The sequence below is a fragment of the Pristis pectinata genome, chromosome 11, assembly GCF_009764475.1.
Source record: "Pristis pectinata isolate sPriPec2 chromosome 11, sPriPec2.1.pri, whole genome shotgun sequence".
NCBI classification, from domain to species: Eukaryota; Metazoa; Chordata; class Chondrichthyes; order Rhinopristiformes; family Pristidae; genus Pristis; species Pristis pectinata.
Genome location: NC_067415.1, coordinates 21822778 through 21894866, shown reverse-complemented (window position 1 = coordinate 21894866; position 72089 = coordinate 21822778).

Genomic DNA, 72089 nt, shown 5'->3' with positions numbered 1-72089 from the left:
CTGGTACAGGGTATGGTGTAACTGGTTCTGCTTGCTGCTTTGGTCTGTAGGTAAGGCATATTTCACATGAAGCAATGGTCTGGCTGATGTCTTGGTTCATTCTTGGCCAGTACATCACTTCACGTGCTCTACATTTACATTTTTCCTCCCCAAGATGCCCTTCATGTATCTTCTGGAGCATCTCCTTGCGTAGTGACACTAGAATCACAAACCTGTTCCCTTTGAAGACCATATCTTTCACTACTGACAGTTCAGCTCTGCATGCCCAATAATCCCGAATACACATTGGACAGTCATCCTTTGCTGCTGGCCATCCTTTCCATATTGTATGATTGAGTACTTTCATTGTTTCTTCTGCCTCTGCTGCTTTCCTAATCTGCTCTGTTCTTACCGGAGATACTGGAAGAGAGGGGATAATCATGTTAACATAGGCCTGTATATCTGCATTAACCTGTTGGTCACTCTTTTGTGTCTTCTCGACTCCTCGAGACAGCACATCAGCAGCAAACATACAGTATATTTTCCCGGTGTGTAGGTCATCTTCACATCATATTTCTGCAGCCTTATCAACATGTGCTGTATCCTCATGGGACAGTCATTCAGTGGTTTGGACATAATTGAGACCAATGGTTTATGGTCTGTTTCCACTTCAGTAGCTTGCCCACACATGTACTGATGGAACCTTTCACATGCATATGTACTGACGAGAAGCTCTTTCTCTATCTGTGCATAGTTGGCTTCCATACTTGTTAAAGCCCTTGATGCATAGGCCACAGGTTGCCATGTGCCATCATGTTTCTGCAGTAGTACTGATCCAAGGCTGTGCCGGGATGCATCAGCTGATATCCTGATACACCTTTCCGGATCATAAAACTTCAGCATGGGCTCTTCAGTTAGGACCCTTTTCAACGTCTGGAAACACTCTTCTTGCTCATGAGACCAAATCCATTCATTTTGTTGCTCAAGGAGTGACCTAAGTGGTACTGACACTGTTGAGAGTCGAGGGATGAACTTAGCCAGGTAAGTCACCATCCCTAAGAAACGTCTCACCTCCTCTTTGTTTTGGGGCCTCTCCATGTTTTCAATGGCTGACGTCTTTCTTGGGTCAGGCTTCACTCCCTCTTCAGATATGACATCTCCTATGAAGATTAGTGTCTTAACACCAAACACACATTTTTTATTTAATTTGAAATTGACATTCCTTGTCACGTCAAGCACTTGTCTCAGTCGAGTATCATGTTCCTCCTTGGTGGACCCCAGATGATGATGTCATCCATCATGGTCTCAACACCAGGTACGCCCTCAAAAATCATGTACATGGTTTTACGGTAGACTTCTGGTGTGGGCAGGATCCCATATGGCAGCTGAAGATAGTGATATCTTCCCTGTGGTGTGTTAAAAGTACACAGTCTCGAACTTGCCTCATCAAGCTTCATCTACAAAAACCCAGACGATGCGTCGAGCTTGCTAAACCATTTGGCACCTGAAAACCAGGACATGATCTCTTCCCATGTTGGCAATTTAAAATGCACTCTCTTGATGGCTTTATTGAGATCTCTTAGGTCTAGACATATCCACAATGCTCCATTTTTCTTTTGCACAATGACCAGTGAACTAACCCAATCTGTTGGTTCTTCAGTTTTCTGTATGACATTCATCCATTCCATGTGTGCTAGTTCTTGTTTAAATTTATCTCTAAGTCGAAACGGAACTTTCCTGCATGCATGGACAACAGGAGCCACTGCCTCATCTATGTGAATTTTGTGTACACCAGGTAAGCATCTGAGCCGCTCAAAGACATCTGCATACTCTTCCATGAGTGTTGTGTGGTCATCTTTGGTATGTGAGGCTACTATGCAAACTCTTTTCACTAGGTTGAGCTTTTCACATGCACTCAGACCTAATATTGGCTGTAGTCTCTTTTCTACAATCAGTAACAGTGATTTTAAGTGCTGCCCCTTGTGCTTAAAGGTCACCATACAGCCTCCATTGACTGGAACTTTCTCTCCAGTGTAGCCTGTCACTTTTAATTTCACAGGGTAAATCTTACTCTTTACTGTGAGAGCCTTATAATCATCCATGGATAATAGATTCACCTGAGCTCCGGTGTCAAGCTTGAATGGAATTACTGTCTCATTCACAGTTACTGGAACAATCCATTCTGTTTTACCAGCAGCCACAGTATGTACAGAATCCACAAAGAATTCCTCCTTTTCTTCATCAACTGTGTGCACCTTTCTCTTGTTAGCCCCAGCTTTGCAGCACCTTGCAAAGTGATTCTTCTCCCCACAGCTATTGCAGGATTTCCCATAAGCAGGACACATCTTTGGAATGTGTCTACCTCCACATCTGCTGCACTTGCTGTTTGAGCATTCATCTGCTTTGCTGTTGCTTTCAGAAATGCCTTGTGTGCTACTTCTCTGTTTTCACAGCATGCACTGTTGTGTCTTCCCTGTGCAGATCCTTAGTTTGTGCTCATGTGGTTTCTGCTGAACTATACATATTCACCGCCATTTCCAGGGTGAAATCTTTCTCACGTAACAGTCTTTCTCTGAATCCATTATCTGGAATTCCATAAACTATTCTGTCTTGAACTAGTGAGTTTCTCAAATCTCCAAATTCACAAGACTTACTCAGTGTGTGAAGCTCAGCTGAGTATTGGTCAAAGCTAACTTCTTGTTTCTGGTCATGGGAAAAAAATTTATATCTCTCAAATGTGATGTTTTTACTTGGAATAAAATATTCCTCAAATTTTTTCATCAAAGTGCCCAACTCAAAAGCTGTCTCATCAATTTGAAAGCTGTTATAGATGATCAAAGCACCTTCACTGATCATGTGCAGAAAAATAGACACTTTCAATTTTTCATCGTTCCCTGCCGCTCCACTAGCACCTAAATATATATTGAATCGTTGTTTGAAGCGTTTCCAATTATCGGTTAGATTACCAGTAAACTGCATAGGCGTGGGAGGACTTAGCTGATCCATAACGGGAACTCTTGGCCTTTCACCTGAATCTCTCTTGGCAAATCCAGTGACTGCTGAACTTCAGGAACAATGTGCTCCCTCGCCACGCCGGCCAGCCTTTTCTCCATCTTATTACAGCTTTTCTTTTGTACTCACTGAGTCTCTTTCTCAATTGCACACAGTATTCATCTATTCTCCCTGTTCAGACCTCACTCCAACTTCTGACCCCATGTTATGTTTGTTCTTCATCAAGAGACAAACTTCACTTGGGTTTAACATCTGAACATTTTTATTAACCAACACCAGCTGGCTTGCTTTCCCTCTCTTTTTACAGCCACTTCCTGTTCCCCCATGTGACCCCTTGCATTGCCTACTGGGAACTGTAGTTCTTTATTATAACTACATAATATCACATAATAACACAGAGTCAGATGATTCAGGTAAGGTTTTAAGTGAATACAGTATTCACTATGGAGAAAGATGTTGTAGTTAGAGAATTCAGGGAGGGGTTAAATTCTTGAACATATTATCTTTAAAAAGCGGGAACTATTAAATGTCTTAGCAGGCTTAAAGGTGGATAAATTCCCAGGGACTGAAAGATTTACCCATGGCTGCTATGGAAGGCAAGGGAGGGAACTGCTGGGGATCTGAAAGAGATTTTTAAATCTTGGCTAGCCATGGATAAATTGTCAGATGATTGGAGGACTATAAATGTAGTACCTATTTCTAAAAGGGCAGCAGGGATAAGCCAGGTAATTACAGGCCTGTGAGTCTAATGTCCGTAGCAGGGAAACTATTGGAAATAATTCTGAGGAACAGAATTAATTGGTATTGGTATTGGTATTGGTATTGGTTTATTATTGTCACTTGTACCAAGGTACAGTGAAAAACTTGTCTTGCATACCGATTGTACAGGTCAATTCATTACACAGTACAGTTACATTGGGTTAGTACAGAGTGCATTGACGTAGTACAAGTAAAAACAATAATAGTACAGAGTAAAGTGTCACAGCTACAGAGAAAGTGCAGTGCAATAAGGTGCAAGGTCACAACAAGGTAGATCGTGATGTCAGAGTCCATCTCATCGTATAAGGGAACTGTTCAATAGTCTTATCACAGTGGGGTAGAAGCTGTCCTTAAGTCTGGTGGTACATGCCTTCAGGCTGGAAAGGCAGGGATTATTCAGAGATAGTCAGCATCACTTTGTTAGGGGAATATTCTCTCTGAACAATTTGAATTCTTTGAAGAGATAACGAAATGTAATGAAGAGGGCATCGCGGTTGATGTAGTCTACATGGACTTTAGTAAAGCCTTTGACAAGGTCCCACATGGGAGACTGGTCCACAAGGTTAGAGAACATGAGTTCCAGGGCAAGTTGGCAGGATGGATCCAAAATTGGCTTGGTAATAGGAGGCAGAAGGTGATGGGGGATGGTTGTTTTTATGCTTGGAAGCCTGTGACCAGCTGTGTACCACAGGGAGCGATGCTGGGACCCTCACTCTTTGTTATTAATGATTTGGATATGAATAAGGAGATATATTTAGTAAGTTTGCAGGTGGTGCAAAAGTTGCTGTTTTTGTTGATATTGAAGGGGATAATCATAGGCTACAGAATGATATTAATCAGTTGGTAAGATGAACAGAACCATGGCAGATGGAACTTATTCCTAATATATGTGAGGCAATGCACTTTGGGAGGACCACTAGTGGTAGGACGTACACAATGAATGGCAGGTCCCTAGCGAATAGTGAGAAAGAGAGGGATCATGGTGTATAAGTCTTAGGATCCCTGAAGGCAGCAGCACAGATAGTTAAGATGGTGAAGAAGGCATAGAGAGTACACAGGAGACTGAAGATGCTGGAATCTGGAGCAAAAAACAAACTGCTGGAGGAAATCAGCGGGTCAGACAGCATCTGTGGAGGCAGAGGAGTGATTGACATTTCGGGTCAAGGCCCTGCACTAGGACTCATAGAAGCATGGTGGATACTTGCCTTTATTAGTTGAGGCATAGAATATATATAAGGTTATGGTAAAACTTTATAAAACATTTATAAAGCCACAATTGGAGTATTGTGTACTCTTCTGGTTGCCACACTCTTAGAAGGATGTGATTGTTCTAGAGAGGATGTGGAGGAGATTTACCAGAATGTTGCCTGGGATGCAGCATTTCAGTAATGAAGAGAGACTAGATAGGGTGGGAGTGTTTTTCTTGGAGTAGAAGATTCAAAATTGAAAAGGGCATTGATAGGGTAAAACATTTCCCCATATCAGAGGCCTCTTAAACTAGAGGGCATGGGTTCACAGTAAGGGGTAAGAATTTAGAAGGGACTGAGCATGAACTTTTTCCACTCAGGGTCTTTTTCACTCTAGCTGAACACTCGAATGGTCAAGGCATAGAGGGCTAATGAGCAAGTGCTGGTAAATGGGGTTAGTATAGATGTGTACTTCTTGGTTGGCCTGGACACACTGGGCTGAAGGGCCTGTGTCTATGCTGAACAACTGTCTCTAAGATAGTTTTTCTGTGCCTTTTCATATTTAATTCATCAAAATAAATTGATTTGACTTTTGAATCAATTTTAGGAGATGAATACTTTCACAAGACTGAGATGCAGAAGGAAACATTGCATTAGTCAGACATCTTGAAGCAGAAATCATTGTAGAGGTTACATTTTCCATTTCTACAAGTTTATGGATGTTTACTGGAAGTGTTATTCTCATTTTGTCTGGGATCTTACTGGTTGGGGGGGAGCATCATTCAGGAAGGGGGGTTAAATGTTATTTAAGACCCTAACCATACAGCTAATGTTGATTATTTTCACGTGGGGTCCTTAAACACAAGAATGTGAAAAGGTTACATACAATATAGAATGGGGATTTGGTGCACCTTAATAATTTATAGTGCAATAGTCTGAGAAAACTGCATTACAACATCACCACACTGACTACACATGTACTCCATTGACTCTAAAGCACTTTGGGATATTCTGAAAGGGATATGGAAAGTGCTACATGGATAATCCTTTCTATTCCCTTTGCTCACTTAGATGTTTCAGTTGATAGGGTATAGAGCGTGCCATAGTCAGAGACAGCAATGATTGCCCATCTTTCCTATATTTTCTTGCCTGCTTTAACAATGTTCACCTGCCTGTTCTTTTGCTGCACTCTGTAATTTAGAGTCAAAGGCATTTACAGCTGGAATTTGGCTGCATAATTCAGTTGTAGATGTTTCCTATGACTTAAAGGGCAATTTATGACTCATAGAAACAACAATTAGATTTGGGTTCCTGACAAGATCAATTTTGAAAGGACAAAATAGTAAAATTCTGAAAAAGTTGGAAATAGAAAATAAATATATGCTTTAAGGTAACCAGTCAGTATTGTATTAGAAAATACATTAGTAGGTTCTGTGCAACAGAATATAGTCATATTCAACACCAATAATTATGTTTTAGGAAATAATAGTTTGTCAAAATCTGAATTTGGAAATATGGTCGCATACTTCATTAAATAACCATTATAAATATCCCATCAGTTTGAACACTGTTGTAATAGCTGTCTCCACTATAAATTTCTGTTTGTGCTTCAGTGAACTTTTAAAAATAATACACTAGTGTTTAAGACTGCAATAAATAAAGGCTTGGATTGTGCGATAAGATTAGCAGTAAGATTATAAATATTTATCATTATCAAAGACCAAACACAACTTTCAGTGCCCACAGGTGTGAAACTGAATGTGGAATTCAAGGAGTTGATTTGCTCTGCTAGAAATGTTATTATATCAGATACTCACTGAGGGTCTCCCCAATTAAAACCCATGGAAAGACATGGACTTAACTGTACTTATGGGAAAGATTAACAGTGCAAAGTAACAGTGCAAAATATCACGGACAGTCCATGGGCAATTGCAATTGTAATGAAAGGAAAAAGCTGTTTGTTTTCCACTCTGCAAAATCTATGCCATTAGGTATTGGTTTTACTATTATTATAAGCACTGTAGTTATATATTGCACAGGCTTTTTGATAAATAAAACTAAAAGAATATTTTTAAAATTTAATTCTCAAGTGCATTCCTTCTTGAACTGCTTAAACGGCTAATCAACTGGTGGACAATGATTCAGTTGAAAAAAGGAATCAAGACTAATACCGATAACTCATAGTTAAGGATTTTAATTTCAAGAACATATATGTGGATCAGGAAAGGAGGATGAACTCTTCAAACCAGTTCCTTCCACAAACCATGTATTACTTTACTCAATCTAGTCAATCTCTTTTGGGGAAATTCTAATTTCTTACTCCCATTTTTTGGCTTAAACCAATCATATACAGGAATCACCACTTAATGTTGCATCACATGTTGTAAGCTGAAACCCTCATTTAATAAGTATGATGTCAGGACTTCTGAATATTTTTTCTAGGGAATCCCTGTAAAGATTTATTTATTTTAGTCTAGAGGTCATTGCTTTCAAGCTGCCATTAATAATTCCATAAATCAAATAGAATTTTTATAATACAGATAAAATTACATTTTAAATAATGATGTAACATGGTAGATAATTTGATCAGTCATGTACATAGAAACTGCCTGAGGCAAAAATTAATGTAAAGTGATTCTGCAATTTCAAGAACATGGCCAGAAAAAAATGAGAGTTCTTCTTGCCACAAACTCATAGATTTTTGCTCCATCTGCTCTTTAGCCAGTCAATAACCCCAGGAGGAGGTCTGTTCTGCTTTGACAGCTTTGCCTTGTTAACATATAGGTCATGATGAAATCAGTCGCTGTCCAGGTTTGCAGCAAATTAGGCTTTGAGGGAGTTGATAGATGAACCAATTCCCGAGAGGAAGAAACTCCAGAGGACCTTCTCCAAACCCCCAAAAAACTTACTTTAAAAATTACCTTCTAGTTATCTTTGGTTAGATTGCAACTCTAAATTGTTCAGAGCATTCATAATGACCTGTCCAGTTGAGCTCCAAAGTGGGAGATTCGAGTGTTAGGTATATTATACATCCTGGACTTGTAACTTAAAAAGGTCTACCACCAGAGCATTGTGGGAGCTCTGGCCATCCAACAGTAGGGCACTGTGATTAATGATCCCATTAACAACAGGAACTTGATGATCATTAAGAATGTAATATTCTGATATGATGCTACTCCATTTGCACTGGGTGGGAGACATCAAAATATCCCCTTATAATCAAGGAATGTAAGACTGGAATCATCCTCAGTATCTATCTGTGAAGCACTCCAATCTCAAGCAGAATGGATAAAATTCACATAATGGATTTAAATGCATGCACTGTTTTGTGTATAAACTAAGATAATGATTTTCTATTGCAATTGTGCACTCACCAGTTGGATGAATTAACTTTGTGCCATTTACTCCAGTTAAGCGGCTTGATAGCTTCTTGAGAAACATTAAAGATTCATTGAAATTGTAACAGGCTGATGTTTCTCATTACCACTAACAAATTTGCTTTCTCAGAAGTTTGCACTTATTAATGGTTTATTTGAGGAAAAAGTAGGCTTTTTCTCTGTTATTCTGTGAAACATAAACTTTAACCACATGGCTTTCTCAGATTGATGGTGCACATATGTACTTCTGCCAATTCCCCACACCAGCTGGAAATGTGTATTTAGTAGCAAGGAGCAAGATTATAGTGTGCACAATACCACATAATATAATACTGTCATTTTGTCAAACTATGATTGGATTAAAACATGCAGCTGCTTCTGGCAAATACAAGAAATGTGAATGATTTCCAGTTATACAGAGGGGATACAAAAGGTAGTAGAAATCTTGAACACTCTCAAGATGCTGTGAAACATTGGTCAATGACATTTCAAGATTGAGATAAATAGACTTTTGTTAGGTAAAGTTATTAAAGTACATAGTTCTGAGATGTGTGAATGGACTCAATGTACAGGTCAGGTATGATCTGATTCAGTAGTGAACAATCTGAAGGATTTATAAAGCTTTCACTTGTTAAAATAGCAGAAAGAATTTAACTTGGTTTAAGTGCTTATAGCTTCGTAACAAATAAAAATGCTAACACTGCTGGACAGTTATCTTTTTATGTGAGTATTTAGTAGAAATAGCAAATATTTTCAGCTAGAAAGATTAGCATGCTTTTGTACACCCACGGACATACTAATAACAGTAATTGGTATTAAAATTGCACTGAGAATACTGAGGAAAAAGTCTTGAACCTATGGATTAAAAGTGGATGAAATAGAAATCACTCTGGCATTCATTTCAAAACATTATTTAACTCAAGCATGAATCCATTTTGTACTGCTCTAAAAGAGAGAAAAGGAGAAATTCTAAAATGACTAGATAATTTGTACTCAACACATTGTCATAGATGTATGTTAAATTCTCCAGTCCACTGAGACCTATGCATCAGCCTCAGAATTTGTAAAGTATATGTCTGTATTGCTGGCATAAGTTTTCTTATCATGAATTCCTGCTTTTGATTGCCAGAAATGAACATTAATATTTGATTATTATTTTTCCTTATTGTAGCCTTGCGAAAGAGGTTAACATAATTAATTTGTTTTTTCCTGCAACAACTCAGGAAGTTGTTTTGCAATTAAGGCTAAAGATCAAGATTGTAGGGCAACAGTAAAGTGTATGTTCTACATAACTAAAAATTTTGGAAATACTCAGCAGGTCATATAACATCAGAAAAAAAGTTAACAGTTCACATCACTGACAAATGTTTCATTAGATCACCTCAGATGTTCCCTCATCTCATATCTATCATATTTTCATATAACACAGAAAGAGGCCATTTGGCCCATCTGGTCTATGCAGGCTGTCAGATGTGATGCCACCAATCCCATTTCCCAATTTATTTCCTTATAGGCTATTTTGCCTCGCATGACTATCAACTCCTCTCTGATTCTTCCACCACTCATCAACCCTATGGGTAATTTACAGTAACCAATTAACCTACCAGCCAACACATCTTTGTAATGTGAGATGAAAGTGGTGGAAACACCCACAGTCACAGGGAGAATATGCAAACTCCACACAGACAGCACCCAAGGTCAGGATCAAACTCAGACCACTGGAGCTGTAAGGCTCAGATTCCCAGTGTCTGAGTATTTATTCTGGTGTACATTCTTTAAAAGTCATTACAATTACTTAAAAAGGACAAAACTGCCGGAAAATGCGAAGCATTTTATTTTTCATTAGCTTATTTAGGTCATATTTATGTTTTACAACTCCTTTTATAAACTCCAGCTTTCCAGTTTAGTTAATGTGAGGTGCAAAGTAAATGAAGGCTTTTGCTGGCATCCATTTACATTACTTTCAAACACTTGAGATTCTGCTGCTACGTTGTCGCTGGTGTCCACTAAATGATAATGATGGTGTAAACACTTACAAAGTTGATCGGTCTGCCCTTGACTTTGCTTTCCATTTAATGTCCTTAATGCATCAGAGACCTTTTGTTTTCCAACCCTAACTTTTCTGCTTATAATTCAGATTGTTTTTTAGATATTTATCATAATATTAATATGTTCTAGCTATAGCTCCATCATTGTTGTTAGTCTCATAGAAACAGAATTCAACTCAGTCAAGATGGTGGAAAGTGAATGCTTTGACCACCAACAGAGAAGCTTCAGGTTCGTTTCTGTACTTCTTTCATATGCACATTGAGTTGGAATTAGAATTGGAATTGGAATTGGTCAGTTGTACCAAGGTACAGTGAAAAACTTGTCTTGCATACCGTTCATACAGATCAATTCATTACACAGTGCAGTGAGGTAGTACAGGGTAAAACAATACAGAATGCAGAATAAAGTGTCACAACTACAGAGAAAGTGCAGTGCAGGTAGACAATACGGTGCAAGGTCATAACGAAATAAATTTGAAGTTAAGAGCCCATTTTGTTGTACTAAGGAAGCATTCAATAGTCTTATAACAGCGGGATAGAAGCTGTCCTTGAGATTGGTGGTACGTGCTTTCAGGCTTTTGTATCTTCTGCCTGATGGGAGGGGGGAGAAGAGAGAATGTTCAGGGTGGGTGGGGTCTTTGATTATGTTGGCTGCTTTACCAAGGCAGTGAGGAGTGTAGACAGAATCAGTGGAGGAGAGGCTGGTTTCCGTGATATGCTGAGCTGTGTCCACAAATCTCTGCAGTTTTGTGTGGTCCCGGGCAGGGCAATTACCATACCACGCCATGACGCATCCAATAGGATGCTTTCTATAGTGCATCAATAAAAGTTGATGAGTGTCAAAGGGGACGTGCCAAATTTCTGTACCTCTTGAGGAAGTAGAGGTACTGGTGAGCTTTCTTAGCCGTGGCGTCTACATGGTTGGACCAGGACAGGCTATTGGTGATGTTCACTCCTAGGAACTTGAAGCTCTCAACCCTCTCGACCTCAGCACCATTGATGTAGACAGGTGCAGGTGCACCAACCCCTTTCCTGAAGTCAATGACCAGCTCTTTTGTTTTGCTGACATTGAGGGAAAGATTGTTGTCATGCCACCATGTCACTAAGCTCTCTATCTCCTTCCTGTACTCTGGCTCATTGTTATTTGAGATATGGTCCACTACGGTGGTATCATCTACAAACTTGTAGGTGGAGTTAGAGCAGAATCTGGCTATGCAGTCATGAGTGTATAGGGAGTAGAGCAGAGGGCTGAGAACGCAGCCTTGTGGGGTACCAGTGTTGAGAATAAGCGTGCTGGAGGTGTTGCTGCCTATCCTCACTGATTGCAGTCTGTTGGTCAGAAAGTCAAAGATCCAGTTGCAGAGGGAGGTGATGAGTCCCTGGTCTTGGAGTTTGGTGATGAGTTTGCTTGGAGTTATAGTATTGAAGGTGGAGTTGTAGTCAATAAACAATAGTATAACATAGATGCCTTTACTGTCTGAATGCTGCAGAGGTGAGTGTAGGGCCAGGGAGATGGCAGTCCTGTTTTGACGGTAGGTGAATTGCAGTGGGTAAAGGTTGTCTGGGAGGCTGGAGTTAATGCGTGCCGTGACCAGCCTCTCGAAGCACTTATGATGGTGGATGTCAGAGCCACTGGGCAGTAGTCATTTAGGCATGATACCTGGTTTTTCTTAGGTACCAGGATGATAATGGTCTTCTTAAAGCAGGTGGGAACCTCAGATTGAAGCAGGGAGAGATTAAAAATGTCTGCGAATATCATCGCCAGCTGATCTGCACAGGATCTGAGGACATGGCCAGAGAAACCATCCGGGTCAGATTCACTCTCCGGAAGACTGATCTTATGTCCTCAACGTGACCATGGAATTAGGTTCATTGGAGGCTGTCAGGGTGCATAGAATGCATTAAGCTCATTGGGAAGGGATGCGCCATTGTCGACGATGCTTCCCGACTTTGTTTTGTAGCCTGTTATAGCATGGAAACCCTGCCACAACTGACGGCTGTTCTGGGACTCGATTTTGACCTGCTATTGTCTCTTAGCATCTCTGATAGCTTATGGAGGTCGTGTCTCAATTTCTTGTAGAAGTCAGGATCACCTGATTTGAACGCTGCAGTCCTAGACTTCAGTAGCGAGTGGATCTCCCGGTTCATCCATGGTTTCCGGTTTGGGAACACCTGTATTGTCCTCTTTGGTACACAGTCCTCAACACACTTGCTGATAAAGTCCGTGATGGTGGTGACATACTCATCTAGGCTGGCAACTGAGTCTTTGAACGGGGACCAGTCCACTGACTCAAACCAGTCATGTAGAAGCTTATCTATTTCCTCAGACCAGCACTGTACGACTTTCTGTACTGGATCCTCCCATTTCAGCTTCTGTTTGTATGCAGCAAGGAGGAGCACAGCCTGGTGGTCTGACTTACAAAAGTGAGGACGAACAGTGGCTCGGTAGGCATCTTTGATGATTTTATAGCAATGGTCAAGGGTGTTTGTGCTCCTGATGGTGCAGGAAATGTGCTGGTTGTATTTTGGTAACACACTCTTGAAGCTGGCCTAGTTGAAGTTACCTGCAATGATGAAGAGGGCCTCAGGGTATCTTGTTTCAAGGCTGTTAACCACAGAGTATAGTTCATTGAGTGCAGGCTTCATGTCCGTCTGAGGTGGGATGTAAACGGCCATCAGGATAGCACCGAGGTGAACTTCTGTGGCAGGTAGTATGGGCGGCACTTCACTGTTAGATGATCCAGGCTGGGTGAGCAGGAACTCGCCAGGACCATTACGTCCGAGCACCGTGAGTTATTGATTAAGAAGCAGACCCCTCTGCTTCTAACTTTGCCCAAGGGTGCTGTACAGTTCATTCGGTGGATTGAGAAGCCTTCAGGTTGTATGGCACAGTCAGATTAAGCAGGTGGAAGCCACATTTGGTTCCTTCTATCAAGTACTTAAACCAGGTCTCCTGTCTTGGAGCAACAAGCAACTCTTGCAATCAAGCAATTGGGGACTTCACAACAAATATAGGAAATAATTTTGTCCCCATTTGTACTTCACCAATCACTAGATTGCGACGGAAGCAGGCCTGCAGAAGAAGTGAAGCATATCGTTTGGTATTTTGAGAGTTGTGCTGTATTTTAGTTCAAAACGTTTTTTAAATCCATTTTCCCTTTTTAGTAAATTACTTTGTAGCTAGGTAGAAAATATTCATTACAGCTTTTCTAACTTGAAAACTTTTAAAAATCAATTTATTCTTCCAGTTTACTTCTCTTTGTTCTTGCATTTTCTCCAATATTTCTAATCCAAGTGAACAAATGCCTTGAAGTGAGAGCATAGTTTGAATTCAATAAGATATTTGAACCATTAATCCAAGAAACATGTTTGATTCTGTATCTCACATATGAAATCATCCCAATGTTTTTCATTTATTCCACATAAGTCTGTTTCGTGCAAAATATCATAGTATCAAGGAAATTTGGCTCATTGAGTCATCATCCAAAAATGAATCATAAGTTAAATTTGCTTCACAGCTCTTGATCCACAACCCTGATGGTTATGGTTTTCATATGTTCATCCAGGTACTTTTCAAATGTGGCAAAGGTCTCTGCCTCCACTATTCATTCAGGTAGTGAATTCTAGATCTTCACCATTAATCCCTTCTCCTAATTAACTTAAGTCTCTGCCTCCTTGATACTGACCACTTTTCAAAGGCAAATGAGTTCTTACTGTTTACCCTGTCTAGGTTGAAAATTGTACTCACTTCAATGAAATGTCTCCTCAATCTGCTTTGTTCCAAATAAAACAACTTCTGATTAGCAGTCTGTCTTCGTAATTCAATGAAAGCATTTGAAAATCTGAGCTGGTACTGTTATCTAATAACAAGAAATTGGAACATAAGAAATAGGAGCAGGAGTGGGAACTTTTCCCCCTGCATCATTTAGGAGTCTGTGATACATTTTATTGAGGTCTCAGAATCAGAATCAGACTTATTATCACTGATATTTGATGTGAAATTTGTTGTTTTATGGCAGCAGTACAGTGCAAAGACATAAAAATCTCTAAATTACAAAAATAAATAAATTCAAGAAGAAAAAGGAATAATGAGGTAGTGTTCCTGGGTTTGTGGGTCATTCAGAAGTCTGATGGCAGAGGGGAAGGAGCTTTTCCTGAATTGTTGAGTGTGGGTCTTCAGGCTCCTGTACCTCCTCCCTGATGGTAGTAACGAAAAGAGGGCATGTCCCGGATGGTGAGGGTCCTTAGTGATGGATGTCATCTTCTTGAGGCACCACCTCTTGAAGATGTCCTCGATGGTGGACCTGTGATGGAGCTGGCTAAGTCTATAACCCTCTGCAGCCTCTTGCAATCCTCTGCATTGGAGACTCCATACCAGGCTGTGATGCAACCAGTTAGAATTCTGACTGGTTGCACCACAGCCTGGTGTGGAGTCTCCAATGCACAGGATCTGTAGAAATTTGTTAGAGTCTTTGGTGACATATCGAATCTCCTCAAGGTCCTAACGAAGTTTGGCAATTCATTCACTTTTAAAGATATTGGATCTTTTACTATGTCCTCTCTGGTTACATTTATCATTTACAAAGCTTCACTTTTTTCTTCCTTAATGTCAATGCTTCTATCCTCTTCCATGGAGACAGGTGCTAAGCATTCTTTCAGAAATTTACACACCTTCCATCTCTACCCCCAAGGCTACTTATATGGTGTCTAATTGGACCTTCTCTGTCATCCACAGCTTTTTCCCTGCCGCTTTTACTAACACTTATCTCAGTCTAGTAAATTTGGCCTTGCCCCAGTTTAGAACTTTTGCTACTGGTCTATATTTGTCCTTTTCCATAACAATGCTAAATTGAACTGAATTATGATCACTACCCTCAATATGTTCTCCACTTGCCCAGGTTCATTCTCTAAAACAAGACTACTCCTTATGTGGATCTTGCTGTTTAAAAAAAATCTCTTGAATACATTTCAAGAATTCTGCTCCTTCTCTCCTATCAATGTGATTGCCCTACTTTATATTTAATTTCAATCCATTTAGCCTTATTTGTTGATCTCTCTATTATACCATCCTTCCCTACAACTGTAATTGTTTCCTTAAACGATGTTACTACAATCCCCCCTACTCTGAATGTTCATCTGTCGCTCCACTCATCTTTGAGCCACATTTCAGTAATGGCCACTGTGCCATACATCAGTCTGTACCCTGAGCTCATCGCCATTATTCCTTAGTCTCAATCATTAAAGTATAAGCAATTAAACCATGCCCAAAATAATTAGTTTATTTTTTCCCAGACTTTGTTTTCTTTGCCTTCCAGGCTCATTGTTCCTTTCTAAAACTGTTCCCATCCCCCTGTCAAGTAGTTTAATGTCTTCTGAATGGAACTAGCAAACTTCCCTGGAAAGATATTGGTCCAGGCTCTGTTGAGGTCCCACCTCCCCCGGAATTGATTCTGATGCCCAAGGAATCCAAAGCCTTCCCTACCGCAACGTCTCTTTAACCATGTGTTCATTTGCACTGACCTCTTAATTCCGTACTCACTGGCACACGGCAACTGTAGTGATCTTTACCTTTGGGGATCTGTTCTTTTATCTGCTCCTTAGCTGTTTATAATCTGCATTCAGTATCCCATCCATCTTTCTTCCTATGTCATTGCAACAATATGGATCACAAACCCTGATTATTCGTCCACTCCCCTCAGAATGTTCTGCTGCTGCTCTGTGACATCCTTGACTCAAGCACCCGGTAGGCAATGTATTATCCTGGAATTATATTTGTAGCCATAGAAATGCCTATCTGTCTTCTATCATTGCAGCTCTCTCGTGTTTTCTATCCTCATCCACAGTTGAAACAACCACAGTACCAAGAACATGACTCTGACTGTACTCTACTGAGGAACCATAGCTTTTTCAGTATTCAGAAGTGAAGACCAGTTCAAGAACTTATCCTCAATCATCCTTGAATTACACAATGATTCTCCAGTGAATTCTGTGCTGGTTCTGTGGACAATAAATTAACCAATTATTGGCTATTGATATTGGCATTGACAAACTCTACAGAGACAGACCACTGACTCTCATGTGAAGCTTACATGTTCTTTTTGTGACTACGTGGATTTCCTCTGGGTGTGGATTGGTAGATTAGTTGGCCACTGTACATGGCCACTAGTGCAGGTGAGTGGTGGAATCCATGGGGAGTTGAGAATGTAGGGAGAATAAAAAAAGGGGAATAATGTAGGACTAGTGTAAATAGGTGGTTGAAAGTTGGAGTGGATTCATTGGGCTAAAATCCTGTTTACATTCTGTATCTCTCTAAGATTCTGCTACTCTAGTTGATCTCAGCAATCACTTCATATTGAAGGGAGTCACAGTCACCATGAAATTTTATGCTTCAGCTTTAGCCAATGTTTAATGTGCTAATTTCAGCTAATGAAGTAGTTAGGATATGTCAAGTAGGCAAGTAGATTTATACACTAGAATAAACAGTTAGTCTTCATGATTTAGGCTCAGACCTGAAGTAGGTTAGCCACCTATGCAAGACACAGGACTGTACCCCTGAAGAAGTTAGTAACCAGGGAGAAAAGTAAAGAAATTGCAGGGAGAAAGCTGTGATACGTTTATGTTTAGTACTTAAAGTTGAATGGATCTTCCTGTGCAAAGCACAGGGAGGGCTCAATAAATGGACACAATTAACCTTCAGTGGAAGTACAATCTGCCGAGGATGGGAAATTTGTTAATGGAGCAGCTTATAAAGATTTGGCCTTTGTACAGGGCTTATCTTTTGACATATCAATATTGTTTGGCCTTGGAATATCTGGGACATCTGGCTGGTGCCTGGGAATGTCCATGCATGGAGCATCAGTGAGAAAACTCAACCATTTACAAAGGCTGTGAGATTTCTAATTCTTGTCCCCTATTTATAGATTTAATTGAACATTCTACAATCAAGTATGGCAATTTGACAAACTCATGTGAGTTTGTCTCAGAATTATGCAAAATGCTGACAGATCAAATTAGGAGAACCCCTGAGGAAATTTATGACATAGTGCTTAAAACTTTACAAGAAGTCACCATCCATAATTCTATCCTGACAGGTCCCCCAATCTCCACTTCATAAAATCCTTTATGAAGCAGTTCTAGTGACTGTGCAGCTGGAAGTGCTGGCCAAAAGGATGGTCCTTTATGTTGTAGTAACATGGATGGTAATGATGCAGTCTTTGACACACTTACTTTGACAGCAGCTCCTAACTCCATAACCATCAGGAAAGTCAAGATATTGAGGGTACTGTTGCCTTCAAATTCCTCTTAAGTTACATATCCTGACCTGAGTATGGAACACATTTCTTCATCACTGGCGAATTAACAACCTGGAATTCTGCATCAAAAGGGAGCAAAAAAAGGGAGTAAAACCAAGACTGTGATGGTTCAAGCAGAAAGCATGTCAAACCCTTCTCATTTCAACCAGAAATAAATGATAAACAAATACAGATTTTCTAGTCTAAATCATCTCCTCAGCACAAATATTTTAAATCTTGAGCAAAAAAACAAACTGCCGGAGGTACTCAGAGGGTTGCGCAGCATCTGTAGGGGGAAATGACTTATTTTAAATCTTGGCTTTTCTCCTCATATCATAACGTGATAAAAGTTGGTGGCAAAGGGATGGTTGTTTGCCCATTGTATCAATGTCAGGCAAAAATAAATAACTACTTAGGCTTATCCTCACACTCAGTCCATAGCCTGGTCTGACATTTCAAATGCTTGTCCAAGTACCTTTTTAAAGCATTGAGTGTTTCTCTTTCTCTTCACCACTCTTTCCGCTCATGAGTTCCAGAAGCTCACCATATTTCAGTTACAAAAATAAGTTCCTCAATTCTCCTCTCAGCCTTCCAACCAGTTTTATTAGATTTATGCCCCTGACTTTGCTTTTATATTTACTTTTAATCTGTGGGTATCAGAGGCACAGCATTTATTGCCTATACTTCATTGTGCTTGAGAAGGTGGTGGTGAGATGCTTCCTTGAAATGCTGAAACATGTCTGGTACAAATACTCCAACAGTGTGTTGGATCAGGAATTCCAGGATTTGGACCCATTGAAAATGAAGAAATGCCAATATATTCCCTCGTCAGGCTGGTGTGTGAATTAGAGGGACACCTGTAGGTGGTGATGTTCCATGTACCTGCTGTGTTTGCCATTTTTGGTGGTTGAAATGGTAGGTTTGGGAGGTACTTTCTGAGTAGCCTCGGAGAATAACTGCTGCACATGTTGTAGATGATTTACACTGCAGCTACAATGTGGTAGTGATAGAGGGCATGAGTGTTCAGGGTGATAGATGAGAGCCAATCAAGCAGGCTGCTTTATGTTCAGTATTATTGAATTCCCAATATGTTATTGGAGCTGCATTCACCCAGACAAGGGAGACTATCCCACCATACCTGTAAATGAGGGAGTCAGAAGGCAAGTCATTTGCCGCTGGAAAACCAGTTTCTCCTGGTCACAGCATCTACATGGCAGTCCAGTTTGTCTTTTGATCAGTGGTGGTCAGCAAGATATTGATGGTGATGGTGATGATAATACTATTGAATGTCAAAGGTAGATGGTTAGATTCTCCCCTGCTGAAAATGTGTCCTGTGTGGCACATATGCTATCCACTCATCAGCCCATGACTTAATATTGCCTATATCTTGCAGCATGTAAGCACTGACTTCATTATCTGAAGAGTTGTGACTGGAATTGAGCTTTGAGCAAACATACCAACTTCTAAGCTCATGGCAGAAGGAAGGTCATTCGTGAAGCTACTCAAGATGGACACTTCCCTGAGCTCTACCACCCTCTTGCCCCTTGTTCTTCTCCTTACTGCTAAAGAAATATGTCTTCTCTGTTCATCCTTCCTGAGATTTGCTTAATGTTATACACCTTTCCACTCAGCCTCCTTTGGAACAAATATACACACCGGCAGATTGAGAATAGTACAGTTTCCATTCATGCTAAAATATAGTACATAACTTTTGGCTAATACCCTCACACTCACTGAGAGCTAATGGAAATCAGGAAATTCACAATAGAGTACCTTTGTGTACAAAATATCACAGCCTGGAGGATATGCAATGGCTGGCACAGAAACTAGCTCAAGGTGCACCATTTCGTCATGTAATGCAAGTGTGGCTTTGCTCATAATTTCATTTGTGAATTGTGATACAAAATTATGGTGCTTAATACGCTACTTGTCAGTTGGATTAGTCCAGTTCTTTTTGCATTGTGTGTCCTCTTCAAGTATGCAATGCTAATTTGATATTTACCCAGCCAAATTTGGTCCTGCCCACTCAGCTAACTCTCTGTGGGGACATCCATGGGAAACCTACTCTTAACCGGAAGACTGTCTCTCCAACTACCTCCTCTATTTAACATAAGATAAGATTTGATTTCTTTATTAGTCACATGTACACTGAAACACACACAGTGAAATGCATCTTTTGTTCTGGGGGCAGCCTGCAAGTGTCGCCACGCTTCCAGCACCAACATAGCATGCCCACAACTCCTAACCCATACGTCTTTGGAATTTGGGATGAAACCAGAGCACCCGGAGGAAACCCATGCAGACACAGGGAGAATGTACAAACTCCTTACAGACAATGGCAAGAATTGAACCCGGGTCGCTGGTTACGCTAACCGTTACACTACCATGCCTACCCAATGCTCTTCAATTATTTGTGCATTTGTTAGGTGTTTGATAGGAGGACAAGGTGTTCATTAGAACTGTTCTGTCTCACAGTATCAAGGAAGGGAAGATATCAGAGATGCTAGAAGACCCTTTCTGATTAAGAAATGAGGTCAGGGGTGCTTTGGTTGCAAAAAGAGAAAGATAGCGCTGGAAGATAAGATCACCTTGTCAGAAGAAGCCAAATGAAGTGCGAGGGAAGAGAACTGCCCAGGAGTTCCAAATGCAAGCATGACATGTGTATCCTTTGGGTGGAGGAAGATTTGGAATCTAAGGTTCTCCAAGGACGTGATCCAGCAAGCATGGATTGCTTTGCTCATGGAGTCATAGTTGCCCTCAGCTACTTTCACCCAGATGATGGAGACACAAAAGAGACTGCAGATGCTGGAATCTGGAGCAATGCAAACAGCACTGGAGGAACTCAGTGGGCCAGGCAGCATCTGTGGAGATCCTCATCCCAGAACATCGACTGTCCATTTCCCTCCTGACCCGCTGAGTTCCTCCAGCGCTCTGTGTTCATCCATCTGATTCCAGACAGTCGCAGCTAACAACACCTCTCCTAGTCTGTAGCACACCATTATAAATGAGGTGACAAAGGAGACTGACAACCAATAAGACCTCCACATGGGGATGTCAGCTCATGCTAGAACCACAAGCGATCTCACTCCATGAACATGTAATTAGTCTGTGACCACCAGCAGGTAATGATATTGACAACTGATAATCACACCGGAGAACGTAGAGCACCTGAGGAGCTTACACAACTCTGTTGTTCTCAGGGAGTCAGGGGAAAAGGATTATCCGCCTCAAATACTGCCGTCTGACTCCGTGCAAGACCCCAGCACTGAAGCTGATTCCTCCTGCATTGAAAGCCATGGAAACACCTGCAACATTAAGGCGACAATTTATAGGGTTTTAATGTGATAATCTAAAACCTCGGTCAGCCCAAGGGTGATGTTGGGCAGCAGATGGGTGACGTTGCAGTATGCCCCAGAGCTCAATTCATTATTACCTGTTGTACGCTGCAAATCCAGCTGTTATATGGGCACAGCCTTTTCTTATTGGCACTACACCAGGAAAGGGAGAGGGGAAAAGCTGGGTGAAAGGAAGAAGAAACAGGAGGAGAAATAAGGCAGGAGGAGATGACAAGAGGCATTCCCTGGATTTTGACCTTATTAATTTCAATTCCATTAAGAAGCCAACTGACCATCCACACAACTCAGAGAATGAGTTTTCTGAGGCTGGATTTGGTGTGTTCACTAATCTTGACCACATATGTGAGGTCATTAAACTTTTTTTAGTACTTCATCCAGCTCCTGTAGAGCTGACTTCAGTAGGCATCTCTTTCTGAGCATTGAAGCCTCTGAGAGGCTTCCTGGGCTCCTGATTCTAGAATACCAGCTCATCTTCTTCAGCTCTTCCACCAAGATATCAGAGCCACATCTAACAAGGAGGATGGCCCTCCTATCCCTGACTGTTGTGGATCTAAAGTAGAATGATATCCAACAGTGTTTGGAGGTAGCAAACTCTTCTCCTTTATTAGAAGCAACCAAAGTGTCAATCAGTGCTGGTTAGTGGCACCTATTGTTAACCATCCCAAAGAATACATCCTACTGTGCCAAAAAATATGGTACGCTTTGGTTGTTGCTCTAATCATGATGATGAAGTACATGTGCGATTTGAACTTGCTTGGGTCAGCCTGGCACAGGTTACTTCCATTCCATGATTTCAGTCCACATTTTTCAGTAGGACCCAGTTTCTGACCCATTAAAATTGCTCAATACACTACATTGTTTCATGCTTTCTGGACACTTTGCTTGTTTGTGAACAACCTTTCAATTTGCCTATAACTGGAGGGTTTCTTTGAGGCCTTTGTATTTTTGTCTACTCTGATTTTCTGACCCAATAGCTGGATTGATGAACTATTTTCTTAGAGTGTTTACCAGCCAATTAAGAAGGTTTATATGTGACTCAGCAGCACTGTAATGGACCTTATTGATTAGCTATATATTAATTATGTAACTGACCTCTAAAAGATTAATGAATGAATTTGCACATCTTAAGTGCATTAAATAATAGAATCTCATTACATACAAAATCAGTGCAATGGAATCAATTAACCCCTCAAAATGACCAAACATTACAGCATGTTGTTGAACAAACAATTTAACATTGTAGATATACAGAACTGATAATTTAAGCTAAAATCAGTGACTGAGACCTGTATTAATGAGATCTTAGTTGAATTTTTTAACAACTTTTTCAAATAATTTAAACAGTGCCAATATGCTGTGCAGGGATAATGTACTACCAGGCAAAGAACACAGATGAATAAATCCCAGAAGTACACAGGCAGTAAATAACAGAACCATCTCTATAATACACATAGAATATACTGAAAACAACCTGAGGTCATTTACATGCTTCCCAGGCAACCTTCCATTTTCAAAAGCTTCTATCATTTTTGGTTCATCAAACTGAAATAATTCATTTGCAAAATCTAGCTCTCATCTAAGTTCCTATGGGAAATGAAAGCTCCTGAGGCTTGTACTGCATTGGGGGCAGTGGGAAGGAACCATTTCATAATGCAAGGTTCAATTCATTAGTAAATACATTGGTATTGCTTCATGGATGATGACACACTGACGCAAGGTTCTGTTTTGAATGAAAGTTAGTTGAGGGGCAGAATGTTGCTATATAACAATCAGCATTTACAGCTCTGCTCCAAGACTGGCTCTGGCTGGGAGGCTCTGAAATAACTACTATCAGAACAGCATGGGTGGAGGTGATTGACTGTACTAATGCTAATTGGCAGACTATTTTAAACAGAATTTGATTTTCCTTTTCATTGACTTAATGCACAGATTTTCATTATAAAATATATTTGTAATAAATTAGCACTAATGCATAACCTCACTGTTTAGAATTTGGAGAAAGTAATGTTTCGACTTTGCAAACATCAGAACCATAATCACAAACAGAAGTGAACCACCATCAGTGGAGGTCATATCACTGGAGGTCTGCCCTTCTGCAATAACCTGTTGTTGAGTGGGATTTGGGGCTGGGGAGGGAAGTAAAGAAAGAATATTTTCCATTGAAAACTACCAAAGTACTGAAGTGGAGATGGTTGACAGCTTCAAGTCCTTAGGTGTAAATATCATCAGCAATTTGTCCTGGTCCAGCCACATAGACACTACAGCTGAAAATGCACAATACTTCCCCTACATCCTTAGAAGGCTAAGGAAATTTGACATGTCCCCAATGACTTTCACCAATTTTTATAGGTGCACCATAGAAAGCATCCTATCCGGAATCATCACAGCTTGGTATGGCAACTGCTCTGCCCATGACCACAAGACTCAGAGTCAGAATCAGGTTTATTATCACTGTCTTATATGATGTGAAATTTGTTGTTTGCAGCAGAAATTGCAGAGAGTTGTGAACACAGCCCTGTGCATCTCGCAAACCAACCTTCCCTCCCTTGACTCCATCTACACTTCCTGCTTCCTCAGGAAAGCTGCCAACATAATCAAGGACCCCTCCTGCCCCAGTCATTCTCTCTTCTCCCCTCTCCTCTCAGGCAGAAGATGCAAAAGCCTGAGAACACAGAGCTTCAATACCACTACTATCAAACTCTGAACTGACCTCATACACTAAAAGATGAACTCCTGAACTCTTGATTTCCCAATCTACCTCATTGTGGCCCTTGCACATTATTTGTCTACCTGCACTGCACTTTCACTGTAATTGCAACACTATATTCTGCATTCTGTTTTCTTTTTACCACCTCTATATGATTATGTATGGCATGATCCAGCTGGATGATGTGCAAAACAAAAGCTTTTCACTGTATCTCAGTACATGTGACGTGACATGAGGATAGGCACGGTAGTGTAGCGGTTAGTGTAACGCTTTACAGCTCCAGCGACCCGGGTTCAAATCTGGTCACTGTCTGTAAGGAGTTTGTACGTTCTCCCCGTGTCTGCGTGGGTTTCCTCCGGGTGCTCCGGTTTCCTCCCACATTCTAAAGATGTACAGGTTAGGAAGTTGTGGGCATGCTATGTTGGCAACAGAAGCGCGGTGACACTTGTAGGCTGCCCCCCAGAACGCTACGCAAAAAGATGTATTTCACTGTGTATTTTGATGTACATGTGACTAATAAAGATACCTTGTCTTATCTTATCCTAATAATAAACCAACACAGATACCAAAAGCCTTACTGATTCATGGAAAACATGGATAGCCTTTTCAATGTTTTGCTGGGCTAAAATTATAGCAGATGGGTTGCTATAAAAATGGGGCAAAGATAACTGCATTAATGACAGAGTCTCAAATGAGTAGATCCCTAAAATGTTCCTTCCAGTGGGCATTGTTTGCTTCTTTATAACTAACAACTTTCCCATCTTGTGGGTGGTAATGCCTTAGATTCCATGCATGCTGTGGGTGTTGGCTAAATTTTGGATCTCACATCCTCTTTTCACTCACCATCCTTTCTTTCAGTCATGAGCTTGTTGTTGGACTTTGACCTTCAAATACCTGTTGATCTCTTCCATCCCCCTTAAAACATAATGGTGTTTCAAGTCCAAGAATATCTTGCATTTATTGTTAGTTATTCCTATCCACTCTCATCAAACCAGTCCTGATGTTTTCTGATAGGGAAGCCGAGAGTCTCTTCAAATAGAGTCATTATGGTGGACTTCGGAAGAGAGCAGCAACTGTGGCTCTTGTTGGTTGGGAATCATCTGTGAGGTGTTTTCTTTGTCAGGTTTTTGAGACGTTCAGTACTCATTTTCTTGCAGTAATGTTTCTGCTGCTGTGTCCAATGAGATCCAAGTTGACAGAGATGTTGATTGAGGTTAGGCAGTGGTCAGCCCAGCCATCATTGGATCTTGTTCTGGTGTGAGTGAAGTGGATGTTCTTACAATCTCTTGCTTGAGTGATGATTGTAATTCTGTGGGTGCCAATACAGTATTTCTGTAATATACTCCAACACACTTTTAATTCACATTTTTTAGATGTAATACAGCATTATAATAAACCTTTCAGTGAACCAGGCAAATTTAAAGGGAGTGTGGGAACCAGAGCCCCAGTGAGTGGGAAGAGTGTGTCAGATCTCATCTAGTAACCCAGTTATTTAATTGCTGGGATTTTGTAATTGTCAGAGAGCAGATTATCTGCGTTCTACTGTATTTGGATTGAAGGTTTGCTGTGAGGCCTGTACTTGTTTCTTCATTGAAGCAGGGTGTCAGTTATGACCAGACGAATAATCTAAACATTTAGTTGTGAGAAGCCTGTGGTGAAGTGGGCTCTTCCTATTCTTTCCTTGCTGATCACACCTTTCCAGATGTTCATGTCCATCCTATCCAACTCTGGAACTGAAGTCGCGAAGAAGGAACAGTTTGGGACTCAAGATCACAGTAGAATTATTCCTTGGCCTCATCCATTACCTCCAGGGTTTGCAGTGATGACTGTAGTATGCTGACTCCACATTAGATTGATTTGGAGGTCATGAAGCATTCAATTAACATACAAGGGAAGTCACTGAAACATCAGACTAGGTCATTCTTGGAGAAACCAACCCCATGAAGTTTGCCCTTCCAGAGGCAGGTGAAACTGCTGCTTTTAATCTGACCTCCTAACTTTTGTAGCTTACTCAGGGTGGTCATGTTGATGTTGATGTTTCTGAGTTTCCAGGTGATGGTAGGCAAGGTCTGCCTTTGTGTGGTTTTCTGTCAGGGTCCTCGTGTTCCAGATCCTCAACTTACTTTTGAGGAGAAGCCTGTGAATGATTTTTTTCAATGTGGAGCAACCCTTTCAAATTAGCTACCATACACTTGATAAGGTAAAGTCTTGGTCCAATGGCAAGAAGGTCCAAAATAATTAGAGACAAGACTTTACTCCATGGACTTATCATGAACACACACATACGCACAGACGCATGCACGCACACAGACACACACACACAGACATACACACACAGACGCACACACAGACGCACACACAAACACACACAGACACACACACACCTCACTCACCTAATCTAATCCCCTCAGCCCCCATTACCTAACCTCTCTCTTAACTCCCTAACACCCTTCCTCAGTACCACCCGCCATCTCTTACTTCTATTGCTTTCCTCTTCCCTCTCTGATGCCCCATTCTCTCCCTGCACCAGACTCCCCCCTCCCTTTGTTCTGCCCCACTCTCCAGCTGTCAGCCACTTGCTCTCTCCCCTGCGCTGCCACTTGCCCTGCAATGCCACTCCTCAGTCACTGAACACCCCCAACCCAATCCTAGCAAAAATGCCACCTAAGGTCCATGGCCTGAGCTAACACCCCAAAAACCTGGAAAAAATCTTCTGCCACCTACTCGATGCTGCCTGCAGTAATACAGCATGATCAAATGGTGCTCTTCAGCAAGGATTATGGGTCCCAGAACATGTCTCGCTGAGTGATGGAGCAGATTCATCTTGCAAGAGTGGCAACATCTCACTCAGCTGCAGCCAAGTTAACCAGTCTTGGTGCTATTGGTATTTGTATTGGTTTATTATTGTGTCTTGTACCAAGGTACAGTGAAAAACCTGTTTTGCATACCGTTCATACAGATCAAAGATGTAAGAATGTGGTTTACTTTTCAAGGCAACAAAGTGTGATTCCATTTTCTATCTCCCCTTGTTATGCATGCCTCACTATTCAAACCTCAGAATTTAAAGAAGCAAAATCCCAAAAAGCCTGAATACTGGTTTCTTTTGTACATTCAACAGGTAAAATGCCTCCAGCATATCTTCAGAAAAAATGGCAAGCAATTGAAACTAAAACTAAAGAATGGAGACAAACATTTGGATATTGAATATTGCCGTTGGGCATCGTGGATGAGCACTAAACACCAGGTGTCAACACAAAAACTGAATGAAACTTTTGATTTTTGCATAAAACATAATCTCTCATATCTATCCAACAATTTCAGCTGATGCACATAATTTAAGATTACAACAATGCTTATTATTACAATCTTGAGATGGTTATTTCATCACAAAATTATTATCAGAACTCTCTAAACAAACATCCTCCTGGTTATTAACAGAAAATAATTTTGAAAAGATGAATTGTGAATAAAGATAGAAAATGCAAATTCACAATCCAGTGAAAAATTAACATGGAGTAAAAGTCCACGGACAATTATGAATCAATTAAAGAACATCCATCTCATCTGATAATCCACAAGTGTAATGATATGGAGATATATGCCCAGCAACTGAGGAACTTGGAACCGAAATAAAGGTTAGATAGGATGGATAAAAAACTAATTCAAGGGAATATTACGAATACAGAAGACAGACTGGACATTTACATTCACACACATAAAGCAGTCATTAGAATACAATCAAAGAAAATACAACAACACACAGAAAACTATTATTCTTGAATGCTCCAGAAAACTCTGCCAGTTTTATTTTGTATTTCATGATCTGGATCTTGGACCTTAATTTAAAACAAAACATATTCATGAACACTAAAATTTCATATCAATCTACTGTATTCAGATGCTGATCTTTCACATGTGGGAAAATCAGTGCACCTTCCTCCCAAGATATGTAATCTGATTACTGTTGCCTCTTCAACACTCTGCCCCTAAGCATAGTTTTTGCGCTGCAGATAATTTTCCAGTTAGCCTTTCTAACCTGTGCAAGTCTTATATATGTAATCTCAGCTGTGCAATTAAATGTGATTTATCTCCCAATTACAATGACTGGCTTATTTCAGAACAACCTTTTACTGCAGAGTTTAAGAAACAAACAATTGACTTTTTAACTTCTAATTTACAACCTGCCGATGAAATTGCAAGGTAAGATTCCTAAAAATGTGATTTTGTGAAAAATAGCACAACACACTTGGAATTGCAAGCATTTACTGCTGCCTTTTTGGTGGAAGAACTAGATTGTGATTCAGGAAAATGGAGAAAAGAAAGAAAGATCTCAGATAAAAAATAAATTCCAACATTTAAGATAAAGACTGAAGATGATCTGAGCTCTGCAGATCGGTTTGCATCCATGAAGAAACAGTATTAGTAAACAGATTTTGTTTGCAGCGAAATGGGGGGAGTTTGGAGGTGGAGGTTCTGGTAGGTCACACAGAACCACAGAAATAAGTGCAGTATGTCAGTCAATGGCTTTTAAACTCAGCCTCCTTACCAGCATTTAACTTTTAAGTTTTCTGTCCAATCGGCAGCCAGCGAGCAAGATTTATAGTCATCTGGGGTGATCTCAGCTCCAGTCTTCAAAGGGCCAGTCCAGTGGTGGTATTGGAGGAGATGGAGGTGGGATCAAGAGGGCAAGAATTGAAAGATAGGCCTTCCACCCTACCCTGGTCCTTCTTAACTGTCATGACCCTAGCGACCTGCACACTCTGACCTGAAACATCCTGGTTCTCTAACTCCACAGTGGCATAATTAGTTGAAGAAAGGTCCTTGTTGTGCTTAGTTTTGTAAATCTGATTCTATCATGTATGATATCTTGGGCCTCGTGGGCAACAAAATATTGAGTGGGGGACCCATACACAAAGTGCACATCGGCTGTTTTAAGGTGGGTGACACGGAACAATTCTTCGGCTATCCTCTCAAGAAAGGTACTGTGAATACGAGCAGGTGAAATAGGAGGCAAGTTCTTTATACAAGAGGGCCACAGAGCCAACTGGAAGCTTTGCCACTTGGTCCTGATTCTGTTCTTCAATATTGTGGTCCCCTTGTACAAATAACCTGCATTCTGCATGTACTGTTCTTCACCAGCCTGTCTGGGCTTCTCTGACACCCCTTGAAGCACTCTCCAGCCCCTTTTCCATTATTGCAGGAATGTGATCACCCTGAAATGTTTACACTGTTTCTTGCTGCACAGGATCCGCCTGATGTCCTGAGTATTTCCAGCATTTTCTGTTTTTACCTCCTGACGTGGTTGCATAGGGGGAGTTTGTGCACCCCTCCTAATACATTATCACTTTTACAGTTTTACACTACCTAAGCACAGCTGCATTTTAAAATTCAACTTTCTTCAGGTCATTGACCTCTCGGCAGAATGGGGAAAAGTTCGAGATGCAACAGCGAAGCATCAGAGAAAACGCAGGAGGGGGCAGAGGAGAGAATGAAAGGTCAAACATTTTAATCCTGTCAGTTCTGTCTGTTATTCACATACTTTCTGTATTTTAAAGTTAGGAATCCTCAGATCTTTGCTTATATAAAACAGTATTAATCTAATAATGCAATTGGGAGCTTTAGGGACTGGAAGATGTGTGAATGCCACAAGTGAACTGATGGCAAATGCAGGTTTGTAGGTCCATATATTCCTAAGAACATAAGAAATAGAAGCAGGAGTAGGCCATTTGGCCCCTTGTGTATGCTGTCCCACTTGATAAATTATGGCTGACCTTTTACCTCAGTGCCTCATTCCTGTATCAACACCATTTCCTTTGATTTCCTTAACATCCAGATATCCATCGATCGCTGCCTGTGGGGTAGCGATATAGGAAAGAATTTATTTTTTAAAGACTTTCTAACTTAAGTAATTTTAAGTGTTCTTATTCTAGTTATAAAGTATATTTAATATGTTACTATATTTTAGTAACATTACACCTTATAAGTATTTAAGTGTATTAGACTTACATGCAAAATACCAAAACTATTAAACAAAAATATTAAAACTAAATTTTTGCACTTACTGGCATATGATCTGCTCCCCTCCTGCTGCCCACACAGTCAGTGTCCTCAGTAAATTGTGGCTGGTAGACTCCCTGCAGACAAAGAGAAATGAGAGAAGTCAGAGGGATTCTGGTTCTGGAGTTCACCCTTGAGTCCCTGGAACATGGTAGATAACAGGAGACCTGTGGTCAAATCCTGAGAGGTCCCCATGCTTGAAATGGAGGCACCACCATATTCCCACAGATAGATAGATAGACTGATACCCAGAATCGACAGGGTTTCTTATGAGGAAAGGTTTGACAGTCGAGGCTTATATTTGCTGGACTTTGGAAGAGTGAGAGGGGTTTTGATTGAAACATCCTGAGGAGTCTTGATAGGGTGGATGAGGAGAGGATGTTTCTTCTTGTGGGAGAATTTAGAACTAGGGTGACTACTTAATAATAAGGGATGACCAAGTTAAGACTGACATGAGGTGAAATAGTTTTCCCTTGAGAAGGGTGTGAGTTCTTAAAGGGGCATAGATGCAGATTGAATATTTTTGAGGCAGAAGTAGTTAGATTCTTGTGAAGTAAAGGTTGACATCCGTAGGCAGAAATACCGCATTGAGGTTGCAATCAAATCATCCACAATATTATTAAATGGTAGACCAGGTTTGAGGGGCTGAATGGCTTGCTCCTGCAGCTAATCTGTATGCATGTCCATATGTTCCCATCGTCAGTCATTTCCCTAGGCGGCAGCTCGAAAGCCTTGCGACCAATTGCCATTACCATTGCTGCAGGCTGTCAGGCCAGCAGCACGGCTGTCTGTCGGGTTCCAATTGTGTGTGTTGAATCTGTCAGAAAACACCAAACATTACTTGCACCAAAGCATAGAGAGAGAGAGAGGAATAGCAGACTGCAGGTCCTTTTTGTTATCACTTGACGGAAATCCTAACCTCAAAATTGAATGACTATAGATTGCAAAAGATGCGAGGATTTGAAAGATTTTTTTAAAAGATTTAAAAATAAACCTTGCTCCCGGGCTGTAGACCCTCTAGGACCTGTTGTGGCTTATTGATCAGGCTGGCTTTCAGTGGGGAACCTGCTGGAAAATGATGCAGGCTGAGATATTAAAGCTGCACAACATGTTGAGATCCATCCTAAACAGATGAGTTGTTTACAAAGCTCGCCCAGTAAATCTGCCAGGATTACAACTGCATGTCCTCCCATAATAAAAACAGAAAATGCTGGAAATACCCAACAGATGAGGTAGCATCCTTGGAGAGAGAAACAGAGTTGACATTTCAGCTTGATGATCATTGACCTAAAGCATCAACTCTTGTGTTTCTCCCCACAGATTCTGCCTGACCTGTTGAGTATTTCCAGTGTTTCCTGTTATTGCTTTGGATTTCCAGAACCTACAGTAATTTGCTTTAGGGTTATTTTCTCCCATATTTATTCAAATTAAGTACTTTTTACTTTGTACTATAAAGTCAATCCAATGATAGTCAGCAGTTTGTTTTGTGCCTCTGTACTTACAGATTCCCAATTTGCTACCATGCCTTTACACAACTGCAGAGCATCAAAATTATTTCCAGGGGATGTCCATTCAACCTACACACTACCTGTTGTGTGAATTTTGAACATAGGTCCAGGAGTGGCCTTTCAGTCTTTCAAACCACCCAGTAGATCACGGCTACTCTGTACTTTAACTCTGTCCACCCACTGTCAGTCTCATCATGAATTAACACTCAATGCCTTTGTTAAACAGAAATCTTTATCCAAGTCAGTCTGAGGTAGTCAGTTGAACTAACGCCAACAGATTTTTGAAGAACAGAATTCCAGATGAGCAAAGAAATTCTTTCTGGCATCATCCCCAAAGACATGACATCAAATTTTGTTAACCTCTTAGTTTGGACTTCTCTATGAAATCAAAATGCCTGTATGTGACTTGTCATGTAGCCATAGAGTCATAGACGTGTACAGCGTGAAAACAGGCCCTAAGGCCCACTGAGTCTGGGCCGACATCATCACCCATTTTAAACTAATCCTATGCTGAAAATCCTCCCACATTCCTCTCAACTCCCCCCAGATTTTATCATTCACCTACACCGGGGGCAATTCACATTGACCAATTAACCAACCAACCTGCAACTCTTTGGGATGGGGGAGGAAACTGGACTACCTGGAAGAAAACCACACAGTCACAGGAGAACGTGCAAACTCCTCACAGACAGGATCTGAGTTCAGCTAGCGCTGTGAGTCAGCAGCTCTAATACCAGTGTGCCTTTCAATCTTCCTTTTATTTCACCATCCTTTTCAAGGGCAAATGTTCTTACTTCAACACTTGAAGTACTTGCTTAAATTGTTAAAACTCACTTATATTGAATGTGACCATATCAAGAATACCTTTGTTTTATTTTGAAGATCTTCCTCAATAAGGACATCATCAATCCAGTATTGGACAATGTCTCCAAGCTGTCGAACAGTTGGTTTTTGCCTGAGGTTTTATTATTTTATGATTACATTATTTTCCCTGTGGTTCAAGATGTTGAATACTCCCAAGATGAGTAATTATAATTTCATTTAAATGAATTTCCATATCCTGCCAATTTGATAGGCTTAAAGGCATACAGACAAAAAATTATGCTTGACGAGGTGACACCAAGTCCTGAACATTCCAGCAGTATGTTAGAGAATTACCTCAATGACCTAAATATTCCTCAGCATCTGGAAAGTGCATTAAACAGGTGGTACACAGCAACCAATGACTATTTTCTTTGAGGCTATGACATGCAAAAATTTATAGTGCAAGATGCTACTGGTATTGCAGAGGAATTTGCAGATATATGCTCATGTTATAAGATGAATATTCACAGCTAAGTAGTTAGGTTGAGGATCTGGTCATTGTAGCAGAGAGGGGATCAGTACTGGGGAGGGTCAGGGCATCAGAATGGATGATTTGAGAGTTCAAGGATCATGTCAGGACATTGGATTTGGGAATCATGATTATGATGGTGGGGGGGCGTGGGTGGTAGGAGTCACAAATAAAGTGGTGCATGGTGCGGTTGGAGGCCTGAGGGAGAGCTGTCACAGGGGATGAGTCTGTAACCTAAAGAGAAAGTAGTTGGTTACCAGTACTGCACTCTATAGCCTTAGACCTCCTTAGGCAGACCATTTTAAGTTACACTGAAGCAAATATCGCAAGGAATTGTGAAAGCCTGTTTCTGCAGGAGCATCTTGTCGACCACACGTGTGCAGGAGAACTGCAAGAGTGGCAGCATTGTTGGTGGGGTCAGATACACAGAGGATCCAGAAGGAAGAGCAGGGGTATTGACAAGGAGACAGAATTTGTAGACTTGTACCTTATTTAAATTTCCTCCTGAACTCTGCTGAAAGAGAAGATACTTAATAAACCTGCTAAGAAGTTATAATAACATTATCATTTCTTAAGGTCATTTAAAATCCAGCAAACTAGATGATGAGCTAATGAAATAACCAAGCAAATCCAGTGCAGGGAGCTTAAAGGCAAATTTCATCTGAATTACAGATTCTGGAAACCAATCCCACACCACGTTTGCTGGATCAGATTCCCACTGATTTTCTCACACAATTAAATATCAGATCTTAACAGATATTAAATTAAATGAGGTATTTGAATTATATTCTCTAAAACTCACATCATCCATAAGATAAGATAAGATAAGACATCTTTATTAGTCACATGTACATCGAACCACACAGTGAAATGCATCTTTTGTGTAGAGTGTTCTGGGGAGCAGCCCGCAAGTGTCGCCATGCTTCTGGTGCCAACATAGCATGCTCGCAACTTCCTAACCCGTACGCCTTTGGAATGTGGGAGGAAACCGGAGCACCCGGAGGAAACCCACGCAGATATGGGAAGAACGTCCAAACTCCTTACAGACAGCAGCCGGAATTGAACCCAGGTCGCTGGCACTGTAATAGTTAACATAAACTTAAATTAACATAAATTATACATAACGTACCCCAGAAAATAAACACAAGGACATTAGTGCAAGTTGAGGGATGTCAAAAACAACAAAAATCGGATATTCATTCTGGAGAAATTAATAAAATAGTGTCCATAGGTATAATAACCCTCATCATAAATTACTGCAAGTCATAGGGGTAAATTGTTTTCTTCAGCTGCACTCTAATTTTTATTTTATTTATAATTGATTAATAGTAACTCATTACCTGGGATGGAATAAAGACAGGAAAATTGAAATCTTGTGACAATAAATAAAAGCTAAAGTGTATATGTTGCTATGGCTTCCCATTTGATCATAGTTTAACTTAGTTTTTTCCAAAGGTAAATTGTCAATTATTCAAGTCAATAGAAAATGTTCTTAAATTGTGAATGAAATCTTGCAATTCAAACCAAATGAGGCTATGTAGCATCATCAGAACTGTGCTTGAAAAGAAAATGTGTTGCTGATGCTGTTCTTTGAGTAGGAGTGGAAGCTGTGGCAGGCCTGGGTATATGCAGTTTACCTAGGGAGTTGGGGGTGGGGCAGGGATATGGGGGGATGTTCACTGTTGAACACTTGTCTGCACATAATCAGAATTAGGTTTATTATCACTGACATATGTCATGAAATTTGTTGTTTTGTGGCAGTAGTACAGTGCAAGACAAAGACATAACAATTACTGAAAGTTACAAAAATAAATAAGTAGTGCAAAAGAGGAATAATGAGGTAGTGTTCATGGGTTCATTGACCGTTCAGAAATCTGATGGTGGAGGGGAAGAAGCTGTTCCTGAAACATTGAGTGTGGGTCTTCTCTACCTCCTCACTGATGGTTGTAACGTGAAAAGGGCATGTCCTTGGTGGTGAGGGTGCAGTGATGGATGCCGCCTTCTTGAGGTACTGTCTCTTGAAGATGTCCTCAATGGTGGGGAGGTTGTATCTGTGATGGAGCTGGCTGAGTCTACAACCCTCTGCAGCCTCTTACTTAAATATAGCCCCTTACTTCAAGGGGATTGTGGCAGGTGTCAGCCAACACACCTCCTATATCCTGCCTGGGTGGAAAGGACTGCCAGCTAAGAAGCAAATAACTGCCCAGTACCACATTAGCCATCTTCAGATCTTCAGTGCCTAATCAATGTATGCCTATGGTGGCATGGCTGACATTTAAGTTAAAGGACCTTACTGTGACCTTGGATATTCTTGGTTGACAGTGGCGGAAGTTCCAAGGCACAAACCAGCATTTGCACCGTGTACAAAGATCTGTGAATTTTAGTACCAAGACAAAAAGAGGAAATGCTGGGAATATTCCGCAGGTCAGGCAGCATTGGTGGAGAAAGAAACAGAGTTAATATTTCAGTCAATGGCTCTACATGAATGATAGAAAAATAGGGGGCTATGTGGGAGGGAAAGGTTAGATAGATCTTAGAGCAGGATAAAATGTCGGCACAACATTGTGGGCCGAAGGACTTGTACTGTGCTGTAGTGTTCTATGTTCTACGAGAACCCAGCGTCTACATCTTTTGGCTTTTCAATTAATATTTAAGAGTCACTTGAATAGTGCACAGCAGAACTGTTCCTCCAATTTGTATCCAAAGGCATCCCAGTGACTATGGTAATGCATACAATCTCCTTTAACTCAAGCACAGACTTTGCACAAACGTAAGTTAATAGTCTGCCAAGTACAATCTTTATTTATTGAACATTTATGCCACATGAAAGGGAGCTGTTTGTTTCAGTTCTTATGTGTTTAAACTGGTCTGTTTATAGTATGAGGGAAGATTCCTGATTACAGGAAGAACCTGAAAACAACTGACCATACGTAGCCATACCAAAAGCTAGGTTTAAGATGTTAACTTGCTGGCTTCTGATTTTCTGTCAAACCAGTTAAAGGGCCAGAGCTGAAACCTTGATGGAATGACTAACATAAATATGATGCTGTCAGTAGCTGGGATTTTAACTTTGTGATGTCCTGGGAGAAGAGGACTAGAACTGCACAGGAAACTGAGAAGTGAACACAATATATCAATCAGTGATTATTTTGCCCACACACTGCATTGGTGTATTTCTTCTGGGTTTCATGCCCTGGAAGTGAGAGTGGGTACGATGACCACTTGTGAGTTCATATCAACGTCTGTATTTCAGGAAATATCCTTGCTGTGCAATTTGATGGATCTTGGAATTAGCAGCACAGTAGAAGGAATCCACTGGATAGAGTCCAGATGTTCAAAGTCGATATCATGTTTCAGACAGATAATTTACTGGACGTGTGTGAGAGGTGATGAAAGCCAGAAGGAAGATACCCTGATGGGAGGAAGAAACCTTTGAGTGAAAGAAAAGAGGTGTGTTTGGAGGTTATCACTGGGGGTAACAGCAGCAGCAATGGTGCCACCACTGTGAGCAAGTGGACGGCTTAACCGCATTGTTCCAACCCCCATATTCTGCTTTCTCCCCTCCTTTTCTAGCACATCACTTCTCCCCTCAACTTCCCCTGAAGGTAAACCCATCCCTCTGTCTAAGCCCTTCCGATATCTTTATCCAGTCACCACTGACACTTATCCTGCACAAGCAAGTAGCAAAAAAAAAGTGGAAATGTGAAACTAAGACAGAGAACATTGGAAAAATTCGGCAGGTCAGGGAGCATTTGTGGAGAGAAACAATTAATGCTTCAGGCTTATGTCCTTTCATCAGAACTGGGAATACAATTCTCCAGCTGTGATCGAGCCAGTGTTTCTATACGTTTGCCATGATATCCTTACTCTTGTATTCTGAAGCCTGACTGTGGCAGAATGAAAGTATCAGAACATTTTGTGGATTTGGGAAGGAAGTTCCTCTTGTTGTCATGCTGCCCACTTACTGGGTGAAGCCTTTGTTGTTGACAGCTTCTCCTGTGTGATCTCTGGATGGAGATGTTAATTTCCACAGCTGGGCAGTAATGATTCCCTGCACCCATGAGATTCCAGTAAGAGCTGCAAGCTCACGTGCCAGTCAATCTGACTGGCGTAATCACAGGCAAAGCTAACTGGTAGTCCTGACAAATCAGCCAGCAGTCATTTGTGTTTTGCAGTTGTGGTTGAGTTCCAGAAAATATCTCTCAGAGACCTGAAACACCCTGAGGTAAAGTATTGGAAGGTGTTGCTGACTTTGATAGCCTCTGGTGGCTGCAAATATCAACGAGATGGTGAGCCTCCTGAGTGACGGGCATTCCACTGCTCTAGGCTCTGTGTGGGGCAGAAAGGTTGTCTTTGAGCCACATCTCTCAACTTGACCCTGTCTGTTCTGTGGAGTGCAGCCAGATGCTCCTGCCCTGGTGCTCCTGTCACCCTCTGCAGGTGCCGCTGGTGCAGTTGCTCACGCCGGGGTTGCTCCTGCTCCTGCTGATGTTGGTACTGCCCTGCTTGCTGCTGGTCCTGCTGGTCCTACTGGTAATGCTCCAGTCCTGTTCCTGCTGGTGCTGATGGGGTTGCTCCTGTTCCTGGTGCTATTGATCCTTCTCTTTGTATTGGAATCTTGGTTCCTATCTGAAATCAAAGTAACACTGTGTGAGAAGCCCCAGGTTAATCTCCAAAATGCAGCTAGTTTTTCAAATTTGTAAGAAAAACCTACAACATTGTTAAAGCAACCTGCAGAGTTTAGGAAGTATCTTCCCAGCATGTTCTTCACACAAGCAGACAAGAGAGCAGCAGGAGCTCACAATACCCTATGATTCCCTGACACTCACCCCTTCACTGCTGTGTATTCTCACCTCACATATCCCCAATCCCTGCTATAGTATCTCAACATGAGGATGCTCCACCACAACCATCTCACATACCCCAAACCCCCATCACACAGCCACTTCCACCTACAGTGGCCAGCGTGAGAGAGACTCACAAAGGCGCAGATTCTGCTGTCAGCGGCACTGCAGGAGCCACATCCTCTGCTTTATAATGTAGAGTCTGAGACCTGCCTCATTAATGCAATAACACTGCTTTAAAATCAAGGAGCTAACAGTGACAGCGCTGTTTCATACATGCATAGCCAACCGGTCTGCATCACTAATTCTGAATTAGTGAATTATTAGGCTAAAAGAACAACTTGATTGGCTGGTGAAACTGGCATTAATTGAAATACTTAAAATATGCACAACAGACTCAGTTTAGTAATTTCATTATTTTTTACTAGAATGAGAACCCAGCCTGATTTAAGGGTAATTGACTGCATAAAAGATGTTAGACTATTTTTTGTTTCTTTACAGACATGCCTTACTTGTGTTGAATTGCATCATTATACCATTTATAATTCATATTATGAAAAATATAGCACATGGACTTCTGTTTTCTTTCAGTAGAATAAAGTCATTTGTCAAATATTTGCATGAAAATAGCGGAGGCAAAATTCTTTACCCCACCTGATGCAGCAGGATTATAAAATGACAATTCACAGTAAGACTCATTCAGCCCATCATGCCTGAGTCTGCTGTCTGTGAGAGCTATACAGTTCATCCCATTCCCCTTCTTATCCAGTTTCCCTTTGAAGTTTATTATTGAATCTGCTCCATCATCATTTCAGTGCAATCCAGATCATTACTATGCACTTCTCCCTCTTCTGTTGGCTCTGGTACTTTTGCATTTTACATTGCTTTTTTTTCTGCTGCAGGCAGTGTCTCCTTGTCTACTCTGCAAAAACCCTGAACACCTCCAATAAATCCACTCTTAACTTTCTCTGCTCTTATGAGAATAATCCCAATTTCTCCAGTCACTCTACAAAAATGAAGTTCTGCAAATCCTGGGATCATTCACCTCTGCACCTTCACTAAGCATTTGATATATTTCCTCATATGTGATGCCTAGTATTACACAGAACATAGAACAGTACAGCACGGGACAGGCCATTCAGCCCACGATGTTGTGCTGATCTTGAAGCCAATCTATACTAAATGTCCTCCTCCATATCCCTCCATTCCCTTCGTATTCATGTGTTTATCCAGAAGTCTCTTAAACTCCACCAAGTTGCCTGCTTCCACTACTACCCCGGTAACCCATTCCAAGCACCTACCACTCTCTGCGTAAAAAACTTGCCCCTCACATTAGCCACAATACTCCACTGAAGCTAGGTAGTGTTTTATAAAGTTTTAGCACTACTTGCTTGTTCTATTCCTCTACTTGTAAAGCCAAAGATTTCAGCTTTCTCAACTTGTCCTACCAGATTCAGATCTATGTGTTTATGGTTGCTGGTTCTATGTTGCTGCCTTCCCTTTACATAGTACCATTTATTTTTTATCACCACTCCCCATTGTTTCTGCCAGGATGATGCATTCCATGCTTTGCTGCATTAATTTTCCCTTACCATGTGTCTGACTGGCACCTTCTCAAGTCTGTTATTTTCCTGCCACTGTTAAATAGAACTTCTGAGTTTTGCATCATCAGCAGGTTTTGAAATGATGCTCAGCTCAGTTAAGTACGAGATACCAAAATGATCAGTGGTCTTAATACCAGCCACAGCACAACTTTTAATACAGCATCTACTCAATTCACAGAGCATGGATTTTGGTGAGTAAAGGGGTGATCTCATTTTCATTTTAAAATGTATTGGTTTAATTTAGTTTTGCAGTTTAATTCCCTTAATCTTGTGGTTTTAAGTTGCAATGTTCTGCTGTAGTCTTTGGTCTCCTAGGTAATTAAGTAACCAGCTGGAACTGCTTAATTGAAGTCAGGTGACTCAAGTACTGCTACCTGGGAATATGAATTGTGGCTCCAACTAAAACCACAATGTGCCTTTGGCACAGTGTCCTGTGAGTGTGGTGGTCATAGTGTGTAGATAGTTTGGTGAGTAATGTGATAGTGACAACATTCAATCAATCAAATAAATTAATATTGTGAGATTGATATGACAGTGAAGGTGTTGTATGCAGTTTTAGTATGTGGAAGATTCTGGAAACAATGGGGATGCATGGCTACCACATCTACATTAGTGCCTGTGGCTTGATGACATTTAACTCAGACTTGATGAGCTGGAATTTGTACTTTGATCACTGCAATGCATCAGAAAGGGGGCAGGTTATCTGGGTTTTTTCATTCTGGGTGGCAGTTATATCCCTTAAATACTGTAGAATATGTCAGGAAAGAAGAACAGGAGTGTGTGACTACAAGTGAGACAGCATCGGATGTAGTCTGTAGCACTGCAGGACCTCCAGCTCTTGTAGTCGTCCAAGAGGTATGTTGTACTTGACTACCTGAATGAGTGCAGAGATGCAAAGTAGATGAGCAAACTGACCACAGGACAATGGCACAGGGGGCATTCAAGTTAGTGAGTAAAAAAGAAAGTGGTAGTAATAGGGGACAGTACAGTTAGAGGGATATATACTGTTCCCTTCTGCTGTGAACTTGAGTCCAGAAATCTGTGTGCTTACCCAGTGCAAGGAAACCAGCCTCCCCTCCATGGATTCTGTCTACTCTTCTCGGTAAAGCAGCCAACATAATCAAAAACCCACCCACCCTGGACATTCTCTCTTCTCCCCCTTCCCGTCGGGCAGAAGATACAAAAGCCTATAAGCACAAATACCACCAGGCTCAAGGACAGCTTCTATTCTGCTGTTAAAAGACTATTGAACAGTCCCCTAAGTACGATAAGAACTCCTGATTTCACAATCTACCTTGTTATGGCCTTGCACATTGTCTGCCTGCACTGTACTTTCTCTGTAACTGTAACACTTCTGCATTCTGTTATTGTTTTCCCTTATACTACCTCAATGCACTGCTATAATGAAATGATCTGTATGGATGGCATGCAAGACAAGTTTTTACTGTACCTTGGTATATATGACAATAATAAGCCAATTTATCTTCTTTGGGCTTTAGACTTGGAGTGGGTGGGGAAAGGTCCACTTGCTTAATGCAGAAACCAGTGACGTGGATAGGACAAAGGAGGAGATTATGCTGAAGGAACACGAGCAACCAGGGTCCAAATTAAGAAGCAAAACCACAAAGGAAATCTCTAGATTATTACCCGAGTGCACATTTGCACAGGGTGAATAAGAGAATTAGAAATGGGGAAATGAGTTTCAATTCATTAGACATTGGCATCAATACTGGGGAATGAGGGAACTATTCTGTTGGGATGAGGGGTTGGTTGCAGGAGCCGGAGTTTCTGGTGAAGGTGAATTAAAATGTTTAAGTAAAAGAACAAAATGATTGGTACCCCATACAAAGTCAGAAATGATGACCAGTGTATCAGGAAGGGGCAGGTAATACAAACATAAGAACATAGCTCCAATTAGAACAAAAACAGGGGAGAATGGGAGTAGGAATAGAAATGGAGGCTCTTCACCTGAATGCATGTAGCATTAGGAGCAAGGTAGGTGAATTAATGGCCCAAATAAAAAGAAATGGGTGTGATCTAACAACCATTGCAGATGCATGGTTGCAAAGTGAGCAAGGATGGGAATTATATATTCTGGAATACTTGAATTTTAGAAGAGATAGGCAAAATGGACAAGGAGATGTAGTAACCCTGATATTAAAGACTGGCGTAAAGGAGGATATTAGTTTGAAAAATCAAGAATTAGCATCGGTTTGAATGGGACTAAGAACATAAGAGTACTCGACCCTTCAAGCCTGCCTTGCGATTCCATGTCATTGTGGCTGATCTATCCCTTTTCTTCAGTTCCCTGAATTCCCTCATTTTTCAAAACTGTATCTACTTTCCCCTTCATGCAGCAAAGTGGCACTGAGGCAAAAAATCAGATGTGACCTTACTGATGGGTAGGTTTGAGGACTAAATGGCCTGCTCCTGGTTTTATTTCCGAGCATCAAAAAGATACTTCAACCCACAGTCTACATTAATTCCATGTTTCCTCTTGCATACCCATCAACTCATTGGGAGCTGCAGACAGTGCTGCTGTCACACAGCTCCAGCAACCCAGGTTTGATTCTGACCATGGGTGCTGACTGTGTGGAGTCTGCATCCAGATCTACATTTTCTCAGACACTCTGAAACTCCTCCATAATAATGCATCCATTATAAAATGAGATACTGCTGATATCTTTTCCAGAGTGGGGGTGGTGGGGAAGCTTTTAGCCCATTTTTGTCCTCATTACCAACTACAGGCAGGCAGCTGCTGAGATGTGATTTAGTGGAGCTGGAGAATATTTACATTTGATACTGCCCAGAAGCTACAGATGTCCATTCTGGATGGTTGTTCCCAGCACTAGAGCTATGATTAAAAGCTCTAGTGCATCAGGGCGACTTTCTCTTTAAATCAGTTGGCTGTGCCATTTGTTTTTAACAGTTCGATGCCAAAAGTGTACATGCTGGAGCGCTCCTTGTAGCCATATTAGGGAATTGCGATTAACTGGAAAATAATGATGTCGACAAAATCCTGTTGTGCACACATACACAAATTATAAGAGAAAGGGAGACAGACAGAGAGCAAATAAATTGAAGAAAACCAGCTGACTCTCTTCACTTGCTTGCACCAGCCAAAAGCAGATGCAAAATTATATCACCAATGAAACTCTCAAACCGATTCGAAGTATGGAAGAATGCACACAAAGCGATAAAGGTATTAGCGTGAGTTCCCATGATTTACCATCATCTTTTATTTGGGGAAAATGAGAAGCCATTTGTGTGAAAAAAGGACTTCCACATTTAAAACTATAGATTATAAATGAATTAAGTAATTGATTGGTCAAAATACAGTTCTATTAGTGGCCTTCTGTTTGCAGGAATACAGGAGGGCTCCAAGTTCATCAATGGCATTACTATGGAAGCATAAGAAATAGAAACAAGAGTGGACTATTGGGCACTTCTCGCTTGCCCCTCTCTACCAATAATTAATACTTTAACTCCCACACTGTGCCCTTACCCCTAAATTCCCCTAGTTTCCAAGAATCCTGCTATCTACCTTGTACATACTCAACAGATGAGCAAGCACAGCCCACTGATGAAAAATAAATGTAAAGGTTCAATTGGGACTTCCCACAAAGAACCCTACATGGTCAATCTTTCAATCTGAGATTGTGAGCCTTAATTCCAGCATCCCTAGTCAGTGGAGGTATCTGAAATGGAAATGGAATATGCGAAAAACACCCAGCAGGTCAGACAAAATCTGTGGAAAGTTTGTCAGCATGCTGGGGATATCTTCCGAGCATCAAATCTGTGTAACTCCTTACTATTTTCACATCACTGAAAGGGAGTACCTCACATTCTTCTAACATAGAGCAGGCAATATAGGCCTACTGTAAACAATCTCCCTTCATAAGACAATTCCCACAGCACAAAGAGTCTAGTGAATCTGTATTGCACACCTCACAGAAGCTCTAGCAGTCATGACTTCGTAAGTAGGGTCATGTTCCTGAGCCATAAAGGTTTGGGATAATGTTGTTCCTGAAATGTAAGCATAGTGCAAGGAGTGCAGACTGTTAATGCCACACTGTAATGTGCAGCACCAACAATACAGCACTCCTTGTCTTTCAGATGACATTTAAATGGAGCTTCCAATTGTCTGACTGGTAGACTTCAGAACACTAAGCCACCTACTTTCATCCTCGCAACATCTGTCTCCATTGCCAGCTTTGCTCTTTAGTACCTGAAATTCTCATCCATGTTTTTGTGAATGCTGGATTTGACTATTCCAACGCACCACTGGCTTATTTCCTTGTTCTAATCTCCATGAATTTAAATTAATCTAAAACACTGTTCCCCATTCTCTAATTTGCACTAAGTCCTGTGTACCTTTCACCTCCATATTGGCTTACGGTTAGGGAATGATTTGATTTTTAAAATCTTTACATTTGGTTTCAAATCTTTCAGCTACTTGTTCCTTCCTGTCTCCTGTGGTCTATAACTTTGCAGTATGAGACTCTATAGTTCTGGCTTCTTGGACATCCCTGAATTTAATCAATCCATTGTCAGTCCTGTGGTCAGCTATCAGGTCCCAAATTTTGGAATTTCTGTGCCACTCTCTCTTTTCTGTAAAAAAAAAGCTCATAACATACGAGATAGCACATTGGTGTAGATGGAGTATTGGCTGGCTATTAGGAAACAGGAAGTATGCATACATGGATCTTTATCTGTGCATACATGAATCATACATGGACAGCATCTGCATTCCTTTGTTTCTCTGGATCTTTATCTTATTGGCAGGATGTAATGACTGGTGCTGGGGCTTCAACTTTTACAATTTATATAAATTACTTGCATGAAGGTAACAAAGTTTTCGTTGTTAAATTTGCTAAAGACACAAAGATAAGTAGGAAAGTAAGTTGTAAGGAAGACTTAGAGGCTATGAAGGAACATAGAAAAGTTAAGTGATTAAGCAAAGATCATCAGGTGGAGTATAAGGGAAAATGTGACATCATTCATTTTAGCAGGGAAAATAGTAAAGAAGAATACTAACTAAATGATGAAAGATGCAGAACTCTGAGATGCAAAGTCCTAGTGCATGATTCTCAACAAATGTCTGTGGGCAGACACAACAGGTAATTAGAAAAACAAACAGATTGTTACTGTTTATTGCTTTAGGAATTGAATATGAAAGTAGAGAGACTATGCTTTAGTTATATGGGGCATTGGTAAGACCACATCTGGACTACTGTATAGAGCAATGATTTCCTCGTTTAAGGAAGGATGTTAATGCATTTGCAGCAGTATAAAAAAAGGTTTACTAATCTAATAACTAGAATGGTTGAGTTATCTTATGAGGAAATTGTTTGACAAATTGGATTATATCAGCTGGAGATAAGAAGAATGAACAATAACTTGATTGAAATACAAGATTCTGAGTGGTTTTGATAGGGTGAATGTGGAGGGGATACTTGCACACAGAACTAGGGGGTCACTGTTTAAAGATGAGAAAATCACCCATTTAAGACTGAGATCAGATGCAATCTTTTTTCTCTTAGAGGGTCATGAGTTTCTAGAACTCTTTTCCTAAAGGGTGTTGGAAACATTGGCCTTGAATATTTGTAAGGCAGAGTTGTATAGATTCTCAATAAAAGGTTACTGTAGTAATGGGAAAGCTGAGTTGAGGTTATGATCAAATCAGCCGTGATCTTATTGAATGGTGGAGTCAGCTCATGGGACTTATTCTTGCTTTAAAATGTCTCTTGAAAGCTACCATTTTGATCAAGCTTTGGGTCGCATATCTTTATACAGCAGAGTGCTAAATATTTTTGGCATTGAGTTTTTTTTCTATATTATAGTTGCTTCATAATTGGAACCTTTGAAAATTAAAAATTGTATGACCCTATTCTGAAGAAGGGTTACAGTGTTAGAACATAAGAAATAGGAGCAGGAGTAGGCCATTTGGCCCATCGAGCCTGCTCCACCATTCAATAGGATCATGGCTGATCTGGCCGTGGACTCAGATCCACCTACCTGCCTTTCTCCATAACCCTTAATTCCCCTACTATGCAAAAATCTATCTAACTGTGTCTTAAATATATTTAATGAGGTAGCCTGTACTACTTTGCTGGGCAGAGAATTCCATGTATTCACTACTCTCTGGGAAAAGCAGTTTCTCCTCATCTCTGTCCTAAATCTATTCCCCCCGAATCTTGAGGCTATGTCCCCTAGTTCTTGTCTCACCTACCAGTGGAAACAACCCTCCTGCCTCTATCTTATGTATCCCTTTCATAATTTTATATGTTTATATAAGATCCCCTCTCATTCTTCTGAATTCCAGCGAGTATAGTCCCAGGCAACTCAATCTCTCCTCACAGGCTAACACACTCATCTCCAGAATCAACCTGGTGAACCTCCTCTGCACCGCCTCCAAAGCCAGTATATCTTTTCTCAAGGAGACCAGAACTGCATGCAGTACTCCAGGTGTGGCATCATCAGTACCCTGTACAGTTGCAGCATAACCTCCCTGCTGTTAAATTCAATCCCTCTAGCAATGAAGGCCAAATTTCCATTTGCCTTCTTGATAACTTGTTGCACCTGCAAACCAACCTTTTGCAATTCATGCAAAAGCACTCCCAAGTCCCTCTGCACGACAGCATGCTGCAGTCTTTCACTATTTAAATAATAATCTGATCTTCTAGTTTTCCTTCCAAAGTGGATGACCTCTCATTTACCAACATTGTACTCCATCTGCCAGACCCTTGCCCACTCACTTAACCTATCTATATCTCTCTGCAGACTCTCTGCATCCTCTGCACAATTTGCTTTTCCATTCAATTTAGTGTCATCGGCAAACTTAGATTCATCAACTGCACTTGGTCCCCTCTTCCAAATCGTTAATGTATATCGTGAACAGTTGCGGGCCCAGCACTGACCCCTGCGGCACCCCGCTCACCACTGATTGCCAGCCAGAGAAACACCCATTTATCCCAACTCTCTGCCTTCTATTGGTTAACCAATCCTCTATCCATGCTAATACATTAACCCAACTCCATGCATTCTTATCTTATGGATAAGTCTTTTGTGCGGCACCTTATCAAACGCCTTCTGGAAAACCAAGCATACATCATCTACCCATTCCCCTCTATCCACCGCACTCATTATATCCTCAAAGAACTCCAGAAGTTTGTCAAACAGGACCTGCCCTTCCTGAATCCATGCTGTGTCTGCCTGATGGAAACACTTCTATCCAGATGTCTCGTTATTTCTTCCTTAATGATAGCTTCAAGCATTTTCCTGACTATAGATGTTACACTAACTGCCTATCATTACCTGACTTTTGCCTACATCATTTTTCAAACAGTGGCATGACATTTGCTGTCTTCCAATCAGCTGGGACCTGCCCAGAGTCCAGAGAATTTTAGTAAATTATCACAAACGCCTCTACTATAACTTCTGCCATTTCTTTCAGTACTTTTGGATGCATCCAGTCAGGACCAGGAGACTTGTCTACGTTTAGGCCCACTAGTTTGCTCATCATCACCTCTTTAGTGAAAGCGATTGTATTGAGGTCCTCACCTCCCATCACATCAATAACATTTTTCTTTGGCATGTTAGACGTGTCCTCCAACGTGAAGGCAGACACAAAATAGTCATTCAAGGCCTCAGCCATCTCCACATTATCCAATATTAATTCACCCTTCTCATCTTCCAAGGGATTTATGTTCACTTTAGCCACCCTGTTCCACTTTATATAATTATAAAAACTGTTTCTATCTGTTTTTATATTTTGTGCTGGTTTGCTTTCATAAATTATCTTTTTCCTTATTGATTGCTTTGTGGTTCTTTGTTGCTTTTTAAAGTTTTCCTAACCTTCCAGTTTCCCACTACTCTTGGCAAATACTCTTGTTCCAATCATTTTTTTACCTCCTCATTGATGTGATTAACATAGATGATCACCTCTGTGATCACATTGCTGTGGCTCTGCAAAAATTGCCTGCTTGTTTCACACATTACAACAGTGACCACTCTTCAAAAGCACTTCATTGTTTGTAAAGTTCTGAGGTCATGAAGGACAAGGAAGAAGCTAAGGTTTTTTTTATCAAGTATATTTGCCCCTGAGTAGAAAGCCCAAAATTGTGCACAGTGCTCGAGGTGTGGTTTTATTGAGACCCTACAGAGTTAGGGCTAATATACTCCTTTCCACATTGATTGTCCTTACTGCATATTAACTTTTTAGATTCATTACAAGGACACCTAGGTATACCTCAATACCAACATTTGCTTTTCTCATTTAAAACAAATATTTTGATTTTCTATTTGTCCTACTAATTTGTGTAACCATATTTCTGCACATCTGTTCACTAACTTCATCTATCTAGATTCCTTTACAGTTTCTTTGCATCCTCCTCACAGGTCATTTCCTACTTATATTAGTCCCCTTATTTATATTGCTGAAATTAATTGTAAATAGCTGAAGTCCAACCGCTGATCCTTGTGGTCATCTAACAGTTACCATTTGCCAATCTAAAAATGTTCGGTATATTTCTAATTTCTGTTTTCTGTCAGTTAACCAATCCATACTAAATATATTAAACTTAATCCCACAAGCTCTAATTTTCTATGAAAGCTTTTTGAAAAACCAAGTAAACTAAATCCTTGGGCTCCTTCTATCCCACTGGTTACAGGTTTGCTTCACACATTTCATTCAGAGTCATAAAGCATGGAAAGAGGCGCTTTGGCCCATCAAGTCCGCACTGATCATCAACCACCCATTTTTGCACTTATCCTACATCCGTCCCATTTGTTATTCTCCCCACATTCTCTTCAGTTCTCCCCAGATTCTACCAGTCACCTATACAATAGGGACAGACAATTTATAGTGGCTATTAACCTAGCGTTTGGGACGTGGGAAGAAACTGGAGCATCTGGAGGAAACACATGTGGTAACAAGGAGAGTGTGCAAACTCTGCACATATAGTAGCTGAGGTCAGGATTGTCTCTGGGACTGTGAGGCAGTGGTTCTACTAGCTCTGCCACTGTGCCAGCCAAATTTCCCTTTAAATTCCTTATAAATTCATGTTTACTCTACCAGTAATCCTTTCACCTTGTTTCTAACAATAGATTTGGACATTTTCTCTGCTACTAATTCCAGCTCAGTAGAGCTATCGCTCTGTTTTCTATCACTTTGACTGGTGTGATCACATCTCTCACATTTTCAATGGGGCCACATGAAAATCTAGGGAATTCATGTAGATTAGACACAACAGAAATTGTAACTTTCATTAATCTTAAAGAATCTATTAGTGCTGTTGACCTTTCAATTGAATGTATTCTTTCTCCTGCAGATAGAGAAGTCAAAGGACTGTTTCTTAATGTGCTCACATTTGTTCATTAGTGTCTGCAATTAAAATAACACAATAGCTGTTCTGGATTAGGAGAGCTTTCTGGTTGTAATTTTACTTACTTATTATAAATTAAAAGGAGGCTATTCAGTCATCAAGTCCATGCTGGCTCATAGCAGAGCAATATCATCAGTCCCTTTCATTATCTCTGAAACATTCCTGTCATGCCCATGACTCCCTCTTCAATTAATTTCCACTTGCCTATTCTGTGGGGTACTTTACAGTACCATTTACCCACCAATGTAGTTTTGGGATATGAGAAGAGACTGTGGCATCAGGCAGAAACTGATGCAGTCACATAGAGAATGTGTACATTCCATGTAGGCAGCACCCAAGGTCACAATCAAAATTGGGTCCCTGAAGCTACGGGGCAGCAGTACTAACCCCAAAATGGAAATGTAGTCGTCTCATTCAGACCAGTGCTACACTGATGCCTGCCTGTCCTCGTATTCTTCTTGTCTTATGCAGTCATTTTGAATAGTTATTTCAATTCAAATTCATAGCAGTGCAATTGCTTGGATCTACATTTAACTCAAGTTGGCTTTGTCAATGTGAATGATAAAATAATTATGAACAAATAAAGTGATAGAAATGAGCTCCTGGCTCCAGTATGCCTTGCCAAGTGTACTTAGTGTGCAGCTGACTCATATACAATAGACACTTCCACATTTGAACTCTAGGGAAGGAGTTTTAACCCCATCAACTCTGTCTGGAAATTGAATGAGTAAGCAATTGAAATGGTATGTTATATTTACCTACCAAAATTCCTCCACTAGAAATTTTGACATACTCACTCAACATCATTTCAATTCTACTGACAACTAATTATTATTTTAACAAGAAAACTGATGTTTTGTGCATTTCTTGGAAGATAAAGACAATTGGAAGAGAAATGATTCTGAAACTTTTTGTCCGTTGTGTTTGGAAGATAGAGAGTGTTACTCCAGGTTCCACAAGGCTTGGTCATTCCTTATCCTGGACTTGCTGCTTCCCAGAAGGGGCAGATTGTTAGCCAGCAGGATTGAAATTAGGCCAGGCAGTTTCAATGGTTCTGCCTTTTCTCCTTGAGCTGTAGACAAGTTTCCAATATACCTCATGCTACCAGCCTGACAAGAAACATGGGTCATAGTTGTAAGTGGTCCCCAAAATAATCAGGCAATGATAGGGGTATTATAAATTATTTCAGAAAGAAATGAAACCTGGTTGCTGTGTACAGGAAGAATATGGAGGCTTTGGAGAGGATGCAAAAGAGGTTCACCAGGATGTTGCCTGGATTAGAGATCATTAACTATAAGGAGAGGCTGAATAAACTTAAAAAGTCTTCTCTGGAGTGTTGGAGGTTGAGGGGTAACCTGATAGAATTATATAAAATTATGAGAGGCATATCTTAGCATAGATAGTCAGAATCTTTCTGTCAGGGTGGAAATGTCAAATACTGGAGAATATAGCTTTAAGGTGAGAGAGGGAAAGTTTAAAAGAGATGTACAAGGCAAGTTTTTTCACACAGGGAGTGGAAGGTGCCTGGAATGCGCTGCCAGGGGAAGTGGTGGAAGCAGATACAATAGTAACATTTAAGAAGCATTTAGACAGATACATGGACAGGGAATGGAGTGATAGAGACCATGTGCAGGCAGATGTGCATTTTAAATCGGCATCATTGTTTGCACAGACATTGTGGGCTAATCCTGTGCTGTACTTTTCCATGTTCTAAATACCGATTAGGATTCCTGCCCCTGAAGTGCTGGAAGTGTTGACTTTGGATGGGGACAAGGTTGTGCCTGTCTGTTGAGATCCCATGTGGTAAAATATCCTGGTGACACCAACCATCGAGGTTCCTGAAAAAATGATGGCCTTTTGGGTGAGATATTGCAGCGTTGCACTGCTTGTGGCAGCCCCACTCCATCAAGAAGTCAGCAGCAGGAAAGGCAGCTTTGTCAAGAAAAAAATATAAGACCTTGCATGTCTTTTGAGTTGGTAAAGGTAAAATATAACTCATGTAGGTCAGATGGCCCCAAGTTTGACATTGATGGGTTAGTAATAGAAGCATTATATTTAGCTTTAGCACTTCTGAGCTACAGAGGATCAAATCTTCCAGGGTTCCTGCCCTCTGATTATGGTCAAGTAGCAACTGCAATAAAATGCACATTTTATGGGCATTAGTTAGAACATAGAACAATTACAGCACAATTCAGGCCTTTCGGCCCGCAAAGCTGTACTGAATACGTCCCTACCCTAGAAATTACTAGGCTTACCCATAGCCCTCTATTTTACTCAGCTCCATATACCGATCTAACAGTCTCTTGAAAGACCCTATCGTATCGTAAAGTTAAGGATTACTTTTGGTGTGCATGTCTCCCATGATAAAAGGGGCTCCCAGCCCTCAAAGCCTGGACTTGTATTTAGAGATGGACAGATATTTCTGTGCAATGGCAGCTAGCCCTCTAACTCATAGCTTGTGTGTTATTGTAGAATGTTCATCCAAGCAAAGGTTGGCCAATCTAATTTATCAGGGATGAAACAAGAGGTGCTGCAAAAGTTCAGAGGACAGGCAGATTCAGCAGAAAGAGGAGAGTTAACATTTTAGGTCAGTGACCTTTTGTTGCAACTGGGAAAACAGGTTGAACACATTTTAAAAGGCAGAAGAATAAGAGAGGTGGAGAAAGGTCTGTGATACAGTGGAGGGCGGGGCAGAATCAATGACAGGAAGGTGATGGAGGTGAGAGAGAGGGTGGTAAGGACATTGGTGGAAAGATGGGATTGGGGGGGTTGTAAATAGAAGTAGAACAAGAGGGGAAAAAAACTGAATGCTGGAGACATGCAATAACTTATCAGGTAATATTTTGAAGTCATTTATAGTAATTTGTGGGTATTTATACATCTGTCCTATTCCTTGCACTTTGAATGTTTAATTTATGTTAACTTAAGTTTATGTTAACTTGTGTTTGTCCTGGTTTTATAATGTACTGTGGTGCTGCTGCAAAAGGCTAATGTTCATGACATTTCTATGTGTGCCAATGACAACTTGAACAACTAAATCACACAATGGAATTTTACTTCACTTTCAATGTTCTCTTAAAGAAATAGTTCATTTGCTGATGTGCATTTCACATGAGCATTTTCTTTTTTCCATTTAACTAGTTTTGTTTTGATAATTTCAATCTTTTAACAAAAATATGTGTGAACTATTCCCATTTCATTTTAATCAGAAGGCTCATGAAACATGGCCTAAATGGAAAATCTTCCAGTAGATTTTCAGGCACATTGATGTGCCAGGAAATTAAATAGCCATAACTACTTCTTCCTTTGGCCAACCCCTGAACCAATAGAAATTCACAAATATAGAACTACCACCATCCAAGGTCCCATGGTTTATAAGAAGTGCAGGACAATTTGCCCCTCCCCACCAAATACTGTGGATCACAAAAATCTTCCTAATTTTATGGTTTCTCACAAGGTATTTCCCACACATTGACAAGGAGTTAAAATTTGGTCATGGAGTTAGTTAGAATGTGTATTGGATTTCAGGGATTATGTATGAAAACAGGGAAATCCTGCAGCATTGTGCATACAGTAACTCATTGAATATGTTTATTAGATTAGTAATCCAGAAACCTGGATGATTCTTCCAGAGACTTGGGCTCAAAATCCCACCAAAGCCTGTGGAGAATTTATAGAGTCGGTGATAAAGTCATACAGCACAGGAACAAGCCCTTCAACCCACAGAGTCTGTGCTGACCACCAAATATCCAGTTACACTAATTCCCCTTTTTATTTAATTGATGTTCAGTTAATTAAATAAATGTGGCAAAAAGTAGCTGATATTTGTAGTGGTGACCATGAAACCGTTAGATCATTGTTAACAACATATCTGGTTCACTTATGCCCTCCAACAAAGAAAATTTGTCCTTGCTTGTGGTCTACAGGCCAGGCTAAGTAAGCAGGTTGTCTCTGAAACCCTCTGCAAAATGGCCCAGTAGTTCCTCAGTTCAAAGTCATTCAAGGATATACAATGATATTCCCTTCCCATGATTAGAAAAAAAAGATGGAAAAGCTAGTCAAGGAAATCAGAACAGCCTCATTTAACTGCGGGCAGGAATGCTGCAGCTATCTCCAAAGATTCACATCAGTAACAGATGGTATCATGGGACTGAATATAAAGACAGAGAATTGATATTGATTTTGTACAAGACATTAATTGGACTGCATTTGCAGTGGTGCATGATGTTCTTTCATCCCATTATAAGATATCAAAGCCATTGAAAAGAAATAGGTAGGATTCACCTAAATAATACTAGAAATGATGGGTAATAGTTACATGCCAAAGCTTGAAAAATGATTACTGTTCTCACTGAAACAGAAAACAAAGAAAGAGAAAATTGAACTGGTCTTTACAAAGGTTTGAAGGAGTTTAAGAGGGTAAATAGTGAAAGGTTGTTTGTGATTTTTGGTAAATCAGCATCAACTTGGCATTGGCATTGATTGTATTTTTGGAAGAAAAGGGAATTATTTTCTCAATTTATTGGACGGTGGAATGCTTGATCACAACTAGCAATGGAGACGGACATGTCATTTAAAAGTGAATTAGATAAGTATTTGAAAAGGAAGAATATAGAAGGATGGGAGAGACCGTACTAAACAGTCATAGTGCCAGCATGATTGTTTGAATGTCTCTTTCTATGGTTCAGTTTTAATGATTTCAATGAAGGTAAACAATAGATCATATAAATTCTTGCTTATCACTGCTTAACAGCTGCAGCTAAGGCTTCACTGATCTGGTATTAATTTATTGTGGTGCTGGATTATTTTGCTATCTCTATTGGATTATATAATGTATACATTATATCCCAGAGATATATTCAACATAATTCAGATGTTGCAATGAACAAGTAAATCTTGCATTTTTAAAAATAAATGGAAAAATCCCAGTAATTTTCATTATACAAAGAAATCTCCTGTCATGACTTTTCTTTCGATCCCAGAAAGGCCTTGTAACTAGATACTGAGGTGTTAAAGGGACACACCAAGCTATCGAAGCCATTGCAGAAGGCAAGTAGAATGTTTTGTTGCGGGTTACCATGCTCCTTTCCTTACAATGGTGTACCACTGATTTACTGTGAGTAGCAACACAAGAGCCTTCGTTAGGTATGTAACCTGCTTGTCATAGTGTGTGCTCTTCACACTCTGAATAATAAATACTCAGAATAGACTGCACTTGGCAACAGGAGCAAAACAATCTTAAGACAATCTTTGACCTGAAATTTAAAGCCACTTATCCCCACCCTTTTATGCTCCCAATCTAAAGTCTTCCAAAATTATTTCTAATAGTGAAAGGGATGCTATCTTTTCCTGATTTGAAGCATCATTTTCCTGGCAATTTGTAAAGTTCCCTCACTAACAATGATCAAACAGAGTTCTACTTCAAAATCTGTTTGGACCATTTCCCTGCATCATAAACATGATGCAGTCCCCAGACAATGAGCAACACCACAGAAGGTTAGCTTGCATTATCTAACTGAATATAGGTTAAATGTAAGGAAACTAGACTGTACAAAATCAATGATTCCTCTATTAACTCTAACTTGGAGATAACGAGTCACATTCAAATATATTGCTACTGCTGAAAGAGTGTTTTGACAAGTATAACAAGGACGAGGTTTGGGTAAAAAGAATGTCTTCCATTTTACTGAGACACATAAATGTTTAAAATTGAGTGGTGGGGTTCTGAGCATTGGCAGATGGTGATGGTGGGAAGAAATTTCCTCTGGTGATCATGTATTATTGGCATTATAAACTAAGAAGATATCCTTATGATATTGCAAAGAATTGTGATCTTGTTGCAATATAAATGCAATTATTTCTTTTTATTTTGATAAGAAATATTCTTGCGATGTTCATGATACTGCTAACATTGCATCTAGTGGTTGTTGTTCCCCATGATTACCTACATTGAAAAGCTTAGATGATTTTTATATGACTACATTCTAAGGAGGTCTGTCAAAGGAAGAGATGACAAGGGAGAGAGGAAAAGATTGAGGGATGTGTTCAAAGTTTTCTTTTAAAAATGTAACATTCACGCTGGGAGACTCTCACCAATAACCATTCAAAGTGGCGAAGGAGCTTGAACGCTTGAGTCCACTCGCCTGGAGCACAAAGAAACCCCTGTAAATGGCAGAAGGACTATACTTCACTATCTAGCTTACCACCTGCCCCACCAGGTACCTTCTGCCCTGTCTGAGGAAGAGCCTGTGGTTATCCTCATTAGTTACCGCAGACCCCACAAAACCAAGTTATGCTCAATCCCAAAGGTCTTTTAAAGAAGCATTCTAAAGAATATTTACAAAATATATGAAAATGAAGCCCTGAAGTATCTAATACTTAAGAACATGTGAAGTAGGAATCTGTTCTGTTATTAAATAAGATGATGGTTGATCTGATTGTATCCTCAACGCCACATTTCTGCATACCCCCAATAACTTTTCACCCTTGCTTACTAAGAATCCATCTATCTTTGTTGTTAAGATATTCGAAGGCTCTGCTTCAACCACCCTTTGAGAAAGTAAGTTCCAAAGACTCATGACTATCTAAGAGGAAAAAAAAACTTACTCCTCTCTGTCTTAAAGAGTCATCCCCTTATTTTTAAATTGTGGCCCTTAGTTCTAGATTCTCCCACAAAGAAGAAACCTCCTCTCCACCCCCCCCCCCCCCAACAACACCCCTGAATCAAATCTCTTCCAAGCATTGGTCCAGTGAACGTTCTCTGAACTGCTTCAAATGCTTTGATGTCCTTCATTAAATACGGAGACCAATAGTTAACATACTACTATGCTCTCTCCAATGTTCCATATAACTGAAGTATTATCTTCTTACTTTTCTATTCAGTTCCCCAAGCAATAACTGATAACATTCAGAAAATTGCCAGAAGAGCTTGACCAGTAAGTTTGAGGTCCAAAACTTGCTGATACTTGAAGAATAAATGAGTGCAAGTAACCACAGGACTGTTGATATTCCCCAAAAGTTCAGGTCATGCTTCATCAGAATTTAATAGCTCTATTTTTCTCTTGGTAGATGTCGCCTGACCTTGTGTGAGCTTTCTTGTATTTTCTGTTTTAATATCTTATTTCTTGTATCTGCAGTATTTCTCTTTTGTTAATTATGTGAAATGCCTCTGGTGCAATTTGTCACACTGTCTTCCAGCATAGAAGGTGGTCTGGACTGCACTGAATATTAAAATGTTGTGTCCTATTACTTATACAATTCTTGATTAATTCAATTATCTCCAGCAGTGTATCCAACTGAAAAGTAAGTTCTGAGAAGGCGCATGATTATATTGTACAAACACCAAAAGATTTCTGCTTCTTCCTCTATTTAGATGGCATTTTATTAATTGAAATGAGTCAATTGTGAAATTAGCAAATAGATTTACACTTTTGCAGGCTATTCTAAAATGACTATTCAATGAACCAGGTCTGGGAGACAACATTTGAAACTTATAGAAAAACAATCCCACTTCAGGTTTACTTTTCTGTTACCTGTTCTGAGTTCATCCTCTGCTCTTCCTCTGCTGAGGCAACTATCAGGGTTTACAGTGGTGGTGGACTTCTGTGATATTGCCTAAATTACTATTCTTCAGAAATTTAGAATCATTGTTAACAATTGTCTACCAAGTATAATTTACCAAAAACTCATTTTTTTAGATATTTACAAATTAGAGATTTTCTTCGATCTCAATTACATTATTTTCCTTTGAGTCCTGATAAGAATTTATTAGATGTAATTTTTAATTTGGAACCTTTTCAGGATGGCTCAATATCTAATATTTATGACAGATTACTAGGAATGAGTAAGGTGCCACTAGATAAAATTAAAAACACTTGGGAACAAGATTTGAAGATGTCAATTTCTGAGGAAACTTGCTATGAAATTTTCAAGTTGGTTAATACTTCGTTATTATGTGCTCGTCACTCTCTCCTTCAATTTAATGTGGTCCATAGAGCTCACTTGTCTAAAGATAAATTATCCCGTTTTTATTCTGATATTTCTCCTTACTGTGACAAATGTAATAACGGAGTGGCTTCCTTAATTCACATGTTTTGGACGTGTCAGAGTCTTAAAAAATATTGGACAGAGGTCTTTCATACTTTTTCTGTATTTTTCAAAATAAACTTTAAACTTAATCCTTTGACTGCACTATTTGGGATTGTTGGAAAGAAAATATATAACTTTGAAGGCTTCTGATTTACATATTCTGGCTTTTATTTCTCTTATAGCCAGGAGAGCTGTATTGCTTAAATGGTAGGAAGTTACTCCACCTACTTATGCTCAATGGTTACAGGATGTTATGTCATATTTGAATCTAGAGAAGATTCGCTGTTCAGTTTTTGAATCTAACCTAGACTTTCAAACCCTGTGGGGACCTTTTTTGAATTATTTTCAAAATCTGATTTGGGGACTAAAATGCAGATACTGGCTGACACGGTTATGTTTTTAAAGGTTTTTCCTTGTTGTTTTTTTCCATCTAACAGCTTCGGGTTTTGGTAGGAGGAGTAGATTTTTTTATAATAAAATATTTCAATTTTTTTTCCTTTATTAACTAACTTCTATATATGATTATTAACTAAGAGTATGGTAATCTAAATATGATTTAATACAACATATTCAGTAGCATTTTTATTCTCTTGATGCATGTACTCTTTTTTTCATGGATTCGATAAAAATATTGTAAAAGAAAAAAAATCATCGTCTTCTGTGAGGGTGATATCATAACAAAATGCGATCCTGTCATTATCTAATATTCATATGTAACTCCAGAAATAACTGTTCATATGACATGGGACAGGATTTATGGACATTTGGAGAAGCATAGGCTGATTAGGGACAGTCAGCCTGACCTTGTGAGGGGCAGGTCGTGTCTCATGAGCCTGATTGGGTCCTTTGAGGATGTGACACAAAGTTTTACATTGGTGATATCTAGGAGGAAAATAGCAACGAGTTTGAAAATGCAAATGCTTCTGACATTTGACCTCTGCAACCCATATTATAGGCAGAGAATATTAAATCTGAATGCTAAATAGTGGCATGGAATGAATATGATTAATACTGGTATAAGTGCTTGTTAATGGGAGAGCCTCCAGCTCTTGTCATGCTGCCATAAGAATATTGGTAGAATTAGTCAGTCTACGGCCCATGCTTAATTAAACAGGTGACTGTTGCTGATTCTGCTAGAGCAAACACACTCTTCACGTTCCCAATGGACAACGGGAAGCAGAAGGGTAGGACAAGTATAGATAATAGGATTTCATCTGGTTGATCTTCGCTGGCTCATCATCTTGGTGCAGCACCACCACCCCAATTAAACATAAGAACTTGCCCTGTGTTACTGGTCTCTGGCACATCACAAAGTTGTGCCTCTTTTTCTGGCAGCTGATGGCGTGAATGATGTAAGGTGCACCTCACTCTCTCCTGCAGCCTGGCCGACAGTTTATACATAAACAGCCAACGAGAAGCCAGCTGCTTGATCCAAGGGCTACTTCCTGAATGCATGTATTGCAACTTGTCTCTAAAGCCTTGTTTTGTGTACTCCCAAATCAAACAAAAAAAATAAGAAAAGTAGATATAAATTTTAGAAAAATTCCACAAGGAATAACTTCCTACCTATATAACAATTTTAAATTTATTTTCTCAGCCAAAGATGTTGAGTCATTTAGGGCCCTCAAGAAGTATATCAGTTCTTGGGTACTGGTGGCTGAGTGCATCAAGTAGTGGCATTCATTCTCCTTGGGCCTCAAAGGAGGCAAAGTGAGAAAAGACCCAGCCAAACAAACTTTCAATCCTCAGTGTCAACTAGTTAAGGATCACTAGTTAGGCAGCCATGGAACTGAAGAAACAAGCTGATGTTTGCCTTGTGTTTACTCCAGTTTTTCACAAACTGTGTAGGACACAAAAAAAACATCTTGCTAGCGTTTGTATCAGCTTGGATTGGGCAAGGAACTTGCATCCCCAAATTAATATATAAAAGGCCAGTTTAATCATCTAATGCACATCAAATTCTCACCATTATCTCCCTTTTAAAGGCTGATCCCCTGAAATCTCTACCTCTATCCTATTTAGATGAACAAGGAAATGAACTAGCCCTGTCATTAGCTATTACGTTGACCACTTTGTATGTCCTGCTCTGTATGTCTCTTGGTAGAAACTCCTTTATCTCCACTATGTATCTCACAAAGGATTGCAGGTTTCTGTGCCGGCAGGTTAAGACCGAGTACCAGTACTTTGCCATCAGTATTTTCATTATCAGTTTGTGACACTGGTGACCTGCCATGGAAAAAGGATTAGGATTAGGAGATACAGATAGTCCTCAGGTTAGGTAAGGGTTCTGCTCCTGAGAACTGTCTTTAAACTGATTTTTCCATAAGTCAGAAACATCCATCTTCTCTCGCTATCCACATCATATCACTCTGCATACACTTCCTATAGTTCTTTCACTTCATGGAATATCTTCTATGTTCAACTTAACACTACCCATAATTAAACTAATGGAACATGTACAGTATCATTTTATTATTAACATATTACTGTTAATATCCTAAAAAATTCTTTAAACATTTATGTGGGGAATTTGCGTAAAGTCACATTTCTAAGTCAGGTCTATGGGGGTGTAGTGGTTAGCGTAACACCTTACAGCACCAGTGACCCGAGTTCAATTCTGGCCACTGTCTGTAAGGAGTTTGTATGTTCTCCCCATGTCTGCGTGGGTTTCCTCCCACATTCCAAAGACGTATGGGTTAGGAAGTTGTGGGCATGCCATGTTGGCGCTGGAAGCATGGCGACACTTGCGGGCTGCCCCCTGTACACGCTACACAAAAAAAAAGATGCATTTCCCTGTGTGTTTTGATGTACATGTGACTAATAAAGAAATCTTCTGTAACCCGGGCAGCCCCTGCAGTTCTAAATGTGAGTTCTGGCAGATTAGTGGCAGTTTAATACACCACTTGCCTTCCCTGTACACTGTGTGACTCTGTGAGCCTGTGGCTGAAAGAGTTAAGTAGAAGGCAAGATGCGAACAAATCCTACTGTGGCAGCTCTCCAGCCTTGCTCTTTCCAGTGCTGATAGCTGGATGTATTCCTGTGATGTCAATGGCTGCCTCTTCCACAGGGATTATGGTTTGCACTTACTGTCCAGATATTAATCTATTCTGAAAATGGGCCATGTCCTTATTCCAGAATAGGTTCACTGTCCTCAATTCAGCGCAGCCATTTTACCTGGCAGTGGTTTGCTCTTTCAAAGAATCTTTTATTGTATTTTGACACTTCATTGACACCAGATGCTTTCTTTCAATGCCTTCAATGAGCTTGCTCTTTTAATGAATGGCAATTAAATCTTTATATCAGAATTGTTTTGTATGTGCTCTCAGCAAGAAATTGGGATACTTTAGTTTTGTTGTTTCCAGATATTTTCTGTCCCAACAGGATGGAGCAAAAACTCATTAGTATAAGCCAAACATTTCCCACCAGGTAATCAATTCTGTTGATTCCACTTATTAAATGTACAATCTAATTTGAAAGGCCAGAGTTTGCTGGGGCGGACAGCTGCCAGACAATGGCCATGAAGTGTTCACTGTGCAGCTGGCTATCACACACCATTGCACAAGAATAGATTAATAGCCTGTAACAACATGTCCTGTGCCTTGGAAGTGGTAGTGGTGTCTGGACTTGGTGAATGAAAGGACCAGTACCCCACCTCCATAACCAATGTGTGTTACAGGTAAAGGAACAGAATGAATAAGGAAGAAGGACAAAGAGGACAAATAAAATTAAATAACAGCTGAGGGAATAAAAATGATCAAAGTGAGAAAACAAACTATAAATTTTAGATTAGTCCCTCTAGAAAAAAACTTACTACCCACAGTATTGAAACAACAGTTTTAAATTTCTGTCCTGGGCCAGCAAAGTTGATTGTCATTAAAAGGGTTCTTGTATCCTGAAACATTAAACCTAGCTTTTCGAACTGAGTTGAATCCATGTTGCTGAAGTGAAGACAGCAGATCCTTGAACTCACAGTGAGGCTGACGGCAAGCTCCTGGTTTATGTGAAGCTACAGATGAGCTGGTGCACATTGTCTAGCAATTCACAACTTGTAGGATCACATTCTCAACATAAGTTGCCTGGATGTGGGCAACGTGCTTGCTTGCAATTTAACTCTTTTTGATAATTGAAAGAGGGGGACAATTTAAAACATGATAAATAATTGTGAACCAATATAAGTACTTTCACCAAAATCCTGGTACTAATATTTGCTTGCTTATTCAAGGTTATGTTATCTATATAACTTTTCATGAAGCAGCTTCAATCTGATATAATTAGCATCATGTCTTAATGTAATTATCAACTAGTAGAGAAGCTGTGTGAATATATTTTAAAATTCTGATTATCATGCATGTAGTTGAACGATTGCTTAAACTAATGTGTTTAATGCATATAATTTCTAACAGTTGATTTGGAATTGGATTTGGACAGCTCATCCAGGTTTGCGAAGCAGCCCTATTGAAGGGTTTTTGATCTGTTACTCTGCCCCTCTCTGCAACTTTAAACATGCTTACTTTCTCACTTTTCTATTCTGATAGAAGGGCCATTGGCCAGAAAAACTATTTTCAACTGTCTTTCTCTCTCCATGGATGTTGTCTCACTGGTGAAGTCCTTTCGGCATATCCTTATTTTGTTTTTGCTTCATATAAATTCGAAATGATGGAATGAAGTAACTTATTAACATTCAGTACCTATTGTGAAATGATCTGATATGTGTGCAACTTCAAAATGTACACTGCAAGTATAATTTCATTATTTATAGATGACACAAAGCTATTAACAGTGATGAAGAGTACATCAAAATACAGGTAGGAATAAATAATCTGCAGACTGGTTGTGCAATTGATAAGTTAATTTCAATGTAAGCAGCTGACCATGATGTTTAAACTAATCACATCTGCCTGTAAATGCTCCACATCCCTCTTTTCTGCATGTTCGTGTGTCTGTATAAATGCCTCTTAAGTTTTGCTGTTGTATTAGCTTCTAACACCTCTACTGGCAGCATGTTCCAGGTACCTACCACTCTCAATATGGAGGGAAAAAAAACTTGCTTTTCACATCACATTTAAGCTTTCCCCCTCTCACCTTAAATCTATGCCCTCTAGTATTTGACATTTTCACCCTGAAAGAAGGACTCTGGCCACCTACCCTACCTATTCCTCTCATAACTTTATCTACTTCTATCAGGTTGCCCCCCAGCTTCCGACTCTGCAGAGAAAAGAATCCAAGTTTGTCCAACCTCTCCTTATAGCCAATACGCTCCATTCTAGGTAATGTCCCGGTGAACCTCTTCTGCACCCTCTTCAAAGCCTCCACATCCTTCATCTCGTGTGGTAACCGGAAATGTGCATGATAGGCAAACTGAGGACTAACCAAAATTTTATACAGTTGCAACATGACTTCCCGACTTTTATGCTCAATGCCCTGACTGATGAAGGCAAGCATGCCTTATGCTTTCTATACCATCCTATCCACTTGTATTGGCACTCTCAGGGAGCTGTGGATATACCCCAGGATCCCTCTGTACATCAGTACTCCTAAGGGTCCTGCCATTTACTATTCTCTTTCTTCTGGCATATGATCTCCTCAAATGTGTCACCTCACACTTGTCCGGATTAAACTCCATCTGTCACTTCTCCGCCCAAATATCCAGCTGATCTATATCCTGCTGTGTCCTTTGACGACCTTCCCCACTATCCACAGCTCCACCAATTCTCGTATTGTCTGCAAACTTATTGATCAGCTCCCTTGCATTTTCATCCAAATCATTTTTATTTATTTATATATATAAAAAATGATTTGGATGAAAATCTTAGTTTTATATAACAACCAAGAAATGTCCCAGCTCAGATCCTTGTGGAATACCACTGTCGCAGACCTCCAGTCAAAAAAAAATCACCCCACCACCAAGCCAATTTTGTATTCAACTTACCAACTAACCATGGATCCCATATGACTTAATCTTCTAGAGCAGCCTACCATGAAGGACTTGTCAATGCTTTACTAAAGTCCATGTGGACAGCATCCATTGTCCTACCTTAGCCAATCATCTTCGTCAGCTCAAAAGGCTCAATCGATTTTGTGAGACATGATCACCCCTACACAAAGCCATGCTGACTATCCCTAATAAGTCTATGCTTTTCCAAATTTGAGTAAATCCTGTCCCTAAGAATCTTCTCCAATAATTTAATAGAGTGATGTATTTTGACAGAAAGAATAAAATCACTAACTGCTTGGATTATGGCTCATTTAGTAGGGAAATATTGGCAAATGTATCAATAATTCCCCACATTACTGTCAGGAACTTCAGAATTTCCTCACATGCATTTTTATAGAACGTTGATTAAAACTCTCGTGGAGGACTGTGCTCAGTTCTGATCCACATCATATGCATACTATGAAGCACTGGAATAGTAAAAAAATTACTTGCAAGGGTGATAACAGATATGAAAAGTTATACTTCTCAGCAAAATCTGATTGAGGTAGGATTCTCTTTGCTTAAAAAGGAAATGATCAGAAAGTGGCCTAAAGACAACTTTCACGATTAATTAGCAGTGACTGCACACTGAATTCTTCTTCCAAAATTTGATTCCATGAGAGTGAATGGAATTGAATTTCAGAAGTGGAGTCCAATATGCAGCTGCTACTAAACTACACATTTACCTGAAACAACCCATGGCAATGTGGGAGGATGGTTGTGTACATTAAGTGACTGCATTAGCAGTATTTAACATTAAAGTATATCCAGTTATATCCTACTGAAAGTTTTTTTTAACAAATACTTTCACGTCTTAATCCTCAATTAATTCTATTATAATTGTTACCAACAATCTAACAGGTTTGACATCTGGGTACATAAGAGTGATGGCTACAATTGTGTGCCTGAATAGTCAGGTCTGATTTGCCTCTTAATAGGTTTTGGGCTTCATTTCAATGCACAGAGACTAGAATATTAGCACTGGAGATTAGGCCATTGCTCATGTCACAGGGTAAGTGAGGAGGGATGGGGGAATCCTGCAGCAGTCCAGGGAGTTAATTGTTGTCTGAGGAGTGGGTGATCAAACTTGAGCCAGGGTTGAGGTTGAGCTTGCAGTCCAGGTTCTGTGAACGGAACCTGCCTGCAAAAAGCCGGGCATGTGGAGCAACAGACCATCAAAAACCAAGAATGAGTCTTGGAAAAGAATTGGGCTCTAGTTCACATGAGCTATTTCCCACTTAAAATTTGCCAGCATATATTACTTTCCTGAACACAACATCCTTTCCCACTAAGGCAGGAATGTACAGATACTTCTAGCCTACAGTTTGGGGCTGGGGTAGCTTACATCCATAATTAACTAAAAGGTAGCTACTCTGCAGTTAAATTTTTAAACCAATCTATAAGTGGATATCCTGAAAACACAAATTGCAATGCAGGATAAATGTGAACTTAGAATATTTACACTGAAATAAGCAAAACACAAGAAGATATACATTGATGAATCTCTATGCGAGACTCACTCTCAGTATCATGGCAACAAATTTCCTCGATCTGATTTGCTCTGTGATGTCTGAAATGCAAACACACCCTAAGACTAAACCCTTTCAAATATAACCAAGACCAAGCTCTTGACAATTGCTATTTTTTTCTTTTTGTTGATCAGTATAATAACATCTAAACAAAGCCAGGCTGTAGGTCATTTATTTTATTTAAACAGCTTAACTTTTCTCACATCCACTATCACAGACGTTAAATCATTGCATCACTGTGCTTGCTAATTATAGAACAGGTATATGTCTGGGCATACATGATTGGTGATGCATATTACCCAAGAGCTTGCTGCAAAATTAATTTAAATGTTCAATGTACTGCCACAGGCTCAGCAAAAATAAAGTGGCTGACTAAAACAAAAATAATGAAATGTATTATTCCTGTTACTGTATGACTTAATATTTGCCAGTGCATATTGAATCTTTAACACATTCACCTGAATATTAACAAAGTATGGTAATTGCAAGTTATTTTTAGGATCAGTTATTTTCTTCTCTGTTACTCTGCAAGGTAATTGTATTCATGTAGCACCATTCCAAAAAGGCATTTTATAGGACAAATTCTTTTTTTTAGGTATAGTAACTGTTGCTGTGGGAACGTCAGAGCCATTCTGTGGCAAGCATGGGATGGGGTATAATGAAGGTTACTCATAAGTCTCCAAGTGTGAGGAGCCCATGCCTCATTTAGCTAAACAAACTGAATGCTTCAGCTTTGTGTCATGCTTGAGTTAGTGACAGATCAACTATCTTGTGTAAAAATATACATACCAATAGTTTCCTGCTGCTGAGAGTCCATGCAAGTAGATGGATGCTAGACCATTACCAATGGCCCTTTTGGCAGGTCATGCAGAATTTCCTGGCTAGAATATACCCATTTAATATTCCAACCACTTCAGTTAGAAAGACCTAATTTGGCACTATGCAATATTGCTGCTGGATCGTATATTGCATTGTGCATGAGGTGAATGCGATGGAGGGACTGGCTTCTTTTGCATATTTACCTTTCACTTATGATACAGAAAAATGCAAGATCTGTTTTGGTTTCCTAAAAGCCATGGATTCAAACAATAATTGAGTTGTTGAAGTTGTTGACCAGGGAGGGTCTCCCAATCAATTATTTTACAAGGGTCTAGACATAAGAGAAGGAAAATCTGAAAAGCATTAGGAATGACTTCTAAATTTGTTCTTAGCAGGCAATATTCATCATAAGCATGTATTAACTGTATCCTAACCACTGTAGGAAATCCATTCAATTGGTATTAATGTTCACCGCTAGCTTCACTGTTTCTTCGGGATCAATTCTTTGCATTTGTCTTCCATTAAGTTAAATGATGGGACTTAGAGATTCACACCCTATCAGTATTACTAGACCTAAGTTCATGTCATTGAATTCCAAGGTCTGAATGAAGTATTCTCTGCTCTAGACAACACTTAATGCCCAGGCAAAACTCAGTCCCTGACATGGATTTTTCAGTAGTTAGTTATTCATCTTTGCTCTGAGATAATTAGAGGTTCCTTTTGTACTTGCTTGTATGTCGGTCATATTTATCTTGTCTCCAAAATGTTTCATTTTTGATAAAGAAGGAGCATGTGGCATTTATAAATATGAATCTGAATTGCCAAACTTTCCAGCCTGCATTAAATAGGAACAAGATATTGTGATGGAGATGATGACATTGGTTTTAGAAGATTACTACTGTCTGTTCCAAAGGCTGAGTCTGCCTGCACATTCTGTATTCAGATGACTTCAGCCAGAATGCATAACTCGTGGTGAACCAGTATTCCAATCCCAAGATGGTCCAGTGTTAGTGCTGAAGTTTTCAAACAGCCTGTAAACTGGAAAGGAAATCCTGGACTCTGCAATGTGACAGTGTCACCAAAAGTTGCAAGTTATCATGTAGATAAAAAAAGACAACTCTGGTGTGGCTGGGTCTGTCTTCAACAAGTGTAAACATTGGAGGAAAAAAAAAACATGTTAACAACTTTTAGAATGCCAATTTTAAACTCCAGCTCTTTCCTCCATCAAAGTTTCTTAGATGCTTCTGAGAAACATTCCTATGTCAGTCAATTTATGGTTTTTGAGCAAGCAAACAGGATCATGATAATGCAATCGAGAGGGAAGGTTGTATTAGTCGAATTGTCACCCATGTGATTTTTGGGTTATGAAGTAAGAATGACTTGGGGAATATGGGGGAGGGGTGACTTGCAAGTAGTTATAGATAGAACTGTTCCACATTATGAGTGGATGCCAGCCTGGGTTCTGTCTAAGATCATCTAGGATTAAAACTTAAGTGATATTTAAAGTTAAGAATAGATTGCAAGGAAACTAAAGACAGAAATGACCACCTGTGAAGGTACAGAAAGGAATGCCTTAGGCTGCAGTTAAGGGTTTAAGCTGCATACAGTATAGAATACAGGGTCATATTAAGAATGGCAGTTCATAATATATTGAAAGAAAAATGTACTTCCAGAAGCTTTGTTAATATTTATCATTCATTAATATGAATGTCTAGTGTAAGGCCCATTCTCTTTGTGCTTCAGTGAACAAGTCAGTAATGGCTTGGAGTATTGTGATGGGAAATTTTCCGGAGGTGAGGTGCAGCATCGTGGTGACAAAGGTTGCAAAAAGGTGTGGGATAATGATGCAGTCTTGTTTGATACCAGTCTCTAGCTCTGTTGTAGACCAATTAATAAGGATCATGGCTTGTGTGCTACTGTGAAGCATTTGTAAGATGGGGATAAATTTGGAATATATATATATAAATAAATAAATGTTTCTTTGAAAAAAATATTAAGAATGGCAGTTCGTAATATATGACCTCTATATTCTATACTGTACATGGCTTAAACCCTTGACTGCAGCCTAAGGCATACATTCCTCTCTGTAACTTCACAGGTGGTCAATTCTGCCTTTTAGTTTCCATGCAAGCTATTCTTCAACTTTAAATATCACTTAAGTTTTAATCCTAGATCATCTTAGACAGAACCCAGCCTCCTGTTTGATGGATTCTATAAAGGCCATGTATAATGGTCGGTGCTGCTGCCAGCATTTCTTTTTTAGTTGCTGCACAGAGAAGATCATGTCTATTATGCCTCCTGGTCCAATTGTGGTAACTACAGATGGGTCTCCCTTTTGTCTGCCACAGAGAAAGTCATTGCCAGGGTCCTCCTCAACTGCTCCTCTCAATGGCCAAAGAGGCAGTTGAGGATGCCCCAGACAATAACTTTCCCTGTTGCAGACAACACCGTTGTAGTTATCCACAAGTGGATGTCTCCTTCCTTGAAGAGTTCCTGCATCATGTGTGCACAGACAGCCTGCATAAATTATGGAAGGAGCCAGACCACTCTTTAAACTACCTGCCCAGTCGGACACCCCTCAAACCCATTTGTGAAAGAGTCAGCAGTTCCCACATTGGCCTTATCTGTGACCTCAACAACAAAATCAGAGCGAAAGCAAGTTATCCATAATCCAGGGGGACTGTCTGAGAAGAAGTTGGTTAATATAATTGTTGAACCATCTGAATTGGCCACAGTTTGTTTGTGGGACACCAGCACATAGAATGACTGGTTAGTTTGCCTATAATACCATGGTCACAGCTCTACAAAAGATAATTAATTTAGTAAAGCATCTAGTGATATTTTGATATCATTATAAAGAGCCAATATAGTGGGGTGATTTAAATAACTATGTTAATGAACTGTGCTCACGCGGTGAGGGTTGAATTCTTGTCCTAGTTTCTGAATTGAAACAGAACATGTTGGGAGTGCTCATCAGTCAGTCACCACTGAAAGAAACTAACACTTCAGGTAAAAATCCCTTCATCAGAATTGTTTTCTCATGTGGAATGTTTCCAAACATGTAGGTTATGGTCTGAGTAGGGTGGGGGTTTCAACTAATAGCCACTAAACCGGAGCTTTTTTTGAAGAAAAATGAAGTTTCCTGTTACTTTGCAATTTTCTTAAACTTTATCTTTCCTTCAATTTAGTTGGTTTTGGTTAGAACAGAGGTGAGCAGCAGGCAGTTGTCAACAACACCGAGAAATTCTCAGCAGGCTGTATTGAAGAACCTCTTGGATTGATCCATGCACCTAAAGTACTATTTCAGTGTACTAACTCTGTGCTGAATGACAACTTTCGGAAGGCCCGACCTTCATCTTATCTACATTCAGCTGTTGCCTGGAGAAAGCCCATATGCGTCATCAACTGTGACTGCAGAGTATAAAATAGGTTGCGCAGGAGCCTCCTGAGACTTGCTTTGAAAGGTCAAACATTGACTGGGCTGTCAATTGTGTCAAAATGAAGACATTGAGAAAGCTGAGGGGAAAGGAAGCATTTGAGTTACAGGGGCATAGAGTCATACAGCATAGAAGCAGGCCGTTTTGTCGACCATGTCCATGTCGACCAGTCTGTATTAATCCCACTTTCCAGCATTTGGCCCATAGCCTTCTACGCCTAGGTATTTCAAGCACTTCTATTGTATTGTGTTGGATAGCTTCAGTTGATCTGCAGAACCCTTCCCAGTTCATGCACGTAATGGGGTTGTGGAGTGGAGCACATGATGGACAATGTCCACACATTCAGGGATCCTACAGGAAAACTGTTTTTAATTGTCCAGGAAAGAGCCTGAAGTGCAAGGCTCAGAACAAATCATCTGAAAATTCATACATTCTATCTAATGGCTGAGTATCTGTAGGGGGAATTTGAATTGATCCCAAAGCAGGGGTATGAAATGCAGTTGTGACTCTTGGGCTGCTGCTCATCCTGGTCCTGACCATGGCCTGGATCCTCCGTCACCTACCTGTTTGGCAAACCACCAATGGCCACTTCCAAATTGCTACCCCTCTTCTGCAGCTCAGCTAATCACTGCCCCATGTCCCAGTCGGGCCTATGATCATTGCTACTTTCTCAATACCCAGCCTTGGCCAAGGGTAGTAAATTTCAACCCTGAATTAATTCAACATCCTTCAGTGGCACCTGAAAGCAAAGACCTCAAATACTACCAAAGCTAGAGCATGTGCATCCAGGAATAAACCAGCTATTAGCTGCCTCTATAACTATGTTTCCTTGTCTAGGTCAACATATCTCTGATTCTGATGGCTGTTCCATTTGCACTTCACTTTTGATAACAGTTAGTGTTTGGAGTATCTAAATTGGTGCTTCACATTAGGGAACACTCTACAGCCAGAGCCTGTGAACTGGTTGCATGCATGAGAGAGGCTCTTGATATTGATGTAGCTCCTGACATCTGTGAGCATAAGCCTCAGATACAAAATGCTGTACTTCTCGAGCTTTAAGTGAGAAATGCCCTTGTTCTTTTTCAGAAGGGTAGAAGGTGATGGAATGATATTGGTATTTGTCACTGAGAGATTGTAATATTATTCCCTACCAGTTCATGCTGGGAGCTGGATCAGTGTTGCTACTGATTTATGTGTATTATTGAACTGCTAGGCTTCAATGATGTTTTGAAGATCCGTCAATGGCTTGCTTTACTCCTTCAATGAAGAAAGGAAATTCCTTGAAAATCAAAAGAACTGCAGATGCTGGAATACTGAAATAAAAACAGAAAATGCTGGAAACACTCAGCAGGTCAGGCAGCATCTGTGGAAAGAAATGGAACTATTGTTTCAAATCAGATCATTCACCATTCCATGATCTTCCTCTTTGTTGTGCTGCTTCTATGTATGGTATACCTGCACCTCAAGAGTACAGACCACATTTAACCTGCCCAGTTGAACTGCCCCCTCCCTGCTCCCACACCTCATCTCTCACTTCTCCTTGTGATGTGTTCTAATTTCTGATAAGTGTAATTATTTGAATAATTATCATTAATCACTGTAGTGATATTATATTATTGCAATGTTAATACAAAAACTTTAAGAACTCCATGAGGATTAATGTTTTTCTAAACACTGTGTATAGTTGTGAGTATGGGCAGTAGATTGCAATGCAATAAAGATGCACCTTAACAGAGTCTATCATACTGAGCAGCTACGTGTATGCTGATTCATGGATATAGGGATTATAATCATTGGAGTTTGCAATCATCATTTGGAGAGCAGGATTTGATATCAGGATATTTAATGGGATTTTCAGGCAGATAAAGTCATCATGGGAAAGTCCCTCATGGATGCTCTGACTGAAAGAGTTGTTGCTAAGCAAGAGGGTGCGGCGAAGCGTGCGGAGTTGTCCGATAGCCAATCAAGAACACTAAACCATATTCTAATCTCTGCCTGTCGGGGTCACCAGGCTCACTCTGTCATTATTCTGACTGGGGGTGTATAATTCCAACTCTCAAAAACAAGAGCCATTGGTTTGGATGGTAGGTTAAGTTGTGGAAATCTGAAACCCAAAGACAACCCAGATTGAACCCACCTGCTTCCATCTGTAGGGCTGGGGAATGGGTGGGGCTACAAACCAACCCACTCACAGGAAGTCAGAGCTCACTTAAATATTTAAGTAAAGTTGCCTTACTCAGATTTTTATGCTTTTCATCTTCAAAGCTGGGCTGGGAAACCTGGCAGCAAAAGGGAAGTGAGGATTATTAGATGGAGTCCATGGAGTAACAGTGCTTCCCCCGAACCTTCATTCTAACTTGTTCTCTGTGTAACTCCACCTCCTGCTGTCTGATCAGAGCCAATCAATGTGATAGGAATCCCTGCAACGTGAGCACCTCTTACTCCAGCCAATCTCTTCTTTTGGAATTCTCCCTTTTGTGATTTGGCTCCCTCCTGTGACCTGATCATCCCTCTGATGGGACCCCAGTCTGTGATGGTTAAACAATCCCCTCCATGACCTTACTCCATAATTGTAAGAACCAGGGTCTCACTGCAAAGTACATAAAGGTCAGTATCTCTAGAGCCTACACAGTTCATTTCAGTTCTCTGTTCATCATTCTGTTACTCAGACCAGGATGCATTACCACAGCAGATAAACTTTAAGCAACATCAACTCAGGGATATGTAAATTCTCGTGGATTAAAATCTCAAGGAGATGGATAAGGATTCACCCTATGACCTCAGTAGATTTTCAGGATTGTAGCTGGATAAAATGGGAGTCTCTGGCACAGGAAAAATGGGAGTCAGAATTCTGCTACTGAGACCAGAAGTTGACTTTTGTGTCTCCTAATCCTTCCTCTCGTAGAAAGCTTTCATACATTTCAGGTTCAATCTCAGAAATGTAACTAGTTCCTCTGGTGCATCATTCAGCTGGCTACCTAGGGCCTGAAATTTTGGTTCCAATGTATTAGATGATGTTTGTATTATTGTACTTAAGAGTGGAATACTCCAATGAATGCTCTGAAATTGGTAGGCTGACTATAGCACTGCATGAGCATTTTTTCAATTTCCACATACTTGAGGTGGCTTTTCCATTGTGACAACCAGTTGTTAGATTGAAGACGCAAGAACTTAATGTCGAATGGCCTCCCTTATCACTGGGTTCAATTCCAGCCACTGTCTGTTCAGAGTTTGTACGTTCTCCCTATCCCTGCGTGGGTTTCCTCCGGGTGCTCCAGTTTCCTTCCATATTCCAAAGACGTATGTGTTAGGAAGTTGTGGGCACGCTATGTTGGTGCCAGAAGCGCGGTGACACTTGCGGGCTGCCCCCAGAACACTCTACGCAAAAGATGCATTTCACTGTGTGTTTTGATGTATATGTGACTAATAAAGAAATCTTATTGATCATATCTTAAGCTTATGGATGTTTGGAACACTGATCTTCATCAGTCAGGGCATTGGGTATAGGAGTTGGGATGTTGTGTTGCAGTTGTACAAGACATTGGTGAGACCACACCTGGAATATTGTGTAGTTTTGGCTACCCTATTACTGGAAAGATGCCATTAAGCTGGAAATAATGTAGAGAAAATTTATGAGAATGTTGCCAGGGCTCGAGGGCCTGAGTTAAGGGGAGAGGTTGGGCTGGCTAGGACTTTATTTCTTGGAGTGTAGGAGACTGTGAGGGGGAGTGCGGTGGCAAATAGAGGTGTATAAAATCATGAGAGCATAATACTGAGTCTTTTTCCCAGGGAA